The sequence below is a fragment of the Oncorhynchus masou genome, chromosome 4, assembly GCF_036934945.1.
Source record: "Oncorhynchus masou masou isolate Uvic2021 chromosome 4, UVic_Omas_1.1, whole genome shotgun sequence".
NCBI lineage: Eukaryota > Metazoa > Chordata > Actinopteri > Salmoniformes > Salmonidae > Oncorhynchus > Oncorhynchus masou.
The window spans coordinates 4936028-5008116 of record NC_088215.1 but is presented as its reverse complement, the minus strand read 5'-3'; the positions used below and the strand labels follow the sequence as shown (position 1 = coordinate 5008116).

Below are 72089 nucleotides of genomic sequence, written 5' to 3'. Positions count from 1 at the left end.
ATATCTCAGATAGGGGGGAGTGAGGCCTAAGAGGGTTTTATAAATAAGCATCAACCAGTGGGTCTTGCGATGGGTATACAGAGATGACCAGTTTACAGAGGTGTATAGAGTGCAGTGATGTGTCCTATAAGGAGCATCGATGGCAAATCTGATAGCAGAATGCTGAAGAACCTCTAGCCGCTCGAGAGCACCCTTATCTGCCGATCTATAAATGATGTCTCTGTAATCTAGCATGGGTAGGATGGTCATCTTAATCAGGGTTAGTTTGGCAGCTGGGGTGATAGAGGAGTGATTACGATAAAGGAAACCAAGTCTAGGTTTAACTTTAGCATGCAGTTTTGATATGTGCTGAGAGAAGGACAGTGTACCATCTAGCCATACTCCCAAGTAGTTAGTATGAGGTGACTACCTTAAGCTCTAAACCCTAAGAGGTAGTAAGCACACCTGTGGAGAGAGGGACTTTGTTTTAGAGATGTTCAGAACAAGGTTAAGGGTTGAGAAAGTTTGTTGGACACTAAGAAAGCTTTGTTTTAGAGAATTTAACATAAAATCTGGGAAGGGGCCCAACTGAGTATAAGACTATCATCTGCATATAAATGGATGAGAGAGCTTCCTATTGCCCGAGCTATGTTGTTGATGTAAATTGAGATGAGCTTGGGGCCTAGGATCGAGCCTTGGGGTACTCCCTTGGTGACAGGCAGTGGCTGAGACTGTAGTGTATAAAGTCAGAAAATCTGCTATCTTTGAGAGAGGTAGTTAGCAAACCAGTCCAAAGACCCCTGCCCACAAGAATGGTATGGTCTAGTGTATATTAAAAGCTTTGGCCAAGTCAATAAAAATAGCAGCACAACATTGCTTAGAATCAAGGGCAATGGTGACATCATTGAGATCCTTTAACTTCTTTGGGACAGGGGGGCAGTATTGAGTAGCTTGGATAACAAGGTGCCCAGAGTAAACTGCCTGCTACTCAGTCCTAAAAGCTAGAATATGCATATAATTAGTAGATTTGGATAGAAAAGACTGAAGTTTCTAAAACTGTTTGAATGATGTCTGTGAGTATAACAGAACTCATATGGCAGGCAAAAACCTGAGAAAAAATCCAACCAGGAAGTGGGAAATCTGAGGTTTGTAGTTTTTCAACTCATTGCTTATACAGTGTCTATGGGGTCAAATTGCACTTCCTACGGCTTCCACTAGATGTCAACAGTATTTAGAACCTTGTTTTATGCTTTTTATTTTTTATACTCGGCAAGTCAGTTAAGAACAAATTCTTATTTTCAATGACGACCTAGGAACAGTGGGTTAACTGCCTGTTCAGGGGCAGAACGACAGATTTGTACCTTGTCAGCTCGGTGGTTTGAACTTGCAACCTTTCGGTTACTAGTCCAATGCTCTAACCACTAGGCTACCCTGCTTCTACTGTGAAGAATGGGGGATGGGAGCTGAATGAGTCAGAGGTCTGCCAGAGTGCCATGAGCTGACAACGTGCGTTCACGTGAGAGTTAGCTTGCATTCCATTGCATTTCTTGAGACAAAGGAATTCTCGTGTTGGAACATTATTGAAGATTTATGATAAAAGCACCCAAAAGATTGATTCTATACACCGTTTGACATGTTTCTATGGACTGTAACAGAACTTTTCGACTTTGTCTGCTCGCGCCTCGAATTTAGATTACTGTGCTAAACGCGCTAACAAAAGGAGGTATTTGGACATAAATGATGGACTTTATCGAACAAATCAAACATTTATTGTGGAACTGGGATTCCTGGGAGTGCATTCTGATGAAGATCAAAGGTAAGTGAATATTTATAATGCTATTTCTGACTTTGTTGACTCCACAACATGGCGGATATCTGTATGGCTTGATTTGTTGTCTTAGCGTTGTACTCAGATTATTGCATGGTGTGCTTCTTCGGTAAAGCTTTTTTGAAATCTGACACAGTGGTTGCATTAAGGAGAAGTGGATCTAAAATTCCATGTATAACACTTGTATCTTTTAGCAATGTTTATTATGAGTATTTCTGTAAATTGATGTAGCTCTCTGCAAAATCACCGGAGGTTTTGGAACTACTGAACGTAGAGTTTTGGATATAAATATGAACTTTATCGAACAAAACATACATGTATTGTGTAACATGAAGTCCTATGAGTGTCATCTGCTGAAGATCATCAAAGGTTAGTGATTAATTGTATCTCTATTTCTGCTTTTTGTGACTGGCTGTGTTTTTCTCTGACTAGGTACTGACCTAACATAATCGTTTGGTGTGCTTTCGCCTTTTTGAAACTCGCTAAATGGGTGACAACGAAAATGTGTTAAATGTATAAGTTTCTGGTGACAGTCCTTCTCATGGGGATAGTAAAGAAGAGAGAATACTGGAGCACAGATCCTATGTTTGCAACTCCATTCTTTGCCACCCTCTTTTCCCAAGACTGCTTCCTAGTTCTGCTGCGATGCCTGCATTTCGTCAACAATGTTACTGCCATCCTAAATGACCCATTAAACAAAATAAGAAATGTTCTTACCAGCCTGACATCAGCATTTGGTCGGTCTTTGTGCCGTACAAGGACCTATGCATTGATGAGTCCCTGATGTTATGGAAAGGTAGGCTGGCGTTCCGTCAATATTCCCTCCAAAAGGCACAGGTTTGGGGTCAAGTTCTTTATCATGTGTGACGCGAAGACAGGATTTGTCCAGGCCATTATAGTTTACACAGGGTCCACCACTGACATCCAACATTATGAGGGGCTTGGGGTGTTTGGGTCCGTGGTAATGACCATACTGGCTCCTCATCTCAGCAAGGGACACACTTTGTATGTGGACAATTGTTACAGCAGTCCCACACTCTTCCATCATCTGCTCTCCAACAGCACAGGGGCCTGTGGCACAGTCAGGTCGAACAGGAAGGGGATGCCGGCATTCAGATGCAGAGAGGGGAGATGGAGTACAAGGAGAACGGTCAACAGTTGGCAATAAAGTGGCATGACAAACGAGACGTCCATGTCCTCTCCACTGTACATACAGCAACCATGCCGGCCACAGGGAAGGTGGATAACCTGATGGGAGAGATAACATAATTGGATAAGGCATCATGATAAACAGCTTTGTGGAATGCACTCGGAAACGACCAAGTGGTATAAGATATTTTTCCATCTGATCGACACTGCTGCCCCTCAATGGCCACATAGTTCACCGCCAACTAACAGGTTAGATGATTACTGAACAAGGTATTTGTTGTAATTGAACATACAGTTCACATACAGAAACTATTATAACATAATAAGGCACTGACTTTGATAGAAACGCACCTTAGATTTGAACCAGGGTTCTGTAGTGACTCCTCTAGCACTGAGACGCTGTGCCTCAGACAGCTGCGCCACTTCGGAGTCATAAGGCCAGGGTAGCTAACCCTAAAATACAACAAAAGCTAATACTTCTCTGACGCAATCAGCATCGTTTTACAGAGCTAATAGAAGAATGTAGCTAGCGACATAAGCCCAATTGAATATAACACCATAAAAGGTTATGAAATGAGTAACGGTACCTCGCATGTCCACGGTTATAAGGAATATACACAAATATATAATGCTCCATACATACAGTGAGCTACAGTAGAAATGACATAACATGACATGCAGAAACTATAATAACGTAATAAGGCACTTTGATAGAAACGCACACATTTCCAAAGTTATTATTGGTAATGAAAACAACAATGACTGCGATGCGGGCACCAGATGGAAAATGTGAACACGTGTGTGAAGGACCTGTTCTGACGGGAGATGCGCAAATGTCTGCAGACTTGAACTGCACAAACATTTGGGAAGTGCTTTGGGAATTTTGTCCGGGTTAGAAATGTAAAAAATATATATATATTGTCCGCAAAAGTAAAAAGGACTACTTATATGTGAATGAATGAGGAGGAACACCTCAATTCAAACTGTTCTTAGAAAATAAAAACCGTTGAAATTGACAAGTTGAAAACAGCCTATAAATAAAAAGAAGCTGCTGTGTGCCTTGGTTTGAGGGCAGCGCGGATTAAATATACTGTTGCATAACAATCACATTCTGGAATGGAAAGAACATTCTAACATCACATGCATAAAAATAAAAAAAACTCACCCTGGGGCGACCATTAGAGATATTTGGAACTCACGTATGAAAAGGTTAAAGAAGAAAGCGTCTAAACCATCTGACCCAGATGTTTTTTTGGCGTGAAGTTTCAAGAGCTCCTTCAGCACCTCGGACTCAGTGACTGCCTGCAAGGAGAAACTTTGTAGCGGGGCAGGGGAAAAAGAGGAAGATGCGTCGGGGATAGTCGCATTAGAAGAAGTGGGAGATGAGGAAATGTTGGACAGGCAAGGAGGCATGGCTGAGGCAAATAGGAATCCTGACTTAATGTCATGGTGATTAAAGAGCTCAGCCATGTGCTTCTTGTCAGTAACAACCACATCATCAACATGAAGGGACATGGGCAGCTGTGAGGAAGAGGGTTTATTCTCCAACTGTTTTCCAGAACTTCTTGGGGTTAGACCCAGAGAGAGAGAACTGCTCCTTAAAGTAATTAACTTTGGCCTTCCGGATAGCCTGAGTGCATTTATTTCTCATTTTCCTGAACGAGAGCCAGTCAGCATGAGTATGTGTGTGCCGAGTCTTTGGCCAAATGCAATTCGTGGAGCAACTCTGCAAGATCACGGTTGAACCAGGGGCTGAACCTGTTTTAATTCTCATTTTCTTTATGGGGGCGTGTTTGTAACAATCCCACTGAAAATATATAAAAAAGAAGGTCCAAACGTCTTTGACAAAGGGGATCAAGCTAATTCTATACCATTTTACAGGGGCCAGTTCTGTAGTAAAGTTTTGTAGCAAGCATCTATGACAAATCAGGACAGGTTGTTTCACTGAGCAACCATTACGAACACAGGCTGTAAAAACAGTGGCCACTCAGGTCCTTACAGAAAACACCAGACTGATACCTATCAGGATTATTTGTGAGGATAACATCGAGGAGAGTTGCCTTTTCTGGGTGTTTGGAGTCATACTTTGTCGTAATGGTCATAATTTGAGAAAGCTTTAGGGTGTCCCATTGCTTTAGGACTTGGTCAGATGGTTAAAACATGTCCCAGTTTAGGTCACCTAGCAGGACAAATTGAGACTAAGGGGCCAAGAGAGAGTTTTAGGGCAGGTAGGGTACGGTGCAGGTGGAGAACGACTGCACCCAGCAAGTCAGCAAATAGCTATTTGAACGTTTAATACTTAATACTTATCTCTATGGTCAATACACTGTTGAAATGCTTGCTGGGATACCTGTCATGACCACGGCTTGTGAAGGATTGAAAAGGATGTTTGTTATCGCTGAACGTGTAATGCTTATGGCGTTGAAAGCCAAATTCACAATGAGGTAAAACTCAACACCCTGACCTTGACTACCTGAAATTTTGACCTTTGACCCTAGATGTCATTTATTTTACCTCGGGGTAGCCTATATCACAAGGTGATTTCCATTGATTTTTTTTGTGTTATTGCTAGTAGGCAGCTAGCTACACAAAATCATGGCATCTAATCTATCTTGCTCCCCCAAAATGACTCCAGTTAGAGTTAGCCAACTTACTATGAAGTCCAGTGCAATTAACTGTAGTGTATTGGACACTGCCATAGAGTTTGACAACCATATTTGCTGTCTCTGTTGGACACAATAACTGCAGTGTAACAGCACATTTTTGTAAGGGCGTCAAGGTTTGATTTGCCCGACAACCTGGTCCACGTTTCCCATTTCCATCCTCTTTGAAGTGGGTGCAACAACACAAACTCGGATAATATGTGCAGCCTGACTGTAATAAAGCCAACCTGGAACTCAATTTTTATAATCCTAGCTCTATATGTTATTTATTCCTTGAAAACTAAATGAGCAAATTAGTTTTCCAGAAGATACTGACCCCTACCTTTACACCCAGCTGCACTGTCAGAACGCAATCATGGTTGCTTTAAGACACAGTGGAGCTAACGTGAGATATGTGTCAGAAAACATACCTCAATGCTAGGATGGGATATTCCACTGTACTTCAAATTTGACCTTTATCCACACTGGTCCATCGAGAAGTTTGAAATACTGCACATTCTTCTGGGAAACTGACCCTTACATCCTCATGTTAGTTAAATTAGTAGCAAGGAATCTGGCATGGTGGCAGGTCAGTGGAGGTGCAGGGGTCCAAGCGGGAGTAAAGATAGGGAAAGGAGGTAGTTTGCAACCATGGTATGGGTTATCAGTCTTACCCGGCTTATCAGGGAGGTCACCTGATTAATTTCAGTGCTAAAAAAAGCAGAATTGTTATTTTCATTTCACATTGGCATCTGCAGTTGTGCTGTACAGTAGATTGACTACGGGGATCTGGAACCATCGTTTGCTAGCAACTTCATGAAAAGGGGCCTGAGGGTCCACACATTTCCCACATCGAATAACCTGAAACCACCGGGCTCTTCCCGCAGCCTCCATTTCCCTACGTGGGAGCATTACGAAAAACACATTAGTTTTTTGGCAAGTTTTGTTATTTCTGTATAACATAAAAATCAAAACGAAGTTGGCTCTTTTACAATGGGGGTCATTTGGAAATAATGTTTGTTTCCCACCAATTTGTGGGTGTGGTCAAAGGGAATTCCTTATTATATTAAGATCAACTTTGCATACTGGCTGACACTGCCATTCCAAAATAGCAACAGTGGCTACTGAAATAGGGGCATGCTTTGAGTTTAGGAAAAATGTCTTCAGACCCCTTGACTTTTGTGTTACAGCCTTATTATATAATTGATTAAATACATTTTCCCCTCCTCAATCTACACACAATACCCCATAATGACAAAGCGAAAACAGGTTTTAGAAAAATAAATAAATAAATAACTTATTTACATAAGTATTCAGACCCTTTGCTATGACACTCTAAATTGAGCTCAGGTGCATCCTGTTTCCATAGATCATCCTTGATGTTTCTACAACTTGATTGGAGTCCACCTGTGGTAAATTCAATAGGTCAGGGAGGTGACCAAGAACCCAATGGTCATTCTGACAGAGTTCCTCTGTGGAGATGGGAAAACCTTCCAGGACAACCATCTCTGCAGCACTCCACCAATCAGGCCTTTGGTAGAGCGGCCAGACGGAAGCCACTCCTCAGTTAAAAAGGTACATGACAGCCCGCTTGAAGTTTGCCAAAAGGAACGTAAAGGACTCAGACCATGAGAAACAATATTCTCTGGTCTGATGAAACCAAGATTGAACTCTTTGGCCTGAATGCCAAGCATCACTTCTGGAATCCCTACGGTGAAGCATGGTGGTGGCAGCATCGTGCTGTGGGGATGTTTTTCAGCGGCCAGGACTGGGAGACTAGTCAGGATTCATGGAAAGATGAACGGAGCAAAGTACAGAGGGATCCTTGATGAAAATCTGCTCAGGACCTCAGATTGAGGCAAAGGTTCACCTTCCAACAGGACAACGACCCTAAGCACACAGCCAAGACAATGCAGGAGTGGCTTCTTGACAAGTCTCTGAATGTCATTGAGTGGCCCAGCCAGAACCCTGAACTTGAACCCGATCTAACCATCTCTGGAGAGACCTGAAAATAGCTGAGCAGTGACGCTCCCTATCCAACCTGACAGAGATCGAGAGGATCTGCAGTGAATGGGAGAAACTCCCTAAATATAGGTGTGCCAAGCTTGTAGTGTCACACCCAAGAAGACTCGAGGCTGTAATTTCTGCAAAAGGGTCTTTAACAAAGTACTGAGTAAAGGGTCTGAATACTTATGTAAATGAAATTTCAGGGTTTAAAAAAAACTGTTTTTGCTTTGTCAATATGGAGAAAAAGTCGAGGAGTCTGAATACTTTCCGAATGCACTGGAAATGCAAATGATAAGACATATAATAGGCCTTGACCTTAATTGAAAATAAAGATAATGTGGCCTGTGGTGGTTTAGTGATCTTTCCTTATGCTTTTAGATCCATTAAGGGTTTTGAAATAGTATCTTTTTTTCTAGGGAAAAGGCCCTGGTAATGTTCAGAAAGTCAAACCGAAACAGGACAAACAGGAAGTAGAAATATAGCAGAGGATGATGGTGCCTGCACTGGCTCAAGCAATGAACAAAGACTTTGGTAAGGCTGATTAATTGAATGTAGAATCATTCAATGGTCATTATGTATTTTTCTGAATTATGGTATGAAGTATTGTGTTGTGGCAGACCAGGGGGTTTGGTCAAGACATTTACACAGATCAGACACAGACAGAGTAGGATTAGCTCGGTTTCAAGGGTGTTTATTTAAATAATAACTCAAAAAGAAAAGTTTAGGTCTCCCCCATGAGACCCTCTCCGGGATACCGTCTTCTGGCCTCCGAGTCTTGCTGTATCCTGTCGGGATCAAAACTGCACTCCCTCCTGTTACCTCTGTAACCATCCACAACTATACGGAGTCCTTTCTTCCCCCACTTCCGTGTGCTGCCCTTCTGGCAGCTTTATGGGTCTTGCACAGCTGGTGAGCAAATCAGCTCTTGATTACTCACCAACTACCAATCAGTCCTGGCCGGAGAACCCGTCGAGACCTGGCACATCCAGCAGATGGAGCCATCGCCTCGTGATGTATACACCATCTGTCACCAGGCCTCGACGAGTCTCCCCCTGGTGGCTGACATGCTTTACGCCACACTGTGTTCCAAGATTATTAAACTTGTCCAATAGGAAATGTTTTTCATTTTCCCTTCCAAAACGTTTTACTACGGTGTGCACTAATGAGTACAACCCAGGTCTGATGTGTAGTGCTAATTTGAACAGCATACCATTTATTCCATAGGTCATGTCTTTGAGGCTCTGGATTCCCTAGAGCCTCACTCTGTTCTGGAGGAGCAGTGGATCAAGGTTGTGAAGAGGTCTGAGAAGAAGTACAAGTGGGCCAAGCTGGTGGACTCCAAAGAGCATGAGAACAAAGACTCAGAGAAGGTAGAGGACCTCTTCACTTGTCTTGTCGGCTGATTGTTAGAAGGGTGGTTAATAGGCCTCCTGTCAGGCATAGGTGTATAGGTGGCAGGGAAGTCAGGCGCAGGAGAGTCAAACGGAGTGTAAAATGGAGTCTTTTAATAAAGTCCACGTAACATGCTCCATAACACTAAAAGGTACATACATAAACAAACATGGGTACGAGGACCCGACGCGCACCTATACAACATAAAACTACACTGACAATAAAACTACACTGACAAAGACATGCGGGGAAACAGAGGGTTAAATACACAACAGGTAATGAATGGGATTGAAAACAGGTGTGTGGGAAGACAAGACAAAACCAATGGAAGATGAAAAATGGACCAATGATGGCTAGAAGACCGGTGATGTCGAACAAGGAGAGGCAACGACTTCGGCAGAAGTTGTGACAGTACCCCCCCTCCCTGACGCGCAGCTCCAGCTGCGCGTCGACACCGGCCTCGGGGACGACCCGGAGGGCGAGGTGCAGGGCGATCCGGATGGAGACGGTGGGATTCAGATAACATGGAAGGATCTAACATGTCCTCCACCGGAACCCAGCATCTCTCCTCCGGCCCGTACCCCTCCCAGTCCACGAGGTACTGAAGGCCCCTCGCCTGACGTCTTGAATCCAAAATGGATCGAACAGAGTACGCCGGAACCCCCTCGATGTCTAGAGGAGGCGGAGGAACATCACGCACTTCAGCCTCCTGGAGCAGGCCAGCCACCATCGGCCTGAGGAGAGACACATGGAACAAGGGGTTAATACGGTAATGAGTGGGCAGTTGTAACCTATAACATACCTCGTTCACTCTCCTCAGGACTTTAAACGGCCCCACAAACCGCGGACCCAGCTTCCGGCAGAGCAGGCGAAGGGGCAGGTTTCGGGTCGAGAGCCAGACCCTGTCCCCTGGTGCGAACACTGGGGCCTCACTGCGGCGACGGTCTGCGCCAATTGTCTGGTGCCTTATGGCACACTGAAGGTGGACGTGGGCTGCCTCCCAGGTTACCTCAGCGTGCCGAAACCAATTGTCCACCGCAGGGGCCTCGGTCTGGCTCTGATGCCAAGGAGCCAGAACCGGCTGATACCCTAATACACATTGAAAGGGAACCGCAGAAACCTACCCACATCCTGGTTAACTCTCTCTACCTGCCCATTACTCTCGGGGTGAAAACCTGAGGTAAGACTAACCGAGATCCCCAGACGCTCCATGAACGCCTTCCAGACCCTTGATGTGAACTGGGGACCCCGATCAGACACTATATCCTCAGGCACCCCATAGTGCCGGAAAACGTGTGTAAACAGGGCCTCTGCAGTTTGTAAGGCCGTAGGGAGACCGGGCAAAGGGAGGAGACGAAAGGACTTTGAAAACCGACCCACAACGACCAGGATCGTGGTATAACCCTGTGAAGGTGGAAGATCAGTCAAAAAATCCACCGACAGGTGCGACCACAGCCGTTGAGGAAAGGGTAGAGGTTGTAGCTTACCTCTGGGCAGGTGTCTAGGAGCCTTGCACTGGGCGCACACCGAGCAGGAAGAAACATAAATCCTCATGTCCTTAGCTAAAGTGGGCCACCAGTACCTCCCTTCAAGACAGCGCATCGTCCGACCTATCCCAGGATGACCAGAGGAGGTTGACGTGTGAGCCCAATAGATCAATCGGTCGCGGACAGCAGACGGAACATACAGACGACCAGCTGGACACTCAGGGGGAGAGGGCTCTGCACGTGACGCCCGCTCATTGTCCGCGTCCAGCTCCCACACTACAGGCGCCACCAGACACGAAGCTGGGAGTATGGGAGTGGGATCCATGGATCGCTCCTCTGTGTCATACAGCCGAGACAATGCGTCTGCCTTAACGTTCTGGGAGCCTGGTCTGTAAGAAAGAGTAAACACAAAACGAGTGAAAAACATGGCCCACCTTGCCTGGCGAGGATTCAATCTCTTCGCCTGCCGGATGTACTCCAGATTGCGGTGGTCAGTCCAGATGAGAAAAAGGTGTTTAGCCCCCTCAAGCCAATGCCTCCACACCTTCAAAGCTTCTACGACAGCTAACAGCTCTCGGTTCCCCACATCATAGTTTCGCTCTGCCGGGCTGAGCTTCTTCGAAAAGAAAGCACAGGGGCGAAGCTTCACTGGCGTACCCGAACGCTGAGAGAGCACTGCTCCTATCCCAGCTTCGGATGCGTCCACCTCCAGTATGAATGGCAAAGAGGGATCCGGATGAGCCAGCACAGGCACCGAGGTATACAGAGTCTTCAGGTGCTCAAAAGCCCTGTTCGCCTCAGCCGACCACTGCAAAGCGCACCGGCCCCCCTTTAGCAGTGAGGTAATGGGAGCAGCCACCTGACCAAAACCCCGGATAAACCTTCGGTAGTAATTGGAAAACCCCAAAAAACGCTGCAACTCCTTTACCGTGGTTGGAGTCAGCCAATTACGCACGGCTGTAATGCGGTCGCTCTCCATCTCCACTCCTGAAGTGGAAATCCGATGCCCTAGGAAGGAGATGGATTGTTGGAAGAATAAGCATTTCTCAGCCTTGACATATAGATCATGCTCCAACAGGCGACCAAGCACCCTGCGCACCAGGGACACATGCTCGGAGCGTGTAGCGGAGTATATCAGAATATCATCGATATACACCACTACACCCTGCCCGTGCAGGTCCCTGAAGATCTCATCTACAAATGATTGGAAAACTGATGGAGCATTCATCAACCCATATGGCATGACCAGGTACTCATAATGACCTGAGGTGGTGCTAAATGCCGTCCTCCACTCATCACCCTTCCAAATACGCACCAGATTGTATGCACTCCTGAGATCCAATTCTGTGAAAAAACGTGCCCTGTGCATTAACTCAATAACCGTATTGATCAGAGGTAGTGGGTAACTATATTTCACTGTGATTTTATTAAGACCTTGATAATCAATGCACGGGCGTAAATCGCCATCCTTTTTTTTCACAAAAAGGAAACTCGAAGAGACGGGTGAAATGGATGGCTGAATGAACCCCTGATGCAGGGATTCAGAGACATATGTCTCCATAGCCTCCGTCTCCACTTGCGACAGGGGATACACGTGACTCTTGGGATAAGCAGCGTCTACCAGGAGATCTATCGCACAATCCCCCCGTCGATGGGGTGGTAATTGAGTCGCCTTCTTTTTACAGAAGTCGAGAGCCAAATCGGCATATTCGGGGGGAATGCGCACGGTGGAGACCTGGTCTGGACTTTCCACCGTAGTAGCACCAACGGAAACCCCTAAACACCTACCTGAGCATTCTCGCGACCACCCCGTGAGAGCCCTCTGTGGCCAAGAAACAGTGGGGTTATGGCAAACTAGCCAGGGTAGGCCTAGCACCACAGAATATGCAGGAGAATCAATAAGGAAAAGACTAAATATTCTCCTTGTGACCCTCCTGCGTTATCATACACAAAGGTGCGGTTACCTCCCTGATAAACCCTGACCCTAATGGTCGACTATCTAAGGCATGAATAGGGAAAGGCATATCCACAGGAAAAATAGGGATCCCTAAACTATGAGCTAGACTTTTATTAATGAAATTCCCAGCCGCACCTGAATCTACTAGCGCCTTATACTGGGAATGCAGTGAAAAATCAGGAAAAGAGACAGAGACAAACATTAGTGCAGCAGAGGGCTCTGGATGAGAATGGTGCCTACTCACCTGGGGTGAAGCCAGAATGCCCTGCCTGCCTTCTCTATTCCCAGAAGAAACAACCCGGCACCAACCAGCAGTGTGCCCTCTGCGACCATGAATGGTGCTCGAGCGGGAACCCCCTCCGGTCTCCCTGCGCACCATCCCTCCCAATTCCATAAGTTCGGGAGAGAGGGTGCGGGAGGATAGAACAACCAGACCACCGATCTAGACGTCCACGAGTAGCCAGCATGTTGTCCAGCTTGATGGACATGTCCACCAGCTGGTTGAAGGTGAGGGTGGTGTCTCTACAGGCCAGCTCCCGACGGACGTCCTCGCATAGACTACAACTGTAATGGTCGATCAGGGCCCTGTCGCTCCAACCAGCGCCGGCAGCCAAGGCCCTAAACTCCAAAGCAAACTCCTGTGCACTCCTCGTCTCCTGCCTCAGATGTTAGAGGAGCTCACCCGCTGCTTTGCCTTCAGGTGGATGATCGAATATGGTCCAACGCCGCATCCTCCCTTCTACACACAGCGCTGGCCCATTCCAGGGCTTTCCCGGTGAGGCATGAGATGAGGGCGTAACTCTTCTCACGGTCAGATGGTACTGGGGAGGCCGTGGCTAGATATAAGTTCAGCTTAAGGAGGAAACCCTGGCAGCCGGCAGTATCTCCGTTGTATCCCGTGGGTAGGGATAAATGGATCTTCGATTCCGGAGAGGAAAAAACGTTCATGGGAGATTCCGGTTGTGGTGGTGGTGGCGCTGGAGAAACTCCCTGTCTCTCCCAGCGATCCATTTTCTGGACAATGCGATCCATGGCGGAGCTTATACAGTCAAGCTCCCTCGCTTGTTCCTGAACGCGTTCCTCCAGCTCCATGGGCATAGTGTCCTCTCCTGCTGACTTCATATTATTGGTCAGAGATTCTGTCAGGCATAGGTGTATAGGTGGCAGGGAAGTCAGGCGCAGGAGAGTCAAACGGAGTGTAAAATGGAGTCTTTTAATAAAGTCCACGTAACATGCTCCATAACACTAAAAGGTACATACATAAACAAACATGGGTACGAGGACCCGACGCGCACCTATACAACATAAAACTACAATGACAATAAAACAGAGGGTTAAATACACAACAGGTAATGAATGGGATTGAAAACAGGTGTGTGGGAAGACAAGACAAAACCAATGGAAAATGAAAAATGGATCAATGATGGCTAGAAGACCGGTGACGTTCGAACGCCGAGCACCGCCCGAACAAGGAGAGGCAACGACTTCGACAGAAGTCGTGACACCTCCCGAGTGGCGCAGTGGTCTTAGGCACTGCATTGCAGTGCTAGCTGTGCCACTAGAGATTCTGGGTTGGAGTCCAGGCTCTGTTGCAGCTGGCCGCGACTGGGAGACCCATGGGCGGCGCACATCATTCGGGTTAGGGGAGGGTTTGGCCGACAGGGTTGTCCTTGTCCCATCGCGCATTAGCGACTCCTGTGGTGGGCCGGGCGCAGTGCACGCTGACACAGTTGCCATGTGTACGGTGTTTCCTCCGACCCATTTGTGCGGCTGTCTTCTAGGTTAAGTGGGCATTGCGCAGTGGGCATTGTGTTGGGTGTCGGAGGACGCACGGCTCTTGACCTTTGCTTCTCCCGAGTCTGTACGGGAGTTGCAGCAATGAGACAAGACCAACTACCACTTGGATACCATGAAAAATGGTGGTTAATATAGTATCTTGGTTGACGGAGGCCCCGACGCCATCAGCAAAATGTTGGAAATCTCTTGAAATCCCAAAACAAAATTCCTTGAATTGGTTGTTGGCCATCTATAGACGTTAGGGTAGAAAGGCCTCGGTAACATCCAGGTACTGACATTCCCATTCAAGCTCAAACCTGCATAAAACCCAAGTTGTACCACCTCAATATGAACTTTTAAAAAACATATTTAGATATTGTTTTTCACATGAATGAACATACAAAATAGAAACAGAAGTTGAATCTGAATGTAAATCCATGTTTACTCTAGAGCTCCACCAGATCCAGCCATTCTGGTGTCTCGTCCTCCTGTCGTAACCATTATGGGGCATGTAGATCACAGGAAGACCACTCTGCTGGACAGCCTTGAGAAGAGCCAGTTGGCTTCACCCAGCACATTGGGGCCTTCCTGGGTAGGGAAACACCTCGACTCCACAAGAAGTGTTGTTTTGTCATCCACGCAAATTTGCTTGAGATTTGACTAAATGTTTTATGAAACCAAACGAGCTGCTCGCAGTAGTGAATCTTACAGAATCTAGCTGAATGAATATTAATATTGTCTGAAAATGTTAACACCGACAGCTCCCCTCAGACCTGTCCCCATATCTGCTCTTTTCTTGAGACCACCTGTCAGATGCAGATCATTAAAGGCTAAACTGTAAAAGTTGTTTCTCAACCTGGTGCCATGATGCCTCATAGCAATGCATATTTTGAATATACCAAATCTCTTGGTGAGGTTCGATTTAGCTTCACAGATTTCAAAAGGTTCCATCGTTCCCGCTTCGGGGGAAAAGATCACATTCTTGGACACCCCAGGGCACGATTAAGCATCTCCAATCCAAAATTAAATCTAGAATCGGCTTCCTATTTCGCAACAAAGCATCCTTCACTCACGCCGCCAAACTTACCCTAGTAAAACTGACTATCCTACCGATCCTCAACTTCGGCGATGTCATCTACAAAATAGCTTCCAACACTCTACTCAGCAAACTGGATGCAGTCCATCACAGTGCCATCCGTTTTGTTACTAAAGCACCTTATACCACCCACCACTGCGACCTGTACGTTCTTGTTGGTTGGCCCTCGCTTCATACTCGTCGCCAGACCCACTGGCTCCAAGTCATCTATAAGTCTATGCTAGGTAAAGCTCCGCCTTATCTCAGTTCACTGATCACGATAACACCCACCCATAGCACACGTTCCAGCAGGTATAGCTCACTGATCATCCCCAAAGCTAACACCTCATTTGGCCACCTTTCCTTCCAGTTCTCTGCTGCCAGTGACAGGAACGAATTGCAAAAATCTCTGAAGTTGGATACTTTTATTTCCCTCACCAACTTTAAACATCAACTATCTGAGCAGCTAACCGGTCGCTGCAGCTGTACATAGTCCATCTGTAAATAGCCCACCCAATCTACCTCATCCCCATACTGTTTTTATTTTATTTACTTTTCTGCTATTTTGCACACCAGTATCTCTACTTGAACATCATCATCTGCTCATTTATCACTCGTTAATCTGCTAAATTGTAACTATTCGCTCCTATGGCCTATTTATTGCCTACCTCCTCATGCCTTTTGCACACACTGTATATAGACTATTTTTTTCTACTGTTGTCATTGATTTGTTTGTGTTATTGGCAATGTTCAAGATGCCAATGGTCACGTTTTTGACAAAAGTACATAAAACTTACATTTTACACAGAAATACTAAATATAGGCCCTACAGAGTAAGACTAAACCTTCAACAGTAAGGTTTAACACCACACACACTTCTGCGCACACAGAGGAGAATAGAAGCCTTACAGTGTTTGCACTCTTCCCTTGCACCATCTCTCTCAGCTGTTTGAGATCATCCTCTAATGAGACCACCTTGCTCTCCCTCTCCTTCAGACTGCTCTGAAGCTGGTCTGTGTCTGCTGAGCTCTCCACCTGCACAACAGATTCAATACAATTCAAATTACTTTCAATTATTAATACATTTTTCCCATGAGGGAAGTTTTGGTGTGGAATGGAACATATAGTACCATACACAAATACAGGATTGTAAGAGAGCAATGTTGAATTTCAACTCTAAGTTGCTGACAGGTTTGCCAATTTACAGCATCAGTGATCTTCACCTCCATCTTGGCTCGCAACGTCTGCAGTTGTTCTTCGAGGGACGTCACGATGCTCTCTTTTTCCTTAAGGCTGACATGGGAAAACTAAGTTATTAGGTTGTGATACAGTAAGAGACTTATTTAAAAGCACAAATACTAGGCCAGACTAGACAGGGATAATCAACTATTTCCCTAGAGGTCCAAAACTTCTGGGACATGTTCAATAGGCAAATGTTGTGAAATGTTGATTTTTTACTAGGCAAATGTGGCAGATAGAATTGTCATGAATAGAGCTGATGTGATTCCTCATCCTTTACGTGTACATCGTGTTACTATCGGAACATTACACAACATTGTGTTCTACTGAACACTGCCTTGGTTTCATTCTTCAGACACCAGGCGAGTGAACTCACTTTCTAGTCAATAATAAACTGACCAATTAACAAACAGGCAGTACTTTGTCCCTAGAGGGCCAATAATTGAATAATAGGCTTGCCATTGGAGATTTGTGCAAACTGGCAAAGTAAGCAAAGTGAATAGTTTATAATAGAACTATAACAATAGAAATATAACAGATTCCTCCCATACCTGTTCTGTAGGAGTTCAATCTCTGTCGTGTTGTCTATCTGCACCAGCTGTTCTTCGACAGGTGATTGCTCCTCCTCTTCCTTCATACTGATGTACCAGAAAAACAAATCAACTTAATGTTTTTAAACCTTTTATGGAATGATTATGACTTCAGATTCGATAGTGTTTGGTTTTGGGCGTGGATCCATTTGTTCGTCTACATAAGTCACCAGTAAACTTTACTTCCCTAAAAGAGTGGGAATTCTTAACCTTTGTATTTATATATGTAACAGAACAGATACTGTAGTATAGTTAGACACAGACAGCTAAGTGAGGTGAGACAAGATGTGTGTAATAATAGCAGTGGGGAGCAGAATTGGAACACAAGAACACGGTTGTATACATGTGCTGAGGACCGCAGCTCTAACCACTTGGCTAAACCAACCCCAGGCCACATGGTGTCCCAGTAAAAGTGAATCTAGCACTTTCGGTAGAGAAAGTTGGATACTGAGATTCGATACATGGTATCTAACAGCAATATGACTCAATGTACCTGTTATTTGGCTCTTCAACCTCAGTGGAGTTGTCAACCTGTTTAGAAACAAGATGGATAGGAAAACTGAGCAACTAAATTAAGTTCATGAAGGCCTTGTCACATGAACACATTTTTATTTTTAAAAATTATAACAATAGAATTTATTATTTTGTGTTACTGTAGTGTAAAACTTTTATTTAAGTCAATTTTTTTAGTGTAGTGCCTTTGTTACAACTATAAAACGGAAAGCATGTGTTGGAACTGTAACCGCTTTTTATAACAAAAAACATATATAATCCAACCACCTAGACGCACAGTCAGCAAGACTTGCTTCGAATGATGAAAACACCATAGCCTAATCATAAGCGCCATGTTTGCTTGATAGTCAAAATAAGTAAGCAATAATGGCGTTATAATGAAAATATGTTTTTTGCTTGAGATGTAAGGTCTGCCCTCTGTGTTTACATTTTGTGCTGATAATCGGCCCGTAGCATTGTCAGTGGCTTGTTCTATCCAAACGGTGTGGTCCCTTATCTCACCGTTTCAATTGGTGGCGGCGCGGACACCTGCTCGGTGCGCACCATTCTGGTATTTTTGCACTTAGGCATCGGAGGTGTAAATTCAGGCTTGAAGCTCAGAATCCGAAGAATAATCAGAGACGTCATAATTCATTTCTGCCCAGTCATATTTAATTTCTTCTCCGCCATAAGTAGTTTTCGTTCAGATTCTGTGGCAATGCTAACGCAGCATGTGCAGCCATTCTTGGTCTTCTTGCCATTGTAAAAATTATGCACGCACTTATTGTGTGCTCCAAGAAGACTGATAAGATTATAATTCGAATAGATCAATACAATGGCCCGACCTGTTCTTCATTCACAATTGGTGCATAATTGACTTCCCTTCGCTCATCAATTCACCCATATCATACTTTACTTCATTTATTTAGTCTGTTATATGTGTGAAATTAGTTTCGGTATAGTTTAGGCAGTGGAGGCTGCTGAGGGGACGATGCCTCATAATGGCTGGAATGGAGTCAATGGAATGGTATCAAACAAAGATGTGGTTTCCGTGTGCTTGAAAACACTCCATTGCAGCCATTATTATGCGCTATCGTCCCCTCAGCAGCCTCCACTGAGGTTAGGTTGAGAAACAGGCAATTATCGGGGTGATTATCAACTGGGCTCGGCAACTGGCTAGAGGAGGATGGGAGCAGGCCTACTGTCAGGAGGGGCAATGGGAGAAATACAAAATGACATGCCCTCCTAAAACTGGTTATAAATCAAGTTTTGTTTGTGATATTAAGATTCTAACAACGGAAATCAATTACTTGAAATGGCTTACTAAATTCTGGCATACATGAAGATTCTAGGATTTGCGTATGCCAAAAAATGATTGATAAATTCCAAACTGTTACACGCATGTTTTCATTGATATAGTCAGAGCTGCAGCCCCATCTGGAAAACACCCTCCATTCACTTTTTATGGTAACAAGAACACCCTCATTTGCTCTACGATTTGGAACTTTTGGAGCTGAGTGGAACAGCAAATATGATACAATTTCTGTTGAGGTGTGGGCAGAATCTTTTAATCCTTTGCAGTGACTTTTTCCAAAGATAACTACATGCTGCCTATAGTTGTGTATCTCCTGCCTTGGTATAGGCTCTTGCATAATAGCATATTTAATATGTCAGTCTTATCACACAGCAATACTGTAGCCTACCTACACAGTCATAGGCTACCAGTCTATGTGCATAGACTTCAGGAAGCATACAACACCTACCTCTGCAACATCTATCAGAGGCCAGAATATAGAAATTGTAGAGGAATATAAATATCTGGGTGTCCTTTTGGACAATAAGCTTCAGTGGAGTAAATGTACAGACCTGATCTACAAAAAGAGCCAACAGAGACTGTACTTTCTAAAAAGTTGGGTTCTTTTAATATAGACTGTACTATATTGACTCTGTTTTACAAATCCTTTGAGAGTATTTTAACTTTTTGTATTGTTTGTTGGTTTGGCAATGCCACTGTCAGCCAGAGAAGCATGCGGAGGAGGATTATTACCACAGCAAGCAAGGTACTTGGAGTCAAACAGACAGGCCTGGATGAGATCTTTAAGGTCAGGGCCCTCCGTAAGGCTCATTTTCCTGTGATGGTTAGGGCTAAAATAAAGGTTAGAGTGACTGGGTTAGCCCGACTAGCACGTTTACAGAGTATCAGGTTATCATGTGGTCAAGGTGTCAAGGTATGTAACCAGTGAGAGGTGGGGTCCACTGACCAGCGAAGGCGTTGGCCTCCTGTTGAGCCTGGTCTAGTTGGTCCTGCATGGTGTTGCTGGTGTCCTGGGACTTCTGGAGCCTCTGGCTCACCTCAACCAGCCTCTGCTGCCAGGCCCACTTGCTTGCCGCCTGGCACGCCTATGGATGAGCACGGAAACAGCTTATCATCATGTGCAATGCGTCTATTATGTATGCACGTTCCTTATATATTGCCTTGTTAAATAAAGGTAAAAAAATATATAAGATGCATAAGAGACCTGGGGCCGTTCCAGAAAGTTACATACATCAATGAGTTAGCCAAAAATGCCTTAACTATTTTAAGTCTATTTCTCAATGATTTGACAGCAACAACCAATACACATATTTAGATGTCTTAATCAACCAGGAAATCAAGAGTTATTTGTGGCTGTTTAGCTAAGTTAGCCGGCTAATATACTTGCTGTCTGGAATACCTTACCGTATGACCTGGGTCCGGTTCCCCAAAAGCAAGTTAATCGTAAGAACATTTGTAGGAGCATCACTAAACCTCAGAGCTGTTTTCCAAAACCATTATTACTAAAGTAGCATTTGAAAATGCTTGTTAATAACAGACTGCCTTCGACCACGTGTAGAACAGCTAAGTGATGTAAGGGTGGATTGATAAGGGAATTTATTTGTTTAAGGTAATGACTAAAGATTCCACCCTGAAACGTATAAGACCAATACTATATGTGTGGGACAAGTTAAGAGGGAGAACTATGTGGAGAAAACAGAGGCTGGTAGACTACACATGACAACAGGAGGGCCCTTCCAAGGCCTCTCTTATCTGGGGAGGAAAAGAACAGCGAGAAACTGCCAACATTTACATACATTTACATTTAAGTCATTTAGCAGACGCTCTTATCCAGAGCGACTTACAAATTGGTGAATTCACCTTCTGACATCCAGTGGAACAGCCACTTTACAAGGCTGGTAGAAAAGTAATAAAACGGTCTGTGTCTGTGCATAGAGGGGGTTATAAAGTCTGTCCAAATTTTGATTGAGGGGAGTGCTCTCATGAATAAAATACAACAAACCTTTTGCAGAATCTGAGTCTTTGCCTAATTCTTATTAACTCTCGCCTTACAACCTAGGGGGGATTGGTCAAAGCTATAGTGATTGTTATCATCATTGGGATTGAAAATTCTCGTGACAGACATTCTATGGATCATTTAGCTATTTGATTTAGAATTTTCGGACCCGTTTAGGTACCCCCCAAAAATATTAAAAATAAATAAATTATCTGACGCATTTTGACAGGGGCAAACCAACCGACATGTACGTGTTTGTGAGAGTCTCATCTTTCCACAGAGGAGTCATTAGTGTGACGCCCAAACTGTTCGGACGATACAGGCAGAAGTTGGGAAATCGGCTCTTCCGATGATTCCCAAGACGCTACAGATTTAGCGAGAAGACCAATTTTTGGTGTAACAAACACCACTCTAGCTCTGCCACCTTTCACAGCAGATGCGGAAGTGCAACGTCAGCGGATTTAGACACATTCATTGCAAAAACCAAATAACTAGCTTAAACTGACAGATTATGATGGGAATTTTGGTAACAATTTAGTTGACACTCAGCATCATAACACGTTATGACATGGTCATAACCATTCTATAATTAAGTGATAATGCCCGAGAAGCCAGTGTTTGGAGGATATATTGGCATGGGTGTTAGTCGGCAAACCGTGCCAATACATCCTCCAAACACCAGCTTCGAGGGCATTATCCCTTTTATACAATGGGTTACCAACATATTAAAACAATGGATTTACATAAACACTAAATTGATTAATTTATTGCTACTATTTCATCTTTCCACAAGATATAGTCCCAACAAACCCAGGGTTGCTACCCAAACCGACCGGTTGTTCGTTCAATCAGTTCGATTGCCAGAGACGCGACCCAGTCATTAAGTCTTTTTATTCTATGGATGTTCGTTCTAAATGTTCTATTGCCATACAGGCTGGCAACGTTCTTATCCCTTGCTTGCTAGCTAGCAAACCATGGCTAATTTACAGTCACATCAAACAGTGCAGCCAGAACAACAAAGTAGCTGCATTTGCTTAAGCTGTTTTCTAACTACATTTATTTGGATACATCCATAACAATGAGCTAATGGGCGATTTCATGATTTCAACTGGCTGAGAAAAACTGCCTGCCTGTCTCATCCTGACTCCCTACACATTCATTACTATGCAACATCGAATTTGAATATAGAAACAATGTTGCAAATGTCAGAGAGACAGACAGCAAGGTTTATACAAATCTCTGCTGTTGAAAACTAAATGTTAGTCTAAAAGAAATGTGAGATAATGTCTAGATGCTTTTTATAGTGGAGATAAAGTTTATAAATTGCCTGGCTGGACTGATGAGACAGTGGATTACGCAGTCAGATGGAACAGTGAATAGGAATTTCAACGTCATAGATTTAGCCGGTGGTACTTTGTGGAATAGACACCAGCTTTAACTAATCAGCATTCCAGATTAGACCCACCCCTTGTATGTGTCATAACAGCTGACAACCTGTTATAATAATGGTCATAACATATATTTAGACCTGTTGTGACACTTACATAAGAGTGTCACAACCCACAAAACCTACCACACAAGGCAAAACATGGCATTACACCATAGTCTACGTGTCAACAGTTATATATATATATATACATACATACACACACACACAACATTTAAATAAAATGTTCCATATTAAATTATCATTGTAATTGCGCACATATTGGGGTCAGACATGCATCTATCCCAATGCTCTGTTGATGATGACTGGAATGAATACAGGAGTAGATTTCAGGAGCAGGACAAGAACACCCTCTTTTTGATGGATGACTGATATAAGAGCATGTATGTGATAGGCCTATCTGGCTTATATGATTATGATGGTCATAATGCTTAATGACATTGTCATAAAGTGTATTTTCTTAAACCAAGAGAAGTGACACAGAATGGTCATAATATTTCATGAAAGTGTCAGTACTTTCGACAAGTTATTTAAAAGGAAAAAAAACGAAAGAATTTATTACATCAAAGGATTTAACAAACTTTAAAATGAAAGGAAACTTATTGGCAGAAACTGACACTTAATTAGGTGTCATATCCATCCATAAAATAACATGAGTGTTCTGACAATATTATGACAAGTTATGTCAGCTGTTCTGACAAGTGTTACCAGATGTTTTTATTATGCTAATTTGATTTCCTTGGGGGCACGGAAATCAACTCTGGGGGGGTTAAGTAGTTTGTAGTAGATTAGTTGGTAGCCTGTGCCTGCTCAGTCAACTCATTTGTTGTGTTTGGAATTACAACGATAGGAGTTGGCTAAAGCAAAAAACAGACTGGAAGCCAAGCCATAATTTTGCAAGTATAGAAACAGGGTAAATTAAATTCTAAAAGATATGAATAACGTTAGTAAGGCACACCGTAGCAAAACAGAACAAAAATATATGTTCTTATGCAACACATTTTAGGTATTACCTCCATATTTCACCAAATTTTCTCCCTACTGACCATGCCTCAACTGTCCACATCGGTTCTAGATTAAAACTGACTGACCTAAGTCCCAAATAAATGACACCCATGTTCTTAGCCGGTGTGCACTGGTACAGTAGAACTGAATTGACTAAAGCAAAGGTTTTAATCTTGTGCCCAAGTCATGATGCCGACTTGTTACATTCTCAACTTGTTTTGAACTCTAACTTATAAACGTACAATAGATACTTTTTTCCACTTCCAACTAAATAAGATAAAACAGGAGGAATGCAAGGCCACACCTCTTGCTCCATTGTTGTCCTCCATTGTGGTTGGATCAAATTTAAGGTCAGAGGTCACTTGGGTGCAGTGGAGATGGAGGGGGGGGCAACTTCATCCTCCTCCGCTCACATGGAACTGGGCAAGTTGCTCCTCTGCAGATGCCACTTTGGCCTCCAGGGCCTTCCTGTGCTCATTGTCAGCCTGCAGGGCTTCAGTCCTCTCGCCCAGGTCCCGGTTCAGATGAACACAGTCCTGCCTCAGCTTGGCCAGCTCCGTGTTCTACCTGGTGGGGGAAAGAGGTCGGAGGGGGACTTGTCAGAAAGATTGCTTGATTTGATGAATTAGAGTAGTGTGACTATTTTTATTTTACCTTTATTTTACTAGGCAAGTCAGTTAAGAACAAATTCTTATTTTCAATACGGCCTAGGAACAGTGGGTTAACTGCCTGTTCAGGCAGAACGACAGATTTGTACCTTGTCAGCTCGGGATTTGAACTTGCAACCTTTCGGTTACCAGTTCAACGCTCTAACCACTAGGCTACCCTGCCGCCACTATGACAGTTTTGGATATGGAGTAACTGTATAACTCAGTTGCTGGTGTCCATGAATGGACATAATTTAGGCTCTTTCGGCCTAAATGTGTTTTGGCATTATATTAATACTTTGTGATAATTGACAATAAAATGGAATGGTATGCTAAGCCTACTGATACATATTCAAAATGCTAGATAAATGTTCCTTTTTGGAGTCTCTTCACCATGTCTGTACCTCATTACATTGTAAAACCAAAATGTATCGGCCCCACAGGGCATGCATAATGGGAGCTAGAGAGAAAGCGTGGGGGGGGGGGGGGGCAGCCCCAATAAACAGTTTGTTGAGAGACTCCACTGATCTGACATTGAGAGTGTCTGCAATAAAATACTTGGCAACCATCTGAATGTGCCCTGGGGTTAGACTGATAGGGAGTCAGGTAATGTTTTAACATATCCACTCTCCTACACCAGGGGCAATGTACTATAGGTCTGGATGTGTCAACACAGCTTCAAGTGTAGATTTTCAAACACAATCTATGATTTACAACCCAAAGACAATTATATATCTTAATGAGTTTATAACTGTCTTATGAACAAACCAAAAAAACAAACCTATTACTTCATGTTTCAGTTGTATTAGATAATTAAGTGCTAGAAAATAACTAATTCTCACCCCTTGAGGAGTTGAATCAGGGGTTTTAATGTTGGGCTGAATTAAACATGTACACATCTGGAAACCCTGTTCTTGAATGAAAATTATGGCCAGAGCTTGCGGGTACAATATTTCTTAGAATTCTTTGTAATGAAAGCAGTCTAACAGTCTACTTCTGAGTGCTGGACATCTTGAATGTTTTAATCAAGTTGGATTACTACTGAGGCTACAGCCTCCAAAGACAGACATTTTTTCCTCTCTCAATTCAGATTTCCTTGATTCCTCAAGTCCCGTCTCCTTTCCGCTTCCTCAAGACTAAGAAAATGGTGGCAGGGAGAGAGGAGTGTTGGGGAATAATCAGAATTGGTTGGTAACATAGGTAAGATGTTTTATAAAGGAATGTTCTGGGAACATGGAAATACAAAAATGTTGGAACTAGTTGATTATTGTTTGCAAATTGTTTTATATAGTGAAAAACACTGCTTTGAAGGGTTTTGTATGATCTATGACCTTCTGATAACTTTCCATTGTGGCTTGATCACCCGCATTGGAAAGCCATTTGAATAATGAAATTATGGTCATTGGTAATACTGCTTTCAGGATAATTTGTGTAATTGCTAAATATGTTTCTTAGCCATATTTGTAATTTGGACCACTGTGAAGGGCATTGCTTTTAACTAAGGATATGCTGCTTTAAGTCTATTTTCCTATGGCCATGGGGGTTAAATCATTTTTCTTTGGAGTTTTTTTCAGTTTAGTGATTTTAATTTGATTCGGTTAGCTGAAATGTTGTTTTACATTACTCTCATACGGAGAGATGTGTGTAAAACATGGGGGAGAATTCAGTTTGAGGGTTTGAATTGAAGTTATACAACTTAAGTGATATGTGAAGGAGTGTATTGTATTGTTGAGTGTATTGTATTGTTGTGTTTGTGTCTCGTCCTCCTGTCGTAACCATTATGGGGCATGTAGATCACAGGAAGACCACTCTGCTGGACAGCCTTGAGAAGAGCCAGTTGGCTTCACCCAGCACATTGGGGCCTTCCTGGGTAGGGAAACACCTCGACTCCACAAGAAGTGTTGTTTTGTCATCCACGCAAATTTGCTTGAGATTTGACTAAATGTTTTATGAAACCAAACGAGCTGCTCGCAGTAGTGAATCTTACAGAATCTAGCTGAATGAATATTAATATTGTCTGAAAATGTTAACACCGACAGCTCCCCTCAGACCTGTCCCCATATCTGCTCTTTTCTTGAGACCACCTGTCAGATGCAGATCATTAAAGGCTAAACTGTAAAAGTTGTTTCTCAACCTGGTGCCATGATGCCTCATAGCAATGCATATTTTGAATATACCAAATCTCTTGGTGAGGTTCGATTTAGCTTCACAGATTTCAAAAGGTTCCATCGTTCCCGCTTCGGGGGAAAAGATCACATTCTTGGACACCCCAGGGCACGATTAAGCATCTCCAATCCAAAATTAAATCTAGAATCGGCTTCCTATTTCGCAACAAAGCATCCTTCACTCACGCCGCCAAACTTACCCTAGTAAAACTGACTATCCTACCGATCCTCAACTTCGGCGATGTCATCTACAAAATAGCTTCCAACACTCTACTCAGCAAACTGGATGCAGTCCATCACAGTGCCATCCGTTTTGTTACTAAAGCACCTTATACCACCCACCACTGCGACCTGTACGTTCTTGTTGGTTGGCCCTCGCTTCATACTCGTCGCCAGACCCACTGGCTCCAAGTCATCTATAAGTCTATGCTAGGTAAAGCTCCGCCTTATCTCAGTTCACTGATCACGATAACACCCACCCATAGCACACGTTCCAGCAGGTATAGCTCACTGATCATCCCCAAAGCTAACACCTCATTTGGCCACCTTTCCTTCCAGTTCTCTGCTGCCAGTGACAGGAACGAATTGCAAAAATCTCTGAAGTTGGATACTTTTATTTCCCTCACCAACTTTAAACATCAACTATCTGAGCAGCTAACCGGTCGCTGCAGCTGTACATAGTCCATCTGTAAATAGCCCACCCAATCTACCTCATCCCCATACTGTTTTTATTTTATTTACTTTTCTGCTATTTTGCACACCAGTATCTCTACTTGAACATCATCATCTGCTCATTTATCACTCGTTAATCTGCTAAATTGTAACTATTCGCTCCTATGGCCTATTTATTGCCTACCTCCTCATGCCTTTTGCACACACTGTATATAGACTATTTTTTTCTACTGTTGTCATTGATTTGTTTGTGTTATTGGCAATGTTCAAGATGCCAATGGTCACGTTTTTGACAAAAGTACATAAAACTTACATTTTACACAGAAATACTAAATATAGGCCCTACAGAGTAAGACTAAACCTTCAACAGTAAGGTTTAACACCACACACACTTCTGCGCACACAGAGGAGAATAGAAGCCTTACAGTGTTTGCACTCTTCCCTTGCACCATCTCTCTCAGCTGTTTGAGATCATCCTCTAATGAGACCACCTTGCTCTCCTCTCCTTCAGACTGCTCTGAAGCTGGTCTGTGTCTGCTGAGCTCTCCACCTGCACAACAGATTCAATACAATTCAAATTACTTTCAATTATTAATACATTTTTCCCATGAGGGAAGTTTTGGTGTGGAATGGAACATATAGTACCATACACAAATACAGGATTGTAAGAGAGCAATGTTGAATTTCAACTCTAAGTTGCTGACAGGTTTGCCAATTTACAGCATCAGTGATCTTCACCTCCATCTTGGCTCGCAACGTCTGCAGTTGTTCTTCGAGGGACGTCACGATGCTCTCTTTTTCCTTAAGGCTGACATGGGAAAACTAAGTTATTAGGTTGTGATACAGTAAGAGACTTATTTAAAAGCACAAATACTAGGCCAGACTAGACAGGGATAATCAACTATTTCCCTAGAGGGCCAAAACTTCTGGGACATGTTCAATAGGCAAATGTTGTGAAATGTTGATTTTTTACTAGGCAAATGTGGCAGATAGAATTGTCATGAATAGAGCTGATGTGATTCCTCATCCTTTACGTGTACATCGTGTTACTATCGGAACATTACACAACATTGTGTTCTACTGAACACTGCCTTGGTTTCATTCTTCAGACACCAGGCGAGTGAACTCACTTTCTAGTCAATAATAAACTGACCAATTAACAAACAGGCAGTACTTTGTCCCTAGAGGGCCAATAATTGAATAATAGGCTTGCCATTGGAGATTTGTGCAAACTGGCAAAGTAAGCAAAGTGAATAGTTTATAATAGAACTATAACAATAGAAATATAACAGATTCCTCCCATACCTGTTCTGTAGGAGTTCAATCTCTGTCGTGTTGTCTATCTGCACCAGCTGTTCTTCGACAGGTGATTGCTCCTCCTCTTCCTTCATACTGATGTACCAGAAAAACAAATCAACTTAATGTTTTTAAACCTTTTATGGAATGATTATGACTTCAGATTCGATAGTGTTTGGTTTTGGGCGTGGATCCATTTGTTCGTCTACATAAGTCACCAGTAAACTTTACTTCCCTAAAAGAGTGGGAATTCTTAACCTTTGTATTTATATATGTAACAGAACAGATACTGTAGTATAGTTAGACACAGACAGCTAAGTGAGGTGAGACAAGATGTGTGTAATAATAGCAGTGGGGAGCAGAATTGGAACACAAGAACACGGTTGTATACATGTGCTGAGGACCGCAGCTCTAACCACTTGGCTAAACCAACCCCAGGCCACATGGTGTCCCAGTAAAAGTGAATCTAGCACTTTCGGTAGAGAAAGTTGGATACTGAGATTCGATACATGGTATCTAACAGCAATATGACTCAATGTACCTGTTATTTGGCTCTTCAACCTCAGTGGAGTTGTCAACCTGTTTAGAAACAAGATGGATAGGAAAACTGAGCAACTAAATTAAGTTCATGAAGGCCTTGTCACATGAACACATTTTTATTTTTAAAAATTATAACAATAGAATTTATTATTTTGTGTTACTGTAGTGTAAAACTTTTATTTAAGTCAATTTTTTTAGTGTAGTGCCTTTGTTACAACTATAAAACGGAAAGCATGTGTTGGAACTGTAACCGCTTTTTATAACAAAAAACATATATAATCCAACCACCTAGACGCACAGTCAGCAAGACTTGCTTCGAATGATGAAAACACCATAGCCTAATCATAAGCGCCATGTTTGCTTGATAGTCAAAATAAGTAAGCAATAATGGCGTTATAATGAAAATATGTTTTTTGCTTGAGATGTAAGGTCTGCCCTCTGTGTTTACATTTTGTGCTGATAATCGGCCCGTAGCATTGTCAGTGGCTTGTTCTATCCAAACGGTGTGGTCCCTTATCTCACCGTTTCAATTGGTGGCGGCGCGGACACCTGCTCGGTGCGCACCATTCTGGTATTTTTGCACTTAGGCATCGGAGGTGTAAATTCAGGCTTGAAGCTCAGAATCCGAAGAATAATCAGAGACGTCATAATTCATTTCTGCCCAGTCATATTTAATTTCTTCTCCGCCATAAGTAGTTTTCGTTCAGATTCTGTGGCAATGCTAACGCAGCATGTGCAGCCATTCTTGGTCTTCTTGCCATTGTAAAAATTATGCACGCACTTATTGTGTGCTCCAAGAAGACTGATAAGATTATAATTCGAATAGATCAATACAATGGCCCGACCTGTTCTTCATTCACAATTGGTGCATAATTGACTTCCCTTCGCTCATCAATTCACCCATATCATACTTTACTTCATTTATTTAGTCTGTTATATGTGTGAAATTAGTTTCGGTATAGTTTAGGCAGTGGAGGCTGCTGAGGGGACGATGCCTCATAATGGCTGGAATGGAGTCAATGGAATGGTATCAAACAAAGATGTGGTTTCCGTGTGCTTGAAAACACTCCATTGCAGCCATTATTATGCGCTATCGTCCCCTCAGCAGCCTCCACTGAGGTTAGGTTGAGAAACAGGCAATTATCGGGGTGATTATCAACTGGGCTCGGCAACTGGCTAGAGGAGGATGGGAGCAGGCCTACTGTCAGGAGGGGCAATGGGAGAAATACAAAATGACATGCCCTCCTAAAACTGGTTATAAATCAAGTTTTGTTTGTGATATTAAGATTCTAACAACGGGAAATCAATTACTTGAAATGGCTTACTAAATTCTGGCATACATGAAGATTCTAGGATTTGCGTATGCCAAAAAATGATTGATAAATTCCAAACTGTTACACGCATGTTTTCATTGATATAGTCAGAGCTGCAGCCCCATCTGGAAAACACCCTCCATTCACTTTTTATGGTAACAAGAACACCCTCATTTGCTCTACGATTTGGAACTTTTGGAGCTGAGTGGAACAGCAAATATGATACAATTTCTGTTGAGGTGTGGGCAGAATCTTTTAATCCTTTGCAGTGACTTTTTCCAAAGATAACTACATGCTGCCTATAGTTGTGTATCTCCTGCCTTGGTATAGGCTCTTGCATAATAGCATATTTAATATGTCAGTCTTATCACACAGCAATACTGTAGCCTACCTACACAGTCATAGGCTACCAGTCTATGTGCATAGACTTCAGGAAGCATACAACACCTACCTCTGCAACATCTATCAGAGGCCAGAATATAGAAATTGTAGAGGAATATAAATATCTGGGTGTCCTTTTGGACAATAAGCTTCAGTGGAGTAAATGTACAGACCTGATCTACAAAAAGAGCCAACAGAGACTGTACTTTCTAAAAAAGTTGGGTTCTTTTAATATAGACTGTACTATATTGACTCTGTTTTACAAATCCTTTGAGAGTATTTTAACTTTTTGTATTGTTTGTTGGTTTGGCAATGCCACTGTCAGCCAGAGAAGCATGCGGAGGAGGATTATTACCACAGCAAGCAAGGTACTTGGAGTCAAACAGACAGGCCTGGATGAGATCTTTAAGGTCAGGGCCCTCCGTAAGGCTCATTTTCCTGTGATGGTTAGGGCTAAAATAAAGGTTAGAGTGACTGGGTTAGCCCGACTAGCACGTTTACAGAGTATCAGGTTATCATGTGGTCAAGGTGTCAAGGTATGTAACCAGTGAGAGGTGGGGTCCACTGACCAGCGAAGGCGTTGGCCTCCTGTTGAGCCTGGTCTAGTTGGTCCTGCATGGTGTTGCTGGTGTCCTGGGACTTCTGGAGCCTCTGGCTCACCTCAACCAGCCTCTGCTGCCAGGCCCACTTGCTTGCCGCCTGGCACGCCTATGGATGAGCACGGAAACAGCTTATCATCATGTGCAATGCGTCTATTATGTATGCACGTTCCTTATATATTGCCTTGTTAAATAAAGGTAAAAAAATATATAAGATGCATAAGAGACCTGGGGCCGTTCCAGAAAGTTACATACATCAATGAGTTAGCCAAAAATGCCTTAACTATTTTAAGTCTATTTCTCAATGATTTGACAGCAACAACCAATACACATATTTAGATGTCTTAATCAACCAGGAAATCAAGAGTTATTTGTGGCTGTTTAGCTAAGTTAGCCGGCTAATATACTTGCTGTCTGGAATACCTTACCGTATGACCTGGGTCCGGTTCCCCAAAAGCAAGTTAATCGTAAGAACATTTGTAGGAGCATCACTAAACCTCAGAGCTGTTTTCCAAAACCATTATTACTAAAGTAGCATTTGAAAATGCTTGTTAATAACAGACTGCCTTCGACCACGTGTAGAACAGCTAAGTGATGTAAGGGTGGATTGATAAGGGAATTTATTTGTTTAAGGTAATGACTAAAGATTCCACCCTGAAACGTATAAGACCAATACTATATGTGTGGGACAAGTTAAGAGGGAGAACTATGTGGAGAAAACAGAGGCTGGTAGACTACACATGACAACAGGAGGGCCCTTCCAAGGCCTCTCTTATCTGGGGAGGAAAAGAACAGCGAGAAACTGCCAACATTTACATACATTTACATTTAAGTCATTTAGCAGACGCTCTTATCCAGAGCGACTTACAAATTGGTGAATTCACCTTCTGACATCCAGTGGAACAGCCACTTTACAAGGCTGGTAGAAAAGTAATAAAACGGTCTGTGTCTGTGCATAGAGGGGGTTATAAAGTCTGTCCAAATTTTGATTGAGGGGAGTGCTCTCATGAATAAAATACAACAAACCTTTTGCAGAATCTGAGTCTTTGCCTAATTCTTATTAACTCTCGCCTTACAACCTAGGGGGGATTGGTCAAAGCTATAGTGATTGTTATCATCATTGGGATTGAAAATTCTCGTGACAGACATTCTATGGATCATTTAGCTATTTGATTTAGAATTTTCGGACCCGTTTAGGTACCCCCCAAAATATTAAAAATAAATAAATTATCTGACGCATTTTGACAGGGGCAAACCAACCGACATGTACGTGTTTGTGAGAGTCTCATCTTTCCACAGAGGAGTCATTAGTGTGACGCCCAAACTGTTCGGACGATACAGGCAGAAGTTGGGAAATCGGCTCTTCCGATGATTCCCAAGACGCTACAGATTTAGCGAGAAGACCAATTTTTGGTGTAACAAACACCACTCTAGCTCTGCCACCTTTCACAGCAGATGCGGAAGTGCAACGTCAGCGGATTTAGACACATTCATTGCAAAAACCAAATAACTAGCTTAAACTGACAGATTATGATGGGAATTTTGGTAACAATTTAGTTGACACTCAGCATCATAACACGTTATGACATGGTCATAACCATTCTATAATTAAGTGATAATGCCCGAGAAGCCAGTGTTTGGAGGATATATTGGCATGGGTGTTAGTCGGCAAACCGTGCCAATACATCCTCCAAACACCAGCTTCGAGGGCATTATCCCTTTTATACAATGGGTTACCAACATATTAAAACAATGGATTTACATAAACACTAAATTGATTAATTTATTGCTACTATTTCATCTTTCCACAAGATATAGTCCCAACAAACCCAGGGTTGCTACCCAAACCGACCGGTTGTTCGTTCAATCAGTTCGATTGCCAGAGACGCGACCCAGTCATTAAGTCTTTTTATTCTATGGATGTTCGTTCTAAATGTTCTATTGCCATACAGGCTGGCAACGTTCTTATCCCTTGCTTGCTAGCTAGCAAACCATGGCTAATTTACAGTCACATCAAACAGTGCAGCCAGAACAACAAAGTAGCTGCATTTGCTTAAGCTGTTTTCTAACTACATTTATTTGGATACATCCATAACAATGAGCTAATGGGCGATTTCATGATTTCAACTGGCTGAGAAAAACTGCCTGCCTGTCTCATCCTGACTCCCTACACATTCATTACTATGCAACATCGAATTTGAATATAGAAACAATGTTGCAAATGTCAGAGAGACAGACAGCAAGGTTTATACAAATCTCTGCTGTTGAAAACTAAATGTTAGTCTAAAAGAAATGTGAGATAATGTCTAGATGCTTTTTATAGTGGAGATAAAGTTTATAAATTGCCTGGCTGGACTGATGAGACAGTGGATTACGCAGTCAGATGGAACAGTGAATAGGAATTTCAACGTCATAGATTTAGCCGGTGGTACTTTGTGGAATAGACACCAGCTTTAACTAATCAGCATTCCAGATTAGACCCACCCCTTGTATGTGTCATAACAGCTGACAACCTGTTATAATAATGGTCATAACATATATTTAGACCTGTTGTGACACTTACATAAGAGTGTCACAACCCACAAAACCTACCACACAAGGCAAAACATGGCATTACACCATAGTCTACGTGTCAACAGTTATATATATATATATACATACATACACACACACACAACATTTAAATAAAATGTTCCATATTAAATTATCATTGTAATTGCGCACATATTGGGGTCAGACATGCATCTATCCCAATGCTCTGTTGATGATGACTGGAATGAATACAGGAGTAGATTTCAGGAGCAGGACAAGAACACCCTCTTTTTGATGGATGACTGATATAAGAGCATGTATGTGATAGGCCTATCTGGCTTATATGATTATGATGGTCATAATGCTTAATGACATTGTCATAAAGTGTATTTTCTTAAACCAAGAGAAGTGACACAGAATGGTCATAATATTTCATGAAAGTGTCAGTACTTTCGACAAGTTATTTAAAAGGAAAAAAAACGAAAGAATTTATTACATCAAAGGATTTAACAAACTTTAAAATGAAAGGAAACTTATTGGCAGAAACTGACACTTAATTAGGTGTCATATCCATCCATAAAATAACATGAGTGTTCTGACAATATTATGACAAGTTATGTCAGCTGTTCTGACAAGTGTTACCAGATGTTTTTATTATGCTAATTTGATTTCCTTGGGGGCACGGAAATCAACTCTGGGGGGGTTAAGTAGTTTGTAGTAGATTAGTTGGTAGCCTGTGCCTGCTCAGTCAACTCATTTGTTGTGTTTGGAATTACAACGATAGGAGTTGGCTAAAGCAAAAAACAGACTGGAAGCCAAGCCATAATTTTGCAAGTATAGAAACAGGGTAAATTAAATTCTAAAAGATATGAATAACGTTAGTAAGGCACACCGTAGCAAAACAGAACAAAAATATATGTTCTTATGCAACACATTTTAGGTATTACCTCCATATTTCACCAAATTTTCTCCCTACTGACCATGCCTCAACTGTCCACATCGGTTCTAGATTAAAACTGACTGACCTAAGTCCCAAATAAATGACACCCATGTTCTTAGCCGGTGTGCACTGGTACAGTAGAACTGAATTGACTAAAGCAAAGGTTTTAATCTTGTGCCCAAGTCATGATGCCGACTTGTTACATTCTCAACTTGTTTTGAACTCTAACTTATAAACGTACAATAGATACTTTTTTCCACTTCCAACTAAATAAGATAAAACAGGAGGAATGCAAGGCCACACCTCTTGCTCCATTGTTGTCCTCCATTGTGGTTGGATCAAATTTAAGGTCAGAGGTCACTTGGGTGCAGTGGAGATGGAGGGGGGGCAACTTCATCCTCCTCCGCTCACATGGAACTGGGCAAGTTGCTCCTCTGCAGAAGCCACTTTGGCCTCCAGGGCCTTCCTGTGCTCATTGTCAGCCTGCAGGGCTTCAGTCCTCTCGCCCAGGTCCCGGTTCAGATGAACACAGTCCTGCCTCAGCTTGGCCAGCTCCGTGTTCTACCTGGTGGGGGAAAGAGGTCGGAGGGGGACTTGTCAGAAAGATTGCTTGATTTGATGAATTAGAGTAGTGTGACTATTTTTATTTTACCTTTATTTTACTAGGCAAGTCAGTTAAGAACAAATTCTTATTTTCAATACGGCCTAGGAACAGTGGGTTAACTGCCTGTTCAGGCAGAACGACAGATTTGTACCTTGTCAGCTCGGGGATTTGAACTTGCAACCTTTCGGTTACCAGTTCAACGCTCTAACCACTAGGCTACCCTGCCGCCACTATGACAGTTTTGGATATGGAGTAACTGTATAACTCAGTTGCTGGTGTCCATGAATGGACATAATTTAGGCTCTTTCGGCCTAAATGTGTTTTGGCATTATATTAATACTTTGTGATAATTGACAATAAAATGGAATGGTATGCTAAGCCTACTGATACATATTCAAAATGCTAGATAAATGTTCCTTTTTGGAGTCTCTTCACCATGTCTGTACCTCATTACATTGTAAAACCAAAATGTATCGGCCCCACAGGGCATGCATAATGGGAGCTAGAGAGAAAGCGTGGGGGGGGGGGGGGCAGCCCCAATAAACAGTTTGTTGAGAGACTCCACTGATCTGACATTGAGAGTGTCTGCAATAAAATACTTGGCAACCATCTGAATGTGCCCTGGGGTTAGACTGATAGGGAGTCAGGTAATGTTTTAACATATCCACTCTCCTACACCAGGGGCAATGTACTATAGGTCTGGATGTGTCAACACAGCTTCAAGTGTAGATTTTCAAACACAATCTATGATTTACAACCCAAAGACAATTATATATCTTAATGAGTTTATAACTGTCTTATGAACAAACCAAAAAAACAAACCTATTACTTCATGTTTCAGTTGTATTAGATAATTAAGTGCTAGAAAATAACTAATTCTCACCCCTTGAGGAGTTGAATCAGGGGTTTTAATGTTGGGCTGAATTAAACATGTACACATCTGGAAACCCTGTTCTTGAATGAAAATTATGGCCAGAGCTTGCGGGTACAATATTTCTTAGAATTCTTTGTAATGAAAGCAGTCTAACAGTCTACTTCTGAGTGCTGGACATCTTGAATGTTTTAATCAAGTTGGATTACTACTGAGGCTACAGCCTCCAAAGACAGACATTTTTTTTCCTCTCTCAATTCAGATTTCCTTGATTCCTCAAGTCCCGTCTCCTTTCCGCTTCCTCAAGACTAAGAAAATGGTGGCAGGGAGAGAGGAGTGTTGGGGAATAATCAGAATTGGTTGGTAACATAGGTAAGATGTTTTATAAAGGAATGTTCTGGGAACATGGAAATACAAAAATGTTGGAACTAGTTGATTATTGTTTGCAAATTGTTTTATATAGTGAAAAACACTGCTTTGAAGGGTTTTGTATGATCTATGACCTTCTGATAACTTTCCATTGTGGCTTGATCACCCGCATTGGAAAGCCATTTGAATAATGAAATTATGGTCATTGGTAATACTGCTTTCAGGATAATTTGTGTAATTGCTAAATATGTTTCTTAGCCATATTTGTAATTTGGACCACTGTGAAGGGCATTGCTTTTAACTAAGGATATGCTGCTTTAAGTCTATTTTCCTATGGCCATGGGGGTTAAATCATTTTTCTTTGGAGTTTTTTTCAGTTTAGTGATTTTAATTTGATTCGGTTAGCTGAAATGTTGTTTTACATTACTCTCATACGGAGAGATGTGTGTAAAACATGGGGGAGAATTCAGTTTGAGGGTTTGAATTGAAGTTATACAACTTAAGTGATATGTGAAGGAGTGTATTGTATTGTTGAGTGTATTGTATTGTTGTGTTTGTTTTGTTCTATTCCCGAGGTATAGGTCTAACTTCTTGATCCTTGGCTCTACGATGGAGTTGACAGTGAGATGGGGAGTATAAACTAATTTGAAAGAATAGTTTCAATAGAATGTTTTGATATGTGTATTAAGAATACTTGGTAAAAGTAATCATTTATCATGTAGTTAATGAACTGAACTAAACTGTTGTTCTGATCTGCTCTTTCGAGGTTATCATGAAAAGTGACATCAGACGGTATCTTAATGCATGGAAGAGATAATTGGACCGAATGGTGTGTGTACCTCAAAACCCCCTCCAACTGGCTGAACAAGAGTGACAAAGGCGTTGAAGGCTTTCCGAACCACTTCTACCGAGAGAAAATAACCAAGCCAGAAATTGGTGTACAGTATCAGATCTAAGCTATCAACTGCTTTTCTTTCATGTTTCTCTCATACTGTGATAGTCCACTTGGAGTGATCATGGAGAAAGATTGTTCTAACATTTTCTTATGATGCTGGTATATTGGTTTGACGAATGGACAAGACATGAGTGGTAAAGATGAGACATTGAAATTGGGACATTATCATGGCGCGTCCACTTTGAACTGTAAAGCTATCTGAAGAAGAACGAAAGAGACGCCAGAAGATGCAGTGCCTGAGGGGGGGGGGGTTGGTCAACTGTGCCATTAAATTGTTTATACTTTTGTGGTATCAGGTTGATTGAAGAGGTCTACACCATGTAAATTGTAGTAATTGTAGTATTGTAGTAAAATGTAGTAATCTAAATAGATTAAGAATGCAATGAGATACTGATCTGTATTATAATCATGATTAAAAAAGTTAATAGTAGAATTATGGGATAATTATACTGAATGTAAGTAAATCTGCCAATATTGATGTGTGTTAAATTGAGGTTTTTACTTTGTGTGATAAGACAAATTTGAATCACTGAGGAATGCTATTCTAAATATTGGTTGGATAAATAGTTGGGTTGTTACTTATGATTTGGAATATGAATGATTTCACTGTCCTATTCTCTATTCCTGAGTATATTTCTGAGCATGAGGACTTGGGATGTCTGTCCTATATGTTGTGAGGAGGTCTGTGTTTAGACACTGGTTCTCATGTAACTTAGGGAGCATTTCTAAATATGTTATGTTTTTATTTTCCTCAAATGGATTATTCTGTGTTATTAAACATGTGCAAGTTTGTCTTGTAGAATAAAGGTTGTAAACGTAGTTTCAGAAGGGAGAAAGCTTACATATAAGCTAAGGTATTTGACATTGAGGGGATTTGAATTTTATATTGAGTATGTAATTAATATTCTGATTCTTTAGAAGGGACAATGTCCCTTGAGAGGGGAATGTTGGGGAATAATCAGAATTGGTTGGTAACATAGGTAAGATGTTTTATGTTCATCATATGTTTGTAAGTTACTTCTCATCAGAATCTTTTTTTTTATAATACTGTGGCGGGGTTGCAGTATCTGTTCTATGTCAAGACTAAGTTGCTTGGGCCGGAGAGAGGGGAGAGGTCAAGCGTGTATCTCTTGGCTCCACAATGTCTGTGTGCCAGTCAGTGTGTCTCTGTGATCTTGTCAAGATAGGATGGATTTGATATATGGCTGTAGATATGGAGGATTTGTTTATGGTTCTGAGTTTGAGAAAAGAACATAGTTTAGGAGACAAAGCTGAATGATGAATTATGCCGATGCTGTCTTATCCTGTGTGTGTCTTTGCTATAAAGGATCTGAGTTGAAATGTGGAAGGGACTCTCAGAGAATTCATTGATAGACACTGAATTGATCTGAGAGTCACAGGGTTGTGATAGAGCTCATATAATTAAAGATTGACTTTGTGATAACTAACTCAGACTTGTGTGTGGTTTGCTCTCATGATTTGGTAAATAGAGGAAATTTCCACGGCAGGAGGTAAGGAATCAGGTTAAGTCGAATTGAGTAAAGGGCATTTTAAGAGTAGACCACACCTGGGTTGTGTTCATTAGGGCACACCATAGCAGAATGTTTCAACAAAATAAAATTAATATTTCTATTGTGAAAAGTCCAGGTAGTTTCACTCCATTTTACAATTATTATAATTATTATTTTTTTTACATTGGGTGCCCACTGAACAAAACTCAGATTTCCCCATAGAATAGAGAATAGGAGTTATATTGTTTATTTCCCCATCTACCTGCTCTCGGACTGGCTGGTGGCCTGGTTGAGGGCGTCTCTCAGGATGGAGTTCTCCTGCTGCAAGCAGGCCATCTGAGCAACTGGGCCATTGTCCAGCTGTTCCTGCAGGCTCGCTATCTATATGGGAGTGTTAACAAAAAAAATGACATTTTTGCGCTGACAGTTAACGGTTTATTTTTAATCGACTTGTCTGCCTTATATTTTTATAAACAAGTCCAACACATTTTTACCTAGGGGGTCACAATATCTTACTACTGTCAAATTCAGAGGCTGCTGTCAATATCACAAAAAGGAAGTAGTGTTAGCAGCAGCTCCACATTCAGTCAGGCACGAGAACATTGTGGAACGTTCAGATGGAAACACATGCCTCTGATGTGGAGTCAGGACTCAAGTCAGCTCTATTCATTGAATTTTTGTCTGGACTATTCAGTACGTTAAAATCACCCCCACCCCCCCCCGCCCCCTGAACACAACCCTGATGTTTATGGGGTAGTGAACTCTGACCTTGAGATTGAGCTGCTGGGTCTCAGCCACGTGGTCCTGGTAGGAGGCCTGCATGTGAGCCTGGAGGGCAGTTATCTCCTGAGTGTGAGCACTCAACTCTGAGCTCAAATGGGTCTTGACCGTCGCCATCTTTGATTTCTCTGCGCTCAGCTCCTGTGTTGGCATCGGGGATTGTTAGTGACAGTGAAAAACACTTGGTTAAAGTTGGTGTTCCCCCAATCCTGTGGTGCACATTTTTGTTGTACCCTTTTTTTGGTTTGTTAATCTGTTTCTCCTGAGTGTTCCAACAGGCAGTGTGAGCCAGTGGCATAAATACTGCAGGGAGATACTTACTGTAAGCACCAGCTACCAAATCCTGGCCTACTGCACTGAGGCCAAGACCTGTTTAAGATGCTACCCAGCCCAACAACTCAATTCATCAACTTATCATGCGTTTCATTAGCCGAACGAGGCGTATTATATGGCATTGTTTGTACCCTGTGCCTGGAAGTCAGTAGAATGTTGGTTTACCCAATTATCTCTCCTTCCTCCCAAAGTGTGCACTTGTTTATTTCCCTTCACTGATTTGAAAGGACATTACTGGTATAAGAAATAAGGTGGAAATACCCAGTAGCACATCCCGCCAACAATCCAATGCTTTTAGATTTGTGTACACTTCAGGAAAAAAAAGATATTGGGATGGACCCATGGGCTTTTACCTTGGTGAGCTCCCTTAGTCGATTCTTGGCGATGGCGACGCCCTCCTGCTTGGTAGACAGCTGCTTCACCTTCTCCTCTAGCTGTTTCTTCAGGGCAGCCATAGGGTCTCCCTTCTGAGAGGCCTAACCATCAGATACGAGACAAGTTGACCACCACTGATCGGCTACAGTTGATGTTAAGATAAGCCAGAGAATGACTACTTTTGACCAGGGTCCATAGGGCTCAAAAGTAGGGCACTATATAGTGAATTGGGTGCCATTTGGGACATGGACAATATAACCTCTCAGTTGGGAAATACCAGAACAAAGGTGCTTCCAAAACTACTAGAATGATTCAATCTTAAGGGTGTAAAAATTACAATATTAAATTAATTTGTTAGCAAGTGTGAAAGGCTAGGGAAATGCTAGTGTTCTTTATTACTTGTTGCTATGCTTAAATAATTCAAAGGTTTCTGCAGTTTAGAAGTGTTTGTAATGACTAACTCATCATGCACAATCATGTCTGAGTCATTTTAACCGTAACCAAGGTTTCTCAATCTTGTCTCAGAAAACACCTGTTCCTTTTTATGCATGTATACAGTGCATTGGGAGAGTATTCAGACCCTTTGACTTTTTCCACATTGTGTTAGGTTACATTACAGCCTTATTCTAAAATGTATTACATTTATTTTTTCCCCCTTATCTATATGCAAAAACAAAAAACTGAAATGTTACTTACATAAGTATTCAAATCCTTTACTCAGTACTTTGTTAAAGCACCTTTGGTAGGGATTACAGCCTTGAGTCTTCTTGAGTGTGACACCACAAGCTTGGCACACCTGTATTTGGGGAGTTTTTACTATTCTTCTCTGCAGATCCTCTCAAGCTCTGTCAGGTTGCGTGGGGGGCATTGCTGCACAGATATTTTCAGGTCTCTCCAAAGATGAATGATCAGGTTCAAGTCTGGGTCATTCAAGAACATTTAGAGACTTGTCCGAAGCCACTCCGGCGTTGACTTGGCTGTGTGCTTATGGTTGTTGTCCTGTTGGAAGCTGAATCATCGCCCCAGTCGGAGAACCTGAGCAGGTTTTCATCAAGGATCTCACTGTACTATGCTTTGTTCATCTTTCCCTCGATCCTGACTAGTCTCGCACTCCCTGCCACTGAAAAACATCCCCACAGCATGATGCTGCCAACACCAGGTTTCCTCCAGATGTGACGCTTAGCATTCAGGTCAGAGTTCAATCTTGGTTTCATTAGACCATGGGATGGTTAGAGGGGGATGTCTTAGGAGAATGAAGGGCCATGTGATCTTTAAATCTATACCAAACAAAAATAATAATGCAACATGTTACAGTTCCATATAAGGAAATCAGTCAATTTAGATAAATGCATTAGGCCCTAATCTACATATTTCTCATGACTGGGCAGGGGCGCAGCCATGGGTGCTATGATGATTCCGCAGGTGAAGAAGCCATATGTGGAGGTTCTGGGCTGGCGTGGTTACAGGTGGTCTGCGGTTTTGAGGCCGGTTGTACGTAATGCCAAATTATCTCAAATGGCGTTGGAGGCGGCTTATGGTAGAGAAATGAACATTCAATTCTCTGGCAACAGCGCTGGTGGACATTCCCACAGTCAGCATGCCAATTGCACTCTCCCTCAACTTGAGACATCTGTGGCATTGTATTGTGACAAAACTGCACCTTTTAGAGTGGCCTCTGTCCACAGCACAAGGTGCACCTGTGTAACGATAAGGCTGTTTTAAATCAGCTTCTTGATATGGATTAACTTGGCAAAGGATAAAATCTTCACTATCAGTGTTGTCAACAAATTTGTGCCCAAAATTTGAGAGAAAAAAAGCTTTTTGTGCATATAGAACATTTCTGGGACCTTTTCTTTCAGCTCATGAAACATCGGGCCAATACTTTACATGTTGCGTTTATAGTTTTTGTTCAGCATAGATATAGGGTCTAATCCACAACCCATTACTTCAATTGGCCTTTCATCATAATACCAACACTTCACTAGAGAGAAACTGAGCTAACTTCCTCCTCTAGGAATGCAGCGGTTGTTAGCAGCGTTGCGGTAAATTTAAAATAGAAATTTAATTTATTTTCAATGACTTCTTGATAAACATAAAAGGAGAAGCTATTTATGTTAAGTTTGTAATTCCTAAATTTTATATTCATTGAACTTGAATTGACTTACCTGAATTTGGCAAGTAGGCTAGTGGTAAAGAGTGTTGGGCCAGTAATAGAAAGATAGCTGGTTCAAATCTGAGCCAAAAATCTGTCGATGTGACCTGCAGTAATGCACTTAACCCTAATTGCTCTTGTAAATTGCTCTGGATGAGAGCATTTGCTAAATGACTAAAATTCTAAATGTCATTCAAATGGACCCCAATCCTCATTTATAGAGTGCATGAATTGCAATAGTTTAATATTAAGAGTTGTCATATGAAATGAAGTAAACATTTAATCAAAGCAAATGATTTACTACCAACCTGGCTCAGCCTTTGCCTTGGATTTGTTTCTTCTTAGCAGGTGCTTTAGCCTTGAGCTCCTCTGCCTTGGCAAAGGGTGCGGTGTGAGTGTCACTGGACACTGGTGTGGGCGCGGCAGTCACCGGGGCAACCTCAACCGCCAACCGAAAACCGACCCTGACGGGCACTTCCTTGGCTATGGTCTCTGGGACGACGGCAGGTGCCGGTGCCACGTTGGCCACCTTCTTCTTCGGGGAGGGGGCAACGGCCTCCACGGCCACTGGGGTAGGAGCAGCACAAGCGACCATGACAGGCTCCGGGGCAGCAATGACGGCTCTGTTTCAAGCTCGGGGGGCAGCGAGAGGCCCAGGTTTGGGCTTGCTAGCGAACTCTGCAACCGGATCTGGGAGATTCCCGCTGGGCCGCTCTTCTTTCGTCTTGCCTTTGCTCTTGTTCTTCAATGTCTTCTGCTTCTTCTTCATAGAGAGCTGGGTCTGGGCAGACTTTCCCAGCTCGCGGCGGTGCTTGGCCAGGGCCTCCTCGTACGACGTCTCTTTCATGGAGAGCGTGGAGACCAGAGCAATGCCGGAAACTACCATGAATCCACCAAAGACCATGAAACCGAGGGTTTGGGAGTCGTAAACGTCCATGTATTTTTTTCAATCTTGCCCCTCCGCAAAGCCTAGCACAAAAAAGCAGAGGTCACGATTAGCTAGGAGTCAAAGGATGCGAGCCATAATCATCAAAAAGGTCACAACATAATGTAAATGGGTTCAATACCGGCCCCTTCACAATTTAGTTTCCCCCCCCTCTCAATATATTTATCAATCACCAGGGTGACATTTCACAAAGAAGGATCAAGTAGTTAGCCAGCTAACTTTGGTAACCTCTAAAATAATTCCTATATTTATTACAGTTTTTCTTGGAGATATAAATTAAGAAAACATTTGTGGTTTCAGAATATTTAGAAGAGTTAAACAAGCAAAAATAAGTTGATGCTGGTAGCAAAACTTCCAAAAATGTGCTCGCTCATGTGTAATAATGTTTAAACTCTTTTATTTATTTAGAAAAAATGTGTTGGCTGGCTCACTGATCTAATATATTACAATGATCAGTCAAACAGGGAAATTACAAGCAGGGGTAGAGATGGCACGCACGAGTGTCTCGCAGAACTTGAGAAGTTCATACCAGTAGGCTATTCGTCCCCTGCGGTACAGAAGAAGACTGACACACGAAAGACACTAATTACAATAATCATACATTTGACTGAATCTGTAACCCTTTGCGTACTATTGAAAATTAAGTAATTGATTATCAACCTAAACTAATGGTCATCTATCCATTGATTCATTTATTGGGATTTTCTAACAGTAACCAGATTCTTATCATTTTGTCTTTCTTGTTTTAGTTTGGTCTGAGTTTTTGAGGAAAGGGAAACATTTTGGGGGGAATCATGTTGATGGGCAAAAATAGGGATAGGGCCTATGCGTCTCACACATTCCGGTCACTACATTGGTAAAGATGAACCAAATTTTGCTGGGTAAAAACAACAATCTCTCCATTGCCATACTACTAGCATCCGAACTTCTAGTCGGGTTAAAGAAAAACAGATGTCTGAGAAAAGCTCTTCTCACAGAGGACCGAGAGTTCAGCATGCAACATTTCACCCACAAGAGAACTCATGTTACGCAACACCCTCGAACGACACATATACCCCCCCCCCCCTTCCCATCTACGTTCATGTAAAACAAACAAAAAATGAAACTCAGTCTCCAGTTTGTAGAGGATACACCTGTATGCAGTTGCTCTGCACAAATTCCCTATGAGTTACTAGACTAGGAACCATTCCGGAGAAGGACTCCTTCAAGAGTAGGTTTTCAGCCACTCATAGGCCTGAGAAGCAATGCTGACTCTATAAAGTAGATAAGGGCTGCCTACCAAATGGTATCATATTTCTTATGTAGTGCTCTACTGTTGACCAGGGCTCTCTGTTCAAAAGTAGTCCACTACATAGGAAATAGGGTTCCATTTGGGACGTAAACACGACCTCAAGTGAAGAAAAAATGCTGACTAAAAGGAGTGAGAGACACACACACTTTCTCCCTCTCTTCAATAGTCAAATACTCATAATAGATCAGAAAGCAATAGTAGCAATCTTATGGAACACAAGCATTTGGGTATCCATTCTGAAACTGATACTTTGGGATCAAATGCATTCGTGTTGAATTTAAATTACTTGACAAGGTGATTGGGAGACATTCAATCAAACTGAAATAAACTCCTGAAGGAGCAAACAGTTGATTTATATCAACATTAGCCTATAGATAAATAGGGTCACTGAACAATCGGTTTTGCAATGGGCAACAACTACTTCTCCAATGATGCTTTAAAACAAAATAAAAACGTGGGTGTGCTGTGTTTATGCAGTAGCCCAGATTGATGAGATAAAATGTCAACAAAAAACAGTAAATAGAAGTATCCAAAGCCTTCATATCGTTCTCTAGCTACAGATTGTTACACCAGATAATGCGATTTAACCAAATATTGTTGATATCCATTACTGGGAGCTACAGCTTAGGTGCTGTGTGGTGTAGGACAGAGAATTTTTGAACAACCTTAACTTGGCGATACTATTTTCGTTCTCGATACGGTCAAACATGCATCTTTTAAAATGTCCATGTCCAGTTGCATGTTGAATTTAGAAAATGCTCCGTTTATTAAAATAAAAAATGTTGCTCCATGAAGTAATCCAACGATACGTACGCCGCCATATTTTCTACTTCAATTCTTCCATTAGATAAATCACATTCTGGTGTAACAATCTGTAACTAATCATTCTAATGTAAAAATGCCTATTGTATCAAAATACACTAACGTTACAGACATTTACCCTAACTGTAGATAATTCTGAATTCCAGAGTGTGTAGAAGGGGCTACGTGTCCACAGAAAATTAACCCCTTGTTATGTAACAAGAAGAGTACAGTTGCCTTCACGGTTCTACACATAGCCTACATGACCACAGCTTCACCAGGTTTATTGGCATCATACAACTTACAGTACCTCAAATATGCTACCCATTACAGTTAGACAATTAATCATTTAAAAGTGTTTTAGAGAATATTATTGAGAATGGGTTTATGTGGTGTTTCACCACAGGCAGGCCTACAAAAGCCTATTTTATATACTAGTCTCATTCTGTAAAGTTTTACATTTTAAAACATCTGGCATCTCCTCCACACGAAATACATTTAACTGGGAAATGTGTTTTCGTTGGCCCGAGCTAATGAAACTTAACTCCAGTCAGTGTACAGTATCCTTAGCTACGTGTCCTCCAGAGACGGACCACAGCAATCATTAGAGCCTGTTGACTCATTGACCACAGCATCTCAATTTGTTTGATGTCGAGTCCGTTAATTAACTCAAGTATGAGAGAGGAAATAAGGCTTTCCCGATACCATCAATACAGCCATGAAAATACATCGTCACTTGGGTTGACTATGTCATATATACACTGCTCAAAAGAATAAAGGGAACACTAAAATAACACATCCTAGATCTGAATGATTGAAATATTCGTATTAAATACTTTTTTCTTTACATAGTTGAATGTGCTGACAACAAAATCACACAAAAATTATCAATGGAAATCAAATTTATCAACCCATGGAGGTCTGGATTTGGAGTCACACTCAAAATTAAAGTGGAAAACCACACTACAGGCTGATCCAACTTTGATGTAATGTTCTTAAAACAAGTCAAAATGAGGCTCAGTAGTGTGTGTGGCCTCCACGTGCCTGTATGAGCTCCCTACAATGCCTGGGTATGCTCCTGATGAGGTGACGGATGGTCTCCTGAGGGATCTGTGGTGCAACATGGCGTTGGTGGATGGAGCGAGACTTGATGTCCCAGATGTGCTCAATTGGATTCAGGTCTGGGGAACAGGCGGGCCAGTCCATAGCATCAGCCTTCCTTTTGCAGGAACTGCTGACACACTCCAGCCACATGAGGTCTAGCATTGTCTCTCCACTGGCTTCCAGTTGAAGCTCGCATCCGCTACAAGACCATGGTGCTTGCCTACGGAGCTGTGAGGGGAACGGCACCGCAGTACCTCCAGGCTCTGATCAGGCCCTACACCCAAGCAAGGGCACTGCGTTCATCCACCTCTGGCCTGCTCGCCTCCCTACCACTGAGGAAGTACAGTTCCCGCTCAGCCCAGTCAAAACTGTTCGCTGCTCTGGCCCCCAATGGTGGAACAAACTCCCAGGAAGCACGACGCCAGGACAGCGGAGTCAATCACCACCTTCCGGAGACGCCTGAAACCCCACCTCTTCAAGGAATACCTAGGATAGGATAAGTAATCCTTCTCACCCCCTTAATGATTTAGATGCACTATTGTAAAGTGGCTGTTCCACTGGATGTCAGAAGGTGAATTCACCAATTTGTAAGTCGCTCTGGATAAGAGCGTCTGCTAAATGACTTAAATGTAAATGTAAATGTCTTGCATTAGGAGGAACCCAGGGCCAGCCGCACCAGCATATGGTCTCACAAAGGGTCTGAGAATCTCATCTCAGTACCTAATGGCAGTCAGGCTACCTCTGGCAAGCACATGGAGGGCTGTACGGCCCCCCAAAGAAATGCTACCCCACACCATGACTGACCTACCTCCAAATAATTTTGCAAAATGGTGGTGGCAACACAGCTCATCACCATTCTGCCCAATTTTTCAGTTTTGGATTTGTTAAAAAGTTTGAAATATCCAATAAATGTCGTTCCACTTCATGATTGTGTCCCACTTGTTGTTGATTCTTCACAAAAAAATACAGTTTTATATCTTTATGTTTGAAGTCTGAAATGTGGCAAAAGGTCGCAAAGTTCAAGGGGGCCGAATACTTTCGCAAGGCACTGTATGTGCCTTTGAACAGGGTATGCTAGTAGGTGCCAGGCGCACCGGTTTGAGTGTGTCAAGAACTACAACAGTGATGGGCTTTTCATGCTAAACCATTTCCTGTGTGTATCAAGAATGGTCCACCACCTAAAGGACATCCAGCCAACTTGACACAACTGTGGGAAGCACTGGAGTCAAAATGGGCCAACATCCCTGTGGAACGCTTTTGACACCTTGTAGAGTCCATGCCCCGACAAATGGAGGCTGTTCTGAGAGCAAAAGGTGGTGTTTTCAGGGGACTTGTTAAACTACATTTGGGTTGGAAGAGAGAAATAACTCAAGGCCTTGCTTTTCTGTACCCCTTTAGAAGGAAAATGTACTACAAGCATAGCTACTGTATGTGTACACATTTTATACCACAGGGTTAAAGTTAACACCCAAGAATGGCCGGAAGAGTGAAAAGCAAATATTTTAATGTAAAAATAATTTGCCTTTCTCAACCACACCACTGATGCAGATATCAGTCAATACTCTTAAAATAAAGCGGCTTGCGAAAGTATTCACCTCCCTTTGAATTTTGCCTATGTTGTTGACTTACAACCTGGAATTAAAAATATATTTTTGGGGGGTTTGTATCATTTGATTTACACCACACCACTTTGAAGATGCAAAATATGTTTTCTTGTGAAACAAACAAGAAACAAGACAATATAAACAGAAAACTTGAGCATGCATAACTATTCACCCCCCAAAAGTCAATATGTTGTCGAGCCACCTTTTGCAGCAATTACAGTTGTAAGTCTCTTGGGATATGTCTCTATAAGTTTGGCATATCTAGCCACTGGGATTCTTGCCCATTCTTCAAGGTAAAACTGCTCCGGCTCCTTCAAGTTGGATGGTGGATAGCAATCTTTAAGTCATACCACAGATTCTCAATTGGATTGAGGTCTGGGCTTTGACTAGGCCATTCCAAGACATTTAAATGTTCCCCGTTAAACCGCCTGAGTGTTGCTTTAGCAGTATGCTAAGGGTCATTGTCCTGCTGGAAGGTGAACCTTCATCCCAGCTCAAATCTCTGGAAGACTGATACAGGTTAACCTCAAGAAATTCCCTGTATTTAGTGCCATCCATCATTCCTTCAATTCTGACCAGTTACCCAGTCCCTGCCAATGACAAAACATCCCCACAGCATGATGCTGCCACCACCATGCTTCACTGTGGGGATAGTGCTCTCGGGATGATGAGAGGTGTTGGATTTGTGCCAGACATAGCGTTTTCCTTGATGGACAAAAAGCTCGATTTTAGTCTCATCTGACCAGAGTACCTTCTTCCATATCTTTGGGAGTCTCCCACATGCCTTTTGGCGAACACTGAACATGTTTTCTTAGTTTTTTCTTTAATCAATGGCTTTTTTTCTGGCCACTCTTTCGTAAAGCCCAGCTCTGTGGAGTGTACGGCTTAAAGTGGTCCAATGGACAGATACTCCAGTCTCCGGAACTTTGCAGCTCCTTCAGGGCTATCTTTGGTCTCTTTGTTGCCTCTGATTAATTCCCTCCTTGCCTGGTCCATGAGTTTTGGTGGGCAGCCCTCTCTTGGCAGGTTTGTTGCGGTGCTATATTCTTGACATTTTTTGCTGCGTCAGATTTTCAAAGTTTCTGATCTTTTTATAACCCAATCCTGATCTGTACTTCTCCACAACTTTGTCCCTGACCTGTTTGCTTGGTGGTGCCCCTTGCTTAGTGGTGTTGCAGACTCTGGGGCCTTTCAGAACAGGTGTGTATACACTGAGAACATGTGACAGATCATGTGACACTTAGATTGCACACAGGTGGACTTTATTTAACAAATTATGTTACTTCTGAAGGTAATTAGTTGCCCCAGATCTTATTTAGGGGCTTCATAGCAAAGGGTGTGAATACATATGTACGCACCTCTTTTCCATTTTTAATTTTAACATTTATTTTTGAACTAAGTAATTTTTTTATTTCACTTCACCAATTTGGACTGTTTTGTTTATGTCCATTACATGAAATAAAAATAAAAATCAATTAGATTACAGGTTGTCATGCAACAAAATAAGAAAAGGAGATGAATACTTTTGCATGCACTGTACATTTTCTATCAGCAAAGATACAAATGGAGCAGATTACCTTCCAGTGATTAAACCACTGCAATTTATACCTGATTGAATATTCATGGTAAAGAAGAAAAGGCAATGATTGACTTTGACCCTGACACCCCCATTGTCAAAACTCCCCAGTCATTGGGTGACCTCATTGATGGTGGCCTTTGTCAGGTGTGTTTTTGCACATTGTCACAGTTTAAGATCAAATCAAATCAAATGTTTATTTGTCACATGCACCGAATACAACAGGTGTAGACGTTACAGTGAAATGCTTACCTACGAGCCCCTAACCGACAGTGCAGTTTTAAAAAATACAGACATGTACATGTAGGTAGAGTTAATTAAAGTGACTATGTATAGATGATAACAGAGAGTGGCAGTGGTGTGGAGAGGGGAGAGGGTGGGGCAATGTGAACAGTCGGGTCTAGCCATTTGATTAGATGTTCAGGAGTCTTATGGCTTGGGGGTAGAAGCTGTTTAGAAGCCTCTTGGACCTGGACTTGGCGCTCCAATACCGTTTGCCGTGTTGGAGCAGCGAAAACAGTCAGGGTGGTTGGAGCCTTTGACAAATTTTTAGGGCCTTCCTCTGACACCGCCTGGTATAGAGGTCCTGGATGGCAGGAAGCTTGGCCCCAGTGATATACTGGGCCATTTGCACTACCCTCTGTAGTGCCTTGCGGTCGGAGGCTGAGTAGTTGCCATATCAGGCAGTGATGCACTTGATGGTGCAGCTGTAGAACCTTTTGAGGATCTGAGGACCCATGCCAAATCGTTTCAGTCTCCTGAGGGGAAATAGGGTTTTGTCGTGCCCGCTTCATGACTGTCATGGTGTGCTTGGACCATGTTAGTTTGTTGGTGATGTGGACACCAAGGAACTTGAAGCTCTCAACCTGCTCCACTGCAGCCCCATCGATGAGAATGGGGGCGTGCTCGGTCCTCTTTTTCCTGTAGTCCACAATCATCTCCTTTGTCCTGATCACGTTAAGGGAGAGGTTGTTATCCTGGCACCACATGGCCAGATCTCTGACCTCCTCCCGATAGGCTATCTTGTTGTTGTCGGTGATCAGACCTACCACTGTTGTGTCATCGGCAAATGTAATGATGGTGTTGGAGTCGTGCCTGGCCATGCAGTCATGGGTGAACAGCGAGTACAGGAGGGGAATGACCACGCACCCCTGGCGAGCTCCAGTGTTGAGGATCAGCGTGGCAGATGTGTTGTTACCTACGCTCACCACCTGGGGGCGGCCCGTCAGGAAGACCAGTTGCAGAGGGAGATGTTTAGTCCCAGGATCCTTAGCTTAGTGATGAGCTTTGAGGGCACTATGGTGTTGAACACTGAGCTGTAGTCAATTAATAGCATTCTGACATAGGTGTTCCATTTGTCCAGGTGGGAAAGGGAAGTGGAGTGCAATAGAGACTGCATCATCTGTGGATCGGTTTGGGCGGTATGCAAATTGGAGCGGGTCTAGGGTTTCTGGGATAATGGTGATGATGTGAGCAATGACCAGCCTTTCAAAGCACTTCATGGCTACAGACGTGAGTGCTACAGGTCGGTAGTCATTTAGGCAGGTTACCTTAGTGTTCTTGGGCACAGGCACTATGGTGGTCTGCTTAAAACATGTTGGTATTACAGACTCGGACAGGGATAGGTTGAAAATGTCAGCGAAGACACTTGCTAGTTGGTCAGTGCATGCTCGCAGTACACGCCCTGGTAATCTAACTGGCCCTGCGGCCTTGTGAATGTTGACCTGTCTAAAGGTCTTACTCACATCGGCTGCGGAGAGCGTGATCACACAGTCTTCTGGTACAGCTGGTGCTCTCATGAATGTTTCAGCGTTATTTGCCTCGAAGTGAGCATAGAAGTAGTTTAGCTCGTCCGGTAGGCTCGTGTCACTGGGCAGCTCTCGGCTGTGCTTCCCTTTGTACTCTGTAATGGTTTGCAGGCCTTGCCACATTCGACAAGCGTCAGAGCCGGTGTAATACGACTCGATCTTAGTCCTGTAATGACGCTTTGCCCATTTGATGGTTCATAGGAGCACATAGTGGGATTTCTTATAAGCTTCCGGGTTAGTCCCGCTCTTTGAAAGCGACAGCTCTAGCCTTTAGCTCAGTGCGGATGTTTCCTGTAATCCATGGCTTCTGGTTGGGGTATGTACGTACGGTCACTGAGGGGACGACGTCATCGATGATGTGCTTATTGATGAAGCTAATGACAGATGTGGTGTACTCCTCAATGCCATTGCAAGAAACCCGGGAACATATTAGAGTCTGTGCTGGCAAAACAGTCCTGTAGCTTAGCATCTGCTTCATCTGACCACTTTTTTATTGATCTAGTCACCGGTGCTTCCTGCTTTAGTTTTTGCTTGTAAGCAGGAATCAGGAGGATGGAATTATAGTCAGATTTGCCAAATGGAGGGCGAGCTTTGTTTGCATCTAATTTAGCCACTTATATTTTAGACTTTAAACACGTTTTGTATGTTTTACTTCGTGTTTTATGTCCAGAATATTTGCTAATTATTACTACTATGAATTGCATAATAGTTTACATCGATTAGTTCTACTGTCTCCGGAGTCGGTACCCTGCTCGGTACTCTACTCCACAGCCTAAACTCATCGACACATTTTTGAGATGTCCTGTGCTGTGCTAACGTTATTCAACTCCCAGTTTAGCAATTTTCTGTGTCTCCAAACTACATGCAATACCAGATAGCTAGCTATGTATACAACCACTAAAGTTGTACTAGGCGTTTCTGAGATACTTACGGTGAGCACCGTTGCAGGAGTGCATCTCAAGCAAAACTGTGACCAAGAGGTAAAACAATTAGCTCGCCTGCGGACCAGCTCAATGACTGTATGCTTCAATTCCCAGATAACGTTAGCTATCTAGCCATGTGTCTTAGTATGGTACAGTGTTTCCCATGCAAAAGTCCGTTGCAACTTAGCTAGCTACAATGAGAAAGTTGTCTGGAAGAAACATTACCTTTTGCTTAGCCTCTGTATGCTTTTCTGCTAGCAGACAGCTAACGGTAGCTTGCTAGCCACAGCACATCTAGCCATAATTTTAGACAGAGTAGAGAGAGAATCTTCGAGTGCTCGAGAAACAAATTCTGACCAAGGACCTCAAGGCAGAGCACGACAGGAGAGAAGCAGGGCAGTAGGGCTCCGACCAACCACAGGCATAACAACAACTACTTTGACAACAGCCTTCACAATTGTTATGTAGCGACATGTTCGTGTTAAAATATTGATACAGCGATGTAGTACACCATAGTTTTCTTTCAAACTGGGCTGGGCTGTCTTTGTGCAAATGAGCACCCATGCCTTTTACAATAGACATATTTGTAGATTCTTTGGCCAATGATTTATCAGTTACAGGTTTGGAGAAAAAGTAAACTAGCTGACACTGCAGAAGTCATTGCCACCCTTCTGGATAGCTATTGATTGTCACTGGTTTTGAAATACATGTAGGTCTATGCGTAGCATGCAGTTAGTTCCCTAAAGGTAGACTATACATAGTGTTTAGTTAGGTAGTAGGTAATGTTATGTCCTTACACAATTATGACTCTGCACAGGATTAGAGTGTCTGACTCCACCTGGTGATGATGGAAAGTGGTGGTGAGCAGAGGGGCCAAGTGGAAGATGAGGCCATGTGCACCTCTGCCTCGGAGGGACTGGAGGAAGGTGAGGTGGAGGGTGAGACGCTGCTCATTGTGGAGTCGGAAGACCAAGCCTCGGTGGATCTCTCGCACGACCAGAGCGGTGACTCGCTCAACAGCGATCTGGGGGAGGATGCCGAGGGTGGCTGGAACGAGGACATGGCCTTCTACTGCGACAAGTGCCACAAGTGGATCCCCATCGGTGAGAGGAAGGCCAGGCAGCCCCTGGGGGTGCACCGAAAGCAGGGAGGGAGAGCGACCTCTCCCTGTGACGGGGCGTCGTTCTTTCTCAATATCACATAACAATAGCAAATCACAACAAATTGGACAGAGTATATTTTGCGCAGTTATTTCCTCAGTAATTTCAGTGGGGTTGGCCTTATCTGTCCATCCATAAATTTTAAAATGGGCTGCTGCTTTTCTCTATAAATTTGCACAAGTCAATTTTTGGATGTCATGTCCTGTTGCACCGTACATGCTTTTAAAATAAAGAATGAGAATGAAATGAACAGAATGCCTTGTCTCTTAGCGGTCTTTTTATTCTCATCCCCACCATTCAGCTCAGCTGCACGGAGAGCAACCCAGCTACCTGAAAGGAGACAACTTCTTTAAGTTCACCTGCTATGACTGTACAGAAGATGTCAAGGAGACCTTTGAGAGGATGAGACTCACCTGGCAACAGGTATATGTGCCACAATGTTTACAATAAAGGACTGATTTGTAGTGCAGCTTACGTAAGATAATAAGAACATGAACAGGGTCAAAAGAGGAACGCCTTAATAAAAACATATGGGGCAAGATCCTTATCTACAGTATGAACAAGTATAAAATTGCAAAGTATGGTGTATTGCTGTAGACTTTTTCAGTGATTATATTTGTTCTGGGCAACAGCACTCTGAAATGAGTACTGAACGAATGTCATATTTAATTTTCCTGGTTTCATTGCAGTTCGGTGTGTTTTCTGTTTTATTTCAGGTGGTTATGTTGGCCATGTACAACCTTTCTTTGGAGGGCACGGGGCGTCAAGGCTACTTTAGATGGAAAGAGGACATCTGTGCCTTTATTGGGAGACACTGGACCTTCCTACTGGGCACCAGGTTAGAAAGAGAACAACATTCATTTGGTTGTCAGTTGGTAAGGTTTTGATAAGTTTGCATACAACCCTAAAAATTTAAACAGAAAACCTGATAATCGTTCAGTCAATTATCAGAATATCAAGAGCGGACAGATTTGGAACTTGACCCAACCTTTGTGTAAAGAAGAGCTGTGTTTTAATTATTCTTTTTAAGTCTAGTATTTTGTAAACGGTTAGTGTTTTTGACTTTTCACCTGCAGAAAGAAGACTTCCACATGGTGGAGCACGGTGGCGGGCTGTTTGTCGGTGGGGAGCCCCATGTTCTTCCGCTCAGGGGCCCAGGAGTTTGGCGAGCCGGGCTGGTGGAAGCTGGTACAGAACCGTCCACCCACCCTGCGCCCAGATGGAGACAAGTCCTCGGTGGCCTCCCTAAAATCTAAAGGTGAACTGCAGAACACTCATAAATAACCTTAAGTTTTCACATTTTCAGACACAACCAAAGGAATATTTTGTGATAAAGAAATTATAATAACGTCAGTGTGTTAAATAGACTTATTTAGGAAAAGTCAAGGGAGGATATGACTTAAAAAATGACAGGGATAAATTCACACTTATATTGTTAGAGGTAGTTAACCCTAAACAGTTTGCAGAATTGTGCAAAGTCTGTTGTGTGAATCAATTATATGTTTGTGAGGGATAACCAGCTACTGTTGTATAAAATTAATTCACCCCTCCAGGCGACTGTACATGCATGTGTTTTTGATTGAGCATTTAGCCCTTTTTGTTTAACAATTTGCTTAGCTGGCGTTTGTTACTTTCTCAGCTGCCTCCAAGCCAACCCTGGACCCCATCATCACGGTGGAAGGCTTACGGAAGCGCGTGGGCCGGAATCCGGTGGAAAGCGCCATGCAGCTGAAAGAAAAGCGCTCACGCACCCACGAGGCTAAGGACATCCGGCGGGCGCAGAAGGAGGCGGCGGGGTACATGGATCACAGCGCCTCCTCCACGGCTGTCAAGTTCAGCGGCCGTGGTGGCGGGCGGAGACCCGACTTGGTCCTGGAGAAAGGCGAGGTGGTGGACTTCTCCTCAATGAGCTCATCGGACCGAACGCCACTCACCAGCCCCTCGCCGTCGCCCTCTCCGGATTTCTCTGCACCCGGCACTCCCGCCTCCCACTCAGCCACGCCCAGTCTGCTGTCGGAGGCTGACCTCATCCCTGACGTCATGCCACCGATGGCGCTCTTTCACGGTAAGAAGTCGGGGTCCCCTTGATCTTGGAGTTTTTAGTCTCGATAGAAAAGGCAAGATGAGAAATGGTGTCTGATAGCATTTAATGCCACAATGAACGTCAACAAAAAAACGTCAACAATTAAGCAATATTCCAAGTTGCATTCCATGCCACTATCAATTGATTTCTATGATATACAGTATCTGTCTGTAGTGCTATAGGAATGAATGACTCAAAAGTGGTATTTAATTAGTTGAAATTATCAGTGAATGGCTGGAAATCTCACAGAATGTATCGTTAATATTTCCCTTTTATGATTTGAAACTAAAGATGACGAGGAGCTGGACGGCGAAGGCGTCATCGATCCCGGCATCGAGTACATCCCCTCACCCAGTATGTCCCTGGGCACTGGCGCCCTTGTCGTTCGCAAGAAGCTGCGGTCTGGGGTGGCAGTGGCGCACATCAAGCAGGAAGCAGAGAGTGACGACGAGGAGGGCCGCGGCCAGGATGATGAAGACGACGAGAGGCGGGGGCGCGGCGAAGGCCAATCCAATGTGGTCAGGGGGGTGCGGGGTGGCGGGGAGAGGAGGAGGGGGGCCTTAACAGAGAAGGGGAAGGGTTCCCCCCCTTCAGAGCCCCAGTTTGCCCCCCTCAGCCTGTATGAGGAGCGTGTGCTGCTGCGGCGCCTGGAGGCTTGTCCGCAAGCGCTGGCGGTGACTGCGCAGGCCAAGCGGCTGCACAGGAAGCTACTGGTGAGGAAGGCCAAGCGCCAGAGAGGGCTCCCCCTGCTGGACATCGACCAGGTGGTCAGCGCCACCCTCAGTCTGGTGGGAGGGTTGTACGGGTCCCAGGAGGGGGGACAGGGCTGCTACGAGGGCTCCGGCGCGGGGAAGTACCGCACCACCAGCCAGGACCTCCGAATCCTCGACCGCTTCCAGGTACACCTTCACTACCACAAGCACAATGTCAAATTTGTGCACAGATCACACACACATACACAAATGTATGCACTCTGTACTGTTGGTCGCTTTGGATAAAAACTCTGCTATGTGACATTTATGATTAAATTCCGATTTGTTATGAGTGGTCACGAACGAGAGGAATGGTTTGAATATTTGCTTAAATCACACGTCTATGGAATGCATTTGATCCCTTTAGACAACGGTGTCCAGCAGAAGAGGGTACCACCAGCCCACAGTGTCCTTCTGGCACCGCCTCATGGGCTCCGACGCCAGCGTAGACCAAGGCATCAAGAGCCCGTACACCTCCCGCACCCTCAAACCCTTCATAAGGTATGCCACACGCCCTTACCTCCTTCATGAGGCACACCACATGCAGCCTTTATACCCCTAATATGGTAAGAGACATTTGTGACCAACTGACCTATGACATTAACCTGTAATTAAACTCTGATACTCAAGGTGAGGTATAACAATCACAGAATGGAAGGAATCAATATTATTGTGGCTCAATTCATGCCATTTTATCTGTTACGTGCAGTATGTAGCCCTCCTGAACGTGGCCAATATCTTTGTTACATTCAGATTGAAATAAATTGTGAAGAATAGTCATTCCTCTCTGACACATAAATTAAGAAATCATGTTGGCTCTTTTCATGGCATTTATTTTCTCTCCCATCTCCTTGGTTACATTCACTAGACACCAAATCGAAAAAAATGGACTGAAACAGAGAATGACTATTTGAACTTCTCCAATAAGAAACTCTCGTTTTGGTTGCGAAATGTTTTCCATTGCAAAACATTTTGCTATGGTGTGCATTAATGAATCCATCACCAGGAGGGACTATGAGAACAAGCCTATGAAGCTGAAGCTGTTGGCGGAGATCCTTGCCTACCCCCACAGGAAGGACCCCTGCTGGGTCACCAAGCCAGAGGCCCCCATCGACTACTGTTACGTCAGGCCCAACCACATCCCCTCTGTTAACTCCATGTGCCACGACATCTTCTGGCCAGGTCAAATCAAATTTATTTGTCACATACACATGGTTAGCAGATGTTAATGCGAGTGTAGTGAAATTCTTGTGCGTCTAGTTCCGACAATGCAGTAATAACCAACGAGTAATCTACCCTAACAATTCCAAAACTACTATCTTATACACACAAGTGTAAAGGAATAAAGAATATGTACATAAAGATATATGAATGAGTGATGGTACAGAACGGCATAGGCAAGATGCAGTAGATGGTATCGAGTACAGTATATACATATGAGATGAGTAATGTAGGGTATGTAAACAAAGTGGCATATTTTAAAGTGGCTAGTGATACATGTATTACATAAAGATGCAGTAGATGATATAGAGTACAGTATATACATATGAGATGAGTAATGTAGGGTATGTAAACATTATATTAAGTAGCATTGTTTAAAGTGGCTTGTGATATATTTTACATCAATTCCCATTATTAAAGTGGCTGGAGTTGAGTCAGTGTGTTGGCAGAAGCCACTCAATGTTAGTGGTGGCTGTTTAACAGTCTGATGGCCTTGAAATAGAAGCTGTTTTTCAGTCTCTCGGTCCCTGCTTTGATGCACCTGTACTGACCTCGCCTTCTGGATGATAGGAGACTGAACAGGGCCATACTAGTGTAAAGGAATAAAGAATATGTACATAAAGATATATGAATGAGTGATGGTACAGAACGGCATAGGCAAGATGCAGTAGATGGTATCGAGTACAGTATATACATATGAGATGAGTAATGTAGGGTATGTAAACAAAGTGGCATATTTTAAAGTGGCTAGTGATACATGTATTACATAAAGATGCAGTAGATGATATAGAGTACAGTATATACATATGAGATGAGTAATGTAGGGTATGTAAACATTATATTAAGTAGCATTGTTTAAAGTGGCTTGTGATATATTTTACATCAATTCCCATTATTAAAGTGGCTGGAGTTGAGTCAGTGTGTTGGCAGAAGCCACTCAATGTTAGTGGTGGCTGTTTAACAGTCTGATGGCCTTGAAATAGAAGCTGTTTTTCAGTCTCTCGGTCCCTGCTTTGATGCACCTGTACTGACCTCGCCTTCTGGATGATAGGAGACTGAACAGGGCCATACTATCACATTTGTATTTTTCTTGATCATTTTTACATGTAAGACTGGGAACGTAAAAGGGACATTTAAGATGTTCCAGACCTAAAACGTATGCTAGTGTCGAGTTATATTCCAGGCCATCCGTTGTGTAGATCCAGCTATATGCCTCAATTCCAAATGAATGGAAAAGATGAGTACCATCTAATTTCCTGATTTTAGTCCGTGCTTATCTTTTCCATTAATTTGGGGTTGAGGCATATTTCCCTCAGTTTTAGATTGATGGCTGATTTTCTCTCTGGCTCTCCTATCAGGTGTGGATCTCTCTGAGTGTCTCCAGTACCCAGACTTCAGCGTAGTGGTCCTTTATAAGAAGGTGGTGATCGGCTTTGGGTTCATGGTGCCGGATGTTAAGTACAACGAGGCCTACATCTCCTTCCTGCTGGTGCATCCCGAGTGGAGGAGGGCTGGGATCGCTACATTCATGATCTACCATCTCATTCAGGTATGGTAATAAAATCATAATAATGATTATAAAAACAACAATACTACAGTTTCAAGCAGCAATGAAAGGGGCACTATACTAGCGTCTGCATAAAGTGGTTAAGTGCAGCTTTAACAGTCTCTAAGCCACATTGTATATAGCCATATTGCCATCATATACACGTCATTGTAAGACACTGAGTGTACAAAACATTAGGAACACCTGCACTTTCTATGACAGACTGACCAGTTGAAAGCTATGATCCCTTAGGGATGTCACCTGTTAAATCTACTTCAATCAGTGTAGATGAAGAGGAGGAGACCGGTTAAAGAATAATTTTTAAGCCTTGAGACAATTACGACATTGATTGTGTATGTGTGCCATTCAGAGGATGAATGGGCAAGACAAAAAATGTAAGTGCCTTTGAACGGAGTATGGTAGTAGGTGCCAGGCGCACCGATTTGAGTCTGTCAAGAACTGCAATGCTGCTGGGTTTTTCACACTCAACAGTTTCCCATGTGTGTGTCAAGGATGGTCCACCACCCGAAGGACATACAGGCAACTTGACACAACATTGAACCATTGAAGTCGACATGGGCCAGCATCCCTGTGGAACACTTTCAACACCTCGAAGAGTCCATGCCCTGACAAATTGAGGTTGTTCTGAGGGCAAAAGGGGGTGCAACTCAATTTTAGGAAAGTGTTTTGTACACTGTGTAAAGTCACTGTACTGGCAGTTAGTGCTTTTTAGACCAGGAACTAACTTGACCCTACGGCTACATTAGAATTAGTCGAGTCAGCTAGAAATAACTATAAATAAATAACCATGAAAGTCACTTAAATTGTTTGGATCGATCTACAACAGCACAGGTTAAGTGGTTGAAAGCAAGGTTCTCTTTCCCCCACAGACCTGCATGGGAAAAGACGTCACTCTACACGTCTCGGCCAGTAACCCCGCCATGCTCCTATACCAGAAGTTTGGCTTCAAGACTGAGGAGTACATATTGGACTTTTACGACAAATACTACCCACTGGACAGCAAGGAGTGCCGACACGCCTTCTTCCTGCGGCTACGGCGGTGAGACAGGAAACGGGACAGGCCAGTATTCAGGCCATAGAAATATAATTACTAGAATGGACATTCCCATGTAAGTTAACGTTCCATTGGTGAACTGGTATCCATATTGAGTGTACTCGTCAAATTGTCGTTGTCTGTGGAGCTTTGTCTGTTGTAGTGTTTATATTTCTATGCAGGCAACCAGTCAGAAGAAGGAAAAAATACATCCGGAAATGCCTGTGCTATTCAGTGTATCCATTTTATGTTACACCGTTTCTTTGTGGTCATTATATTTGTGAGAACCTATGGTGAGGTAGGTGTATTTTTGTTGATCCACAAAAGAGACTGAAGGACGGTATTTTGTAATTTTGTACACTTACATTTCTGAATAATTCTGCAGTCCAAATGGCAATTATATAAAGAAAAAATCACTCACATTGCAAATTCTGTCTTCATTTGCTTGCTGGAATATAATGTACAGTGAGATCCAAAAGTATTTGGACAGTGACAAATTCTTTGTTGTTTTGGTTCTGTACTCCAGCACTTTGGATTTGAAATGATACAATGACTGAGGTTAAAGTGTAGACTGTCAGCTTTAATTTGAGGTTATTGTCATCCATATTGGGTGAACCGTGTAGAAATTACAGTACAAATTTTACTCCATAATACTAACGCAATTGACAGTGAAAAGGATGCCTGTACAGAATAAAAAAGTATACTGCAAAAAATGTGGCAAAGCAATACATTTGTTTGTCCTGAATACAAAGTATTACGATTGGGGCAAATCCAATACAAAACATGACTGAGTAGCACTCTCCATATTTTTAAGCATAATGGTGGCTGCATCATGTTATGGGTATGCTTGTTATCATTACAGACTGGGGAGTTTCAAGGAAGAAAAAAAATGGACTGAAGCTAAAGGTAAAATCCTAGAGGAAAAACTTGGTTCGGTCTGCTTTCCACCAGACACTGGGAGATGAATTTACCTTTCAGGACAATAAGCTAAAACACAAGACCAAATCTACACTGAAGTTGCATACCAAGAAGAGAGTGACTGTTCCTGAACGACAAGAGTTACAGTTTTGACTTAAATATGCTTGAAAATCTATGGCAAACCTTGAAAATGGTTGTCTTGCAGTGACCAACAACCAATTTAACAGAGCTTGAAGACTTCTATAAAGAATAATGGAAAATATTGTACAATGCAGGAGTACAAAGTTCTTAGAGACTTACCCAGAAAGATTCCAAGCAGTAATTGCTGCCAAATGTGATTCTAACATATAATGACTCAGGGGTGTGAATACTTATGTAAATTAGATACTTCTGATTCTAAAAACATGTTTTCACTTTGTCATTGAGGTATTGTTTTTAGGTGGGTAAGAGAGAACAATTAAGTAAATCCATTTTAAATTGAGGGTGTAAGACAACAAAATTAGGAATAAGTCAAAATACTTTCTGATTATGTGAATTTGTCCAAATACTTTTGGTTCCCTAAACTGGGGGGGACTATGTATAAAAAGTGCTGTAATTTCTATGGATGAGAATACCCTAAAATTAAAGCTGACCATCTGTACTTTAACCTCCATAGTTATTGTTTAATTTCAAAGTTCTGGAGTACAGAGCCAAAACTATGGAGGTACATTTGTGTCTTTTTGTCTAGAGCAAAACTTTTTTTTATTTTCAATCCAAAATAATTATTCTGAAAGCAAAAACGAGGCTTCAAATGTAAAAAAAACAACAAAAAAACAATTTGCAATAGAGCGCAAAACGTTATGCGTTTTATTCCCCAAAAAAGATTGAGAACAAAAAATGTATTTGAAAACAAAACTCCAATTTCATTTCGCTATCAACCACCCTCCATTTTGCTAGCAGTGCATCTTTTTTTTAAATTAGATTTTTTAACTTTTTGTTGATTGAAACACTAGTTCTTCGTTTGCACTTTTGACCCCACAGCTGTGGGTGGGCTTTAGTGGGAGGGGTGGATGATGGTTCTCCATTGGTCAGCCATTTTTTTGAGTGTCAGTTTGGCTACAACCAATACTGCACTTAGAACATCTTGCCTTCTCCAGATGGAATTGGCATGGCACTCTGACCACCCAAAACAGCCTAAAGAGAAAAAAAAACTATGGTAGCACCTTGACTTCTCAAAAAATGAAATCTTACACAAATCCAAACCGGGTGCGCCATCGTGCATAAATGTATTTTGTCCCCCCACACCAAACGTGATCACTACACACAGGTTAAAATATCAAAACAAACTGAACCAATTACAGTAATTTGGGGACAGGTTGAAAAGCATTAAACCTTTATGGCAATTTAGCTAGCTAGCTAATTTGTCCTATTTAGCTAGCTTGCTGTTGCTAGCTAATTTGTCCTGGGATATAAATATTGAGTTGTTAGTTTACCTGAAATGCACAAGGTTCTCTACTCTGACAATTAATCCACACATAAAACGGTCATCCGAATCATTTCTAGTAATCTCTTTTTCTAGGCTTTTTCTTCTCTTGACTTTATATTGCGATTGGCAACTTTCATAAATTAGGTGCATTAACCGCCACCGACCTTGTTCATCTTTCAGTCACCCACGTGGGTATAACCAATGAGGAGATGGCACGTGGGTACCTGCTTCTATAAACCATTGAGGAGATGGGAGAGGCAGGACTTGCAGCGCGCTCTACGTCAGAAATAGAACTGACTTCTATTTTACACCATGGCAAAGCAGACGCTCGTTCGCGAGCAGTGTGGGTGCAATAATTGAATCATATAGATTTCTAAATTGATTTTGCAACGCGAGCTGTGTAGTCAGCCTGTAATGTGTACAATCACAACATGTAGGCCTACATCTGATCATGCACAAGACTCACTATGTCTATCACAGGGTGGGTGCTGGAGAGCTACTGGATGTGCAGGCTTTCGTTCTGAGCCCCTCACTATAACACCACTGATTCAAGTAGGCCAAACTGAAAGTGATAGGATGGAACAAAAGCCTGCAGACCCAGTGGCTATGTACTAGTAATAGTAGGAGCGGAATGGGAGAAACCTGGTTGTATAAACTCCGCATGGTAGATCACGCTCTATGCTGAGAGAGATACTTCTCAGAAGGTAAGTGTGATACTCAACTATAAAATATTTGGAGTGTAGTTACATTAAGCTGGCTGTCTGTATTATATTATACAATAACTAAAGTATACAGTGTATATATACAGTATATATGTCTTATTGTTTCATAAACCGGATAGGTGCAGTGAAATGTGTTGTTTTATAGGGTCAACCATAGTACTACGGTGCCCCTGGAGTAAATTAGGATTAAGTACCTTGCTCAAGGGCACATCAGCAGATTTTTCATCTTGTCGGCTCAGATATTCAAACCAGGCAGCAACCTTTTGGTTACTGGCCCAATGCTCTAACCGCTAGGCTATCATAAGATTTTTTATCTCTCACAAACTAATGTGACCGAATTGAGAAGTGCGTTTACCCAATTGAATTTGGTTACATATAAACTCAGCAAAAAAATAAATGTCCTCTCACTTTCAACTGCGTTTATTTTCAGCAAACTTAATGTGTAAATATTTGTATGAACATAAGATTCAACAACTGAGACATAAACTGAACAAGTTCCACAGACGTGACTAACAGAAATGGAATAATGTGACCCTGAACAAACGGAGGGGGGTCAAAAGTAACAGTCAGTATTGGATGTGGCCACCAGCTGCATTAAGTACTGCAGTGCATCTCCTCCTCATGGACTACACCAGATTTGCCAGTTCTTGCTGTGAGATGTTACCCCACACCTGCAAGTTCCCGGAATGGCCCTAGCACTCACCCTCCGATCCAACAGGTCCCAGACGTGCTCAATGGGGTTGAGATCCGGGCTCTTCACTGGCCATGGCAGAACACTGACATTCCTGTCTTGCAGGAAATCACGCAGGGGTCATGGAGGGTCATGTCAGGATGAGCCTGCAGGAGAGAGGAGGATGTCTTCCCTGTAACGCACAGCGTTGAGATTGCCTGCAATAACAACAAGCTCAGTCCGATGATGCTGTGACACACCATCCCAGACCATGACGGACCCTCCACCTCCAAATCGATCCCGCTCCAGAGTACAGGCCTCGGTGTAACACTCATTCCTTCGACGATAAACGCAAATCTGACCATCACCCGTGGTGAGACAAAACCGCAACTCGTCAGTGAAGAGCACTTTTTGCCAGTCCTGTCTGGTCCAGCGACAGTGGGCTTGTGCCCATAGGCGACGTTGTTGCCAGTGATGTCCAGTGAGGATCTGCCTTACAAGCCTTCAGTCCAGCCTCTCTCAGCCTATTGCGGACAGTCTGAGCACTGATGGAGAGATTGTGTGTTCCTGGTGTAACTCAGGCAGTTGTTGTTGCCATCCTGTACCAGTCCCGCAGGTGTGATATTTGGATGTACCAATTCTGTGCAGGTGTTGTTACACGCAGTCTGCCACTGCGAGGATGATCAGCTGTGCGTCCTGTCTTCCTGTAGAGCTTTCTTAGGCGTCTCACAGTACGGACATTGCAATTTATTGCCCTTGCCACATCTGCAGTCCTCATGTTCCTTGCAGCATACCTAAGGCATGTTCACGCAGATGAGCAGGGACCCTGGGCATCTTTCTTTTGGTGTTTGTCTGAGTCAGTAGAAAGTCCTCTTTAGTGTCCTAAGTTTTCATAACTGTGACCTTAATTGCCAACTGTCTGTAAGCTGTTAGTGTTTTAACGACCGTTCCACAGGTGCATGTTCATTCATTGTTTATGATTCATTGAACAAGCATGGGAAACAGTGTTTAAACCCTTTACAATGAAGATCTGTGAAGTTATTTGGATTTTTACTAATTATCTTTGCTGAGTTCATTTGTAAATAAGGTTAAACCAATGCCTTTTAAAGGGTTAATAAATTATGTTAAGATGTGTGTTAACCTGTTTTGAGTGTTGTGACCTTCAGACACTATCAGATTGTGTCTACATTCAGACTCCTCCTGTCTGGATCCCACTGTGGTTACCTGGTTTTCTGAGAACACAAGGTTGCCACAGACCTGATGAAACCAGCCCCCTGTCAGAAGATGCTTACACTCATTCACCTTGTGATGAAAGGTCAAGTTTTGGGTTTTATTTTACCTTTATTTAACTAGGCAAGTCAGTTCAGAACAAATTCTTATTTTCAATAACGGCCTAGGAACAGTGGGTTAACTGCCTGTTCAGGGGCAGAACGACAGATTTGTACCTTGTCAGCTCGGGGATTTGAACTTGCAACCTTCCGGTTACTAGTCCAATGCTCTAACCACTAGGCTACCCTGCTTTTACTTGCTGTTAAGATGGCTCTTGTAGACCTCCACAAATTGTAGATCTCCAAAAGTCTGGTTCATCCTTGGGAGCAATTTCCAAATGCCTGAAGATACCACATTCATCTGTACAAACAATAGTACGCAAGTATAAACAACATGGGACAACGCAGCCATCATACCGCTCAGGAAGGAGACGCGTTCTGTCTCCTAGAGATGAATGTACTTTGGTGCGAAAAGTGCAAATCATTCCCAGAACAACAGCAAAGGACCTTGCGAAGATGCTGTGGGAAACAGGTACAAAAGTATCCATATCCACAGTAAAACGAGTCCTATATCGACATAACCTGAAAGGCCGCTCAGCAAGGAAGAAGCCACTGCTCCAAAACCGCCTTAAAAAGCCAGACTACGGTTTGCAACTGCACATGGGGACAAAGATTGTACTTTTTGGAGAAATGTCCTCTGGTCTGATGAAACAAAATAGAACTGTTTGGCCATAATGACCATCCTTATGTTTGGAGGAAAAAGGGGGAGGCTTGCAAGCTGAAGAACATCATCCCAACCGTGAAGCACGGGGGTGGCAGCATCATGTTGTGGGGTTTCTTTGCTGCATGCGGGACTGGTGCACTTCACAAAATAGATGGCATCATGAGGAAAGAAAATTATGTGGTTATATTGCAGTCTGAAAGAGCATTCAACGCCAAATAATTAATGTTCTGTGGCGTTCTACATAAGGAGATGTATTTGCTCATATGATTTGATCATCTTTGCATGGCAGCCTGTTTGTGATCTCATGTTGAATGTCCATGCAGAAAAAGAAAAAAAAAATGTTATGACAATGACCATAGGCTAACATGGAACACCAGGGTTGTGGGTTTGATTACCGCATGGGTCACATTAATGCATTTGTTAAATCTTAGCAAATTCTGATAATTGACCATATTACAACCAGTCACCATCATCACCATAATATAAATAAAATTATAAACCGGGCGTTGCGTTGTGCCTAAGAACAGCCCATAGCTGTAGTATTTTGGCCATATACCACACCCGCTTGGGCCTTATCGCTTAAATAATATTCACAATATATTTTTTGTGAATGTACCAGTGTCTGAGAACGATGTGAAGACATGGGCTCCGGAGCAAGGGACACAAGCCCAAGACGGCTGCTGAGGAACTATGGACCTTAAGGGGGCCTGCAGGTCTTTGGGACTAAAGAAGACACACACAACGATTACCAGAACGTACACGCTGTTACACTGCATAACATTCATAAACGATCAATAATCCCCTTCATATTATAAAGGGTATTATTGATAGCTTATGAATGTTATAAAGTTTATAAGTATTATATGAATCCCCATATATATATATATATAGTAAATGTCAGTTTGACCGTGTTTGCACCAGAGATCCTATTCTAATTCTTAATTCAATGGTATGCACTGACGCAGCAGCTTCCACTTATTGAGGCAAACATTTATAAATGCTGATATTGAGTTTCTAACAGTGTTGTGCATTGCATATGAATATGATTTTTAGTACTTACATTACAGCATGACTGCATTATGGTCAAGTATACACAAATATTTTTGTGACATACTTTTATATGGCATTGGGAAATAGCTCAATACTAATTTCCCTAAAGGGCTATCTTTGTCATGTTGTTTAGGCAGTGTAAATTGCTCATTAGTAAAAGTGATTAAATTAGACATACCTTGAAGCTTCAGTGAGGCATCTCCAGAACCGTTGCCCCAATCTCCTGTGAGAAACAGAGCAATACAATAGATCCACAGTAACAGTATACTCAGCTTCACCTTGTTCAGAACACATATTGATGCAGATGGTAGCACATTTGTTTGAATGCTCCATCATTGTAATGTATAGTTTTCATGAGAATGTCTGATGTAGCCTAACATGTAATGACTGTTGTGCCAGTTATGTCATGTCATTGCTAGGCTTCCCCAGAAAACCTGTGAAGAAACATGATGTTTTAGTAAAGTTATTTAGCTTTGTAGCAACTGTAATGCAAACCGGCAATGTGACATATCTTATCATAAGTTGTCATTACATGTGAAATGATATTATGCAAATATGCCTGACTATACCTGTCTAGGGAGGTCTCGCTCATACTCCTTCAGAACATTCTCTTCATTGTCCTCAATGGAAGGTGGCTCGTTTGAGGGCACATACTCCACCAGAAATAGCTTGTTGACAATGGCACTCTCTCGACCACCTTATAAACATAAGGTCAGTTTCAGTCATCAATTATCCATGATAGCAATTATAATAACATAACAGCACCAGACATGGATCAATTAAGTCAAGTATTTAGGGTATCCCTGCTTGGACTATTATGACTATTATGTTAATTCCATGGTACAGGGAAAACAAAATGTTATTTAACCCAGGACTGAATGGCAATGAAACAATAAATGTCTTTGTGTGATATATTTTTGTAGAATCCTTTCACAATTCAACCTGGTAATAGCCAGAGTTTTGACTGACACTTTGTCCTCGGGTAAGCATATTGGTCCATTATACTTCAAAGTGCTGTTCTCTCCAAACCCTGGTTTTGTACCATCCAGAGTGTAGTAGATAGTGACATCTGGGATATCTAGGCAGCAATATATGTTGTTTGTCAAAAAAACCTTTGAATCTAGAGCAGATGTAATCAGTGCATTGTGGATATCATACAAAAAAACAAATGCGGTACATACAATATATTAATGTATGCACTAGCATCCTCCACACATTATGGATACACGCATGATTTGATCTCAACAGGAGTTGTGGTGTCTATCTCATGCTTGGCTTTACCAGGAGGGGGATTCGAATCGGTTTCCGCTGATGTTACAAAGCAGATGCGATGCAGCAACGGAGAAACATAACGTTACTCCTTAGCAACCACCACAGCCAATGGCAGGATTCACAACGTTTTCATTGTTTATTCTCAACTTTTATTATATTAGCTATCATCTTGCTATTCCTGAAATACCTGGAAAACGTTGAATGCCCGCGCCATAGAAATGTAATCCACTGCGTTCTATGCATGTTTTTCCTTATTATAAACCATTATCAAAGAATATGTGTTATTGTTACAAAATGTACCAAATCCATCACTAAATACTAAAATACTGATGACAATAAGCTTATGAAGGAAATCAAATTATAAATGAATTGAACTACAACAGTGAAAGGTATTTTCTACGTTTTTAAAAGGCAATTTCCGGGCTTCTATATAGCCACCCAAATGCGATTTGGACTCAGTCACATGTTCAATTGTTGATGAATTGCATTGCTAACTAGCTAACGTTACCTATATAATATTGTACAACTCTCCACGATGGCGGGTGTAAAGAAAGTAAAGAAAGAATCCACAGATCCCGTAGATATTGAAAACAGGTTTGTCGCTGTCAAGAAGTCCCTAGCACAGGCTAGCTCGCAGTCTAGTTAGGTAGCTAACTAGCTGTCTATTTTCACTTGCTCAAATGGGATACATCTGGCCAACTAACGCTAGCTAGCAAGACATAGACCAAGGGACTTAGATACTTTTAAATCTGCCTTATAAAACTAAACAAATCTGCTAAAGAAGGCGTTTCAATTCATTCAGCCAATGTTTTCAACGCTTGACTCATAGTCCCACAAGTTTGACAATGACAGTTCGATGCATGTAGCTATAGTGAGCTAACTAACGTTACTGTACAGTCGTGGCCAAAAGTTTTGAGAATGACACAAATATACATTTTCACAAAGTCTGCTGCCTCAGTGTCTTTAGATATTTTTTGTTTTTTTTGTCAGATGAACACTTAATTACAAGTACAACACTTAATTACAAGTACTTCATAAGTGTTAAAGGCTTTTATTGACAATTACATGAAGTTGATGCAAAGAGTCAATATTTGCAGTGTTGACCCTTCTTTTTCAAGACGTCTGCAATCCATCCTGGCATGCTGTCAATTAACCTCTGGGCCACATCCTGACTGATGGCAGCCCATTCTTGCATAATCAATGTTTGGAGTTTGTGAGAATTTGTGGGGTTTTGTTTGTCCACCCGCCTCTTGAGGATTGACCACAAGTTCTCAATGGGTCTGGGCCATGGACCCAAAATATCGATGTTTTGTTCCCCGAGCCACTTAGTTATATGTTGGAATACTTGCCTTACGGGAAGGTGCTCCATCATACTGGAGAAGGCATTGTTCGTCACATTACATTTACATTTAAGTCATTTAGCAGACGCTCTTATCCAGAGCGACTTACAAATTGGTGAATTCACCTTCTGACATCCAGTGGAACAGCCACTTTACAATAGTGCATCTAAATCATTAAGGGGGGGTGGTGAGAAGGATTACTTATCCTATCCTAGGTATTCCTTGAAGAGGTGGGGTTTCAGGTGTCTCCGGAAGGTGGTGATTGACTCCGCTGTCCTGGCGTCGTGAGGGAGTTTGTTCCACCATTGGGGGGCCAGAGCAGCGAACAGTTTTGACTTGAGCGGGAACTGTACTTCCTCAGTGGTAGGGAGGCGAGCAGGCCAGAGGTGGATGAACGCAGTGCCCTTGCTTGGGTGTAGGGCCTGATCAGAGCCTGGAGGTACTGCGGTTTCCCCTCACAGCTCCGTAGGCAAGCACCATGGTCTTGTAGCGGATGCGAGCTTCAACTGGAAGCCAGTGGAGAGAGCGGAGGAGCGGGGTGACGTGAGAGAACTTGGGAAGGTTGAACACCAGACGGGCTGCGGCGTTCTGGATGAGTTGTAGGGGTTTAATGGCACAGGCAGGAGCCCAGCCAACAGCGAGTTGCAGTAATCCAGACGGGAGATGACAAGTGCCTGGATTAGGACCTGCGCCGCTTCCTGTGTGAGGCAGGGTCGTACTCTGCGGATGTTGGAGCATGAACCTACAGGAACGGGCCACCGCCATGATGTTGGTTGAGAACGACAGGGTGTTGTCCAGGATCACGCCAAGGTTCTTAGCGCTCTGGGAGGAGGACACAATGGAGTTGTCAACCGTGATGGCGAGATCATGGAACGGGCAGTCCTTCCCCGGGAGGAAGAGCAGCTCCGTCTTGCCGAGGTTCAGCTTGAGGTGGTGATCCGTCATCCACACATATGTCTGGACATGCAGAGATGCACCTGGTCAGAAGGGGGAAAGGAGAAGATTAATTGTGTGTCGTCTGCATAGCAATGATAGGAGAGACCATGTGAGGTTATGACAGAGCCAAGTGACTTGGTGTATAGCGAGAATAGGAGAGGGCCTAGAACAGAGCCCTGGGGACACCAGTGGTGAGAGCGCGTGGCGAGGAGACAGATTCTCGCCAGCCACCTGGTAGGAGCGACCTGTCAGGTAGGACGCAATCCAAGCGTGGGCCGCGCCGGAGATGCCCAACTCGGAGAGGGTGGAGAGGAGGATCTGATGGTTCACAGTATCGAAGGCAGCCGATAGGTCTAGAAGGATGAGCAGAGGAGAGAGAGTTAGCCAGTGCGGAGCGCCTCCGTGATGCAGAGAAGAGCAGTCTCAGTTGAATGACTAGTCTTGAAACCTGACTGATTTGGATCAAGAAGGTCATTCTGAGAGAGATAGCGGGAGAGCTGGCCAAGGAAAGAGTTTTGGAGAGAAAAGAAAGAAGGGATACTGGTCTGTAGTTGTTGACATCGGAGGGATCGAGTGTAGGTTTTTTTCAGAAGGGGTGCAACTCTCGCTCTCTTGAAGACGGAAGGGACGTAGCCAGCGGTCAGGGATGAGTTGATGAGCGAGGTGAGGTAAGGGAGAAGGTCCCCGGAAATGGTCTGGAGAAGAGAGGAGGGGATAGGGTCGAGCGGGCAGGTTGTTGGGCGGCCGGCCGTCACAAGGAGATTTCATCTGGAGAGAGGGAGAAAGAGGTCAGAGCACAGGGTAGGGCAGTGTGAGCAGAACCAGCTGTCGTTTGACTTAGCAAACGAGGATCGGATGTCGTGACCTTCTTTTCAAAATGGTTGACGAAGTCATCTGCAGAGAGGGAGGAGGGGGGAGGGGAGGAGGATTCAGGAGGGAGGAGAAGGTGGCAAAGAGCTTCCTAGGGTTAGAGGCAGATGCTTGGAATTTAGAGTGGTAGAAAGTGGCTTTAGCAGCAGAGACAGAGGAGGAAAATGTAGAGAGGAGGGAGTGAAAGGATGCCAGGTCCGCAGGGAGGCGAGTTTTCCTCCATTTCCGCTCGGCTGCCCGGAGCTCTGTTCTGTGAGCTCGCAATGAGTCATCGAGCCACGGAGCCCGAGCCGGCCTGGAGGATAGGGGACATAGAGAGTCAAAGGATGCAGAAAGGGAAGTGAGGAGGGTTGAGGAGGCAGAATCAGGAGAAAGGTTGGAGAAGGTATGAGCAGAGGGAAGAGATGATAGGATGGAAGAGGAAAGAGTAGCGGGGGAGAGAGAGCGAAGGTTGGGACGGCGCGATACCATCCGAGTAGGGGCAGTGTGGGAAGTGTTGGATGAGAGCGAGAGGGAAAAGGATACAAGGTAGTGGTCGGAGACTTGGAGGGGAGTTGCAGTGAGGTTAGTGGAA

The 72089-nt window shown here is 42.9% G+C and overlaps 2 protein-coding genes and 1 pseudogene across 3 annotated transcripts in view; 2 read left to right on the top strand and 1 right to left on the bottom strand.

Annotated features, from left to right (window-relative positions):
• Positions 1–14733: 14733 nt before the first annotated feature.
• On the bottom strand, positions 14734–43348 carry LOC135520296 (ribosome-binding protein 1-like; annotated as a pseudogene).
• An 8970-nt stretch (positions 43349–52318) lies between these two features.
• Positions 52319–60991, top strand: LOC135522008 (cysteine-rich protein 2-binding protein-like). Its single transcript, XM_064947876.1, has 11 exons — positions 52319–52521; positions 53282–53567; positions 53926–54047; positions 54341–54462; positions 54701–54882; positions 55264–55689; positions 55999–56606; positions 56827–56960; positions 57466–57641; positions 59039–59229; positions 60117–60991. The coding sequence occupies exons 2-11, from the start codon at positions 53309–53311 to the stop codon at positions 60288–60290; spliced, it is 2394 nt and encodes a 797-aa protein (XP_064803948.1). The 5' UTR covers positions 52319–52521; positions 53282–53308; the 3' UTR covers positions 60291–60991.
• A 7834-nt stretch (positions 60992–68825) lies between these two features.
• Positions 68826–72089, top strand: part of LOC135521987 (DNA-directed RNA polymerase III subunit RPC6-like) — a 15828-nt gene continuing 12564 nt past the window's right edge. For both annotated transcript variants that reach the window (XM_064947853.1, XM_064947844.1), the window contains exon 1: positions 68826–68963. In XM_064947853.1, coding sequence (XP_064803925.1) covers positions 68905–68963 — 59 coding nt within the window. In that variant the 5' untranslated portion in view covers positions 68826–68904. The remainder of the gene's footprint in view (positions 68964–72089) is intronic.

Bases quoted from the DNA above. Each gene is read 5' to 3' on its own strand.
- LOC135522008 (XM_064947876.1), top strand. From the start codon at position 53,309: ATGATGGAAAGTGGTGGTGAGCAGAGGGGCCAAGTGGAAGATGAGGCC. The intron at 54,463-54,700 runs GTTAGAAAGAGA...TTTCACCTGCAG, and splicing joins ACCTTCCTACTGGGCACCAG to AAAGAAGACTTCCACATGGT. The intron at 57,642-59,038 runs GTCAAATCAAAT...CTCTCCTATCAG, and splicing joins CCACGACATCTTCTGGCCAG to GTGTGGATCTCTCTGAGTGT.